Genomic DNA, 72,089 nt, shown 5'->3' with positions numbered 1-72,089 from the left:
CTGGAGTGAATAATTATAGATCATTCTTTCAAGAAGTTTGACTGGAACATGGAAATAAGAAATGGGGCAATGTCCAGAATTGTAGAGTTAAGAAAGGGATTATGTATTTACTGAAAGACGTGAGGTGCTACATCATAAATAATAAACTGTTATATAGCAACTGATCACAGAAAGAACAACACCAATAATAATAAAGCATCATGCAGGAGCAGAGCCCATGAGGAGTAAAGAGGAAATGGTTTCCGCTATGTAGAGAAATATGATAGGCCCACGGATATTTCATTCCTTTTACAGGAGATAAAGAAGATGCAGGAGGCTTGGTAGATTTTGTGAAAGAATGATAAGGAACTTCCCCTTTCGGTTGGTCACCATTTATTGGTAGAAGGCATAATGATTATCTGAGAGGGAGCACAGGGTGTTTATGGTGAGAGGAAGTCATCAAATTAGTTGACTAGACAGTTGGGAGAATAGTGGCTCTGTAGAAGTATTCTGCGAAACGATCAGATCCTGATATGTGCCACAGGGATTGCTCCTTCCTTTAAAAATAACCTTAACCATTTCGAACAGTGCTTCCCTCCTTCTCCTACTCCTTATCCCGCTACTCTACACCATTGCTCCAACTCCCAGAAGCACAGAAATAGAAAAAAGTAGGAGATGCTAAGTAAAAACAGAATTTCGGATACTTTGTACTATTGGAGATGCACAATGTACCTATCCTAAAATTATCGGCACAATACAATCATAATAAATGCCACTATCCACCAACTTGTAATCTGGCCTTAAGTTTTGTTAACTAGATGTGCCATGCACGTTTTACAGTTCCCAAAGATATTTGAAAAATTAGTTCAGTCCATTTCTTCTCTTTGTCAACTCCACTTTTCAATAACCCAAGATAGTTGCAAAAGGTCTATAAAACTTATCTCTAATATGTCTGTGTCAAAAAGAAAGACAATTAATTCGGTTTATATTGGCTTCGTCCACTTACTTAACCATTCACTGCTTAACCATATACCACCATGCTGCTAGTCATCAAGGTCATACAATAGGGTACAGTCTGCTTTCCAAAGGAACATAGTGGCAAGGATACAGGCAATGTCAATACCATGTGAGAAGGGTTGTAATGGCTGTGATAATAAAAGCACATGAAATCAGCAGTTGGAGAAAGCACAACATCACAAAACCCCAAGTAACAGAAAGAGAGAGAGAACTTCTCAAAGCAAATGGGAGAACTTGACAGATGAACTGGGTTTGAGTGAGGTGTGGAAGTGAGCCAGGTGGAGCAGTGGGAGAAGGCTCTTCCAGACACACAAGTTAATGACTCCTGTAAAACTTGGGAACATATGGGTGCATAGCAGGGTGTAGGAGTGCAATTATCTCCATATGCTTTGGATGTACCATGATGGAGCGACAGCCTTGAAGCTGGAGACTAAGCATGGGACAGAAAGCAACGGGCCTTCTGGAGCTCACTAGGGATATTGGAAATTATCATCCAGATGACTGGGAGCCGTTTATGAGAGTTAAGGATTCAACATAGTGAAAGCATTAAGTGTATGAAGTAGAGCAGGACCATTCAGATTTGCATTTCAGCATGTTGTTTTAGGGATCAAGGAAGGCAATCCTTCAAGTTAAGAATTTTATCTATCTACAGATTATGAAATGAATACAGAACCTATCTACCCAACTTGCCATTAGAATTATATTTTGTTTTAAGCTCTCTAAAATCATTTCACAAGGAAAGAAATGCACTAGGGAGTGCCATATTGAAGTCATAGCCCAGATTTGTCCATTTAGGATGGCACTTAATGTGTCATACACGGATGAGCTAAGTAAGATGAACCTAGCATCATTAGAAAATATTTACATATTTTAAAATGCAGCTACAATAAAAAATCTCTGAGGGATTCTCCATTTCGAATTTTCTAAGTGTGATCTAAGACATTCTGTGTAGCTAGAGGTGTCATTTTCCATACGACTATTACATGAAATAATTCTGTCACTTTCTGTGATTACCTAAGAAAACATAAGCTGAAGGCACAGTGAGCAACTGGGTCTGTTGTGTTTGCTGCTACCATTAATGTACCTTCTTCTATTTAACAAGAATCTGAATTGTTTCCTATTATTGTTCAAAACCCCTCACCAAACACACACGTACATGCATGCATGCATACCCCTGCCATTTTGCAGTTCAGGTTAACCTTTGGCTCTGTCATCTGAAGGAAGATATCATTAACAGAATGAGCAAGAGGTTGTCCAGCTTTGCCAATTTCCTGCTTAACATAATTTACTGATCTCCTTCTTTTAGTCAGTTTTCTGTCTCTGTGACAAAATACCTGAGAAAAAAACAACTTAAAGCACAGAAGATTTATTTTGGCTCACAGTGTCAGAGGTTTCAGTTCATAATTGATTAGGTCTGTGGTGAGGCAGTACATCATGCTCTTTGCATGACAGCCAGAAAGCAGAGGGAGAAAGAGAGTCAAGATATCGTCTCCATGTGCATGACTCCAAGAACCCACTCACTTGAACTAAGTCCTGCTTCCTAGAGTTCCCACTATAGTCCATTAGCTCCAAATTCATAATGGACTAATTCAATGATTAGGTCAGAGCCCTCACCATCCAACCATTTCCCCTAAATCTCCACCTCTGCACTGGTGACCAAATTTGGGGGATATTTCAGATTCAAACTAAATACTCTCTTTCTCAGTGGTATCTCTGGTTTCAAATACAGCATTTTCTCTTGCAATCAGGTTGGTAGTAGAAATAAACATTTTGTGGAAATCAACTGTTGTACAACTGATGCAGCTTGTTGAGGAAGAAAACATAAGTTACTTTGGAGAAAAATGGGATAATGCTTTAAGTAAACAGCAACAAAAGGCTTTCCTACAATTTCTAAGAGAAAGTCTTTAACCCAATTTGTGAGGAATATCGTTTGTATTGTCCACTTATTTTGGGTCTGTGCTAGTCCACTGGTCACATTTTTATAGTTTTGACATTCAAATATGTAATCCTGCAACTAGTAAGAGACCTATAATATGCCAGTAGAGAGGTGGAGAAGGGGATGCTATTGAATTTGAGAATGAGGCATAAAAATTGTTACATGAGAACCTACTATAGCTTATCCTTTGTTAATCAATTTAGCTTCATAAGCCTTACTTCTATTACCTATATAATGAGTTGATATTTCCCTGCCTCTGTGAATTGTTTTTATGCATGAAATTCTGGACACAAATATATGAGTTTCCAACTCTCTGGACATTAGCTAGCTGCCCTAAAATTCAGTTCAATTTTAGTTCTAATTATTTGGAGTTAGTGCAGACCCCACAACCAGGGGCCCAGTTCCTCAGGACTGCCTCACTTCAGATGCCACCCCCAAGTTCTGGGTGGCTACATGTACTTCTGATAAATCAGTATAAATTAGACCCTTCCCCATGTCCTCTAACTTGCTACAGTGAAGCACAGAACTCAAGAAAACAGTCTACATGTTACCAACAGTTAATATCCAAGAATAGAACTCCCAATCAGAAGATATAGAACATATGTGACCTCTTCGGGGTGCCACCTGCCCAGCCCCCAGTGCGTTCACCTACTTGGAACTTCCTGAATCACTGTGTGAGAGATTTAATAGAGCTTCCCTTTCCAGTCCAGTTCCTCAGTCCTCCTCAGAGGACAGGGGTGAGGCTGAAAGTTATCAACTTTCGAATTGGTCTTTCAGGCCCTTGGCCCTGATCCTGAAACTATTTAGAGACCCTGTCCTAAGTCATCTTATTAGTAGAGACTCAGACATGGTCAAAGGGAACTCATATGAATAATGAAGACATCCTGACACTCAGGAAGTCCCAAGGGCTTTAGGAAGTCTGTGCCAGACACCTGGGAAAAAGACCAAATATGTTTTTGTATTTTACCACATTACCATAAAAAATTATAGAGGATGATAATTAAGAATCTTGTTGGAGAGTGTTTTATAAAAACTCTAAAGTGATGGATGATACAAGTTTTTGGAACATTTTTTCAATAATGACAATGTTTATGGTATACCAGAATGGCAACCCTGCTCCATTATCTAATGAGCAGGATTTGATGTTAATGATTTTAATTTTTCTGATCTGACATTTATTTCCTCTACTCTCCCCTCACATTTGTGAGAAAATGCTCCCAAATATTGCTCATGAAATTTGAATAAATTGATGTTTAAAGTAATTAATCATAAGCCAGATAATAATTATCAACAAACCATCATAATTTATGTCCAGCCAAAGACCATTTACCCTCACATCCTTGATACCAGGAACTGATGATCCAGTCATAGGTGGTGATTGGTATGTTTGGTCATGAAGATATGTATTTGTATTCATGTCATTATACTTCATACTTCAATGTGATGAAGAAAATATAGCCAGACATCCAGACATTTTATAAAATGTTCAGCCTTTTGAAAACATTAAGGGTATTTTTATACCATTTTTTCTTATTTGTTTTATTTTCTTGGTATGTACAGAAGCTTCTACACAAGACCTACAACATCCTGGAAACCTGAAGAAGGCCATTTTCTTTCTGCCTCATTACAAAGTTCTCAACTTTTTTAGTTATTGTTTTTTATTTGTTGTTTTTGTTTTTGAGAATTTGCATTCTTGAGTGGTTTTATTGAAAGCATAAATCTCTGCTGAGGATTAAAACAGTGTGATAGTGTTTCATAGAGAAGAGTTCTTCTTACTTAAAGATACATCCATTTTAGTGGAGCATGGCACCATATGCCTGTAATCCCAGCGGCTCAGGAGGCTGAGACTCAGGAAGATCACAGTTCAAAGTCAGCCTCAGCAAAAAGCTAGGCACTAAGCAATTCAGTGAGACCCTGTCTCTAAATAAAATATATATATATATATATATATATATATATATATATATATATGACTGAGGATGTGGCTCAGTGGTCGAGTGCCCCTGACTTCAATCTCTGGTATAAGCCCCCCCCCCCAAAAAAAAAATCCATTTTAGACATAAATTAACAGGAATTTATGTTTTTCTTTGGGAGTTACTTTTTATTTCTTCATTTTCTAAAAGTCCTATCAAGACCTTGATATAAAAGTTTGATTATAAATATCTTGAGCATACACAGTCCCTATTGGCCTACAATCTCCCATTGAATGAATTTTTTGCGGGCTTTTACTTTTCCTATTACTTAAGGTTTCCAGATGACCTGGGATCAACATGGCAGCCGAGATGCCACCTTCTTCCTCCTGACAATCTGAAACACTCAGAGCAATTGCTGACTCATGCTCTTTCCCATTAGCCTTCTTTATCTTCCTTTCCTCTTAGTCCTTTACCAGAGAAAGTTGTATTTCTTGAAAAATGTATGTTTCTATTAAGTTTCCATGGAAAACTAATAGTACCTGCTGGAGTTCTCTGTGTGGCCTTTTCTAGTTCTGGACTTCTCTGTATGAGGAAGCCCTCAATTCTAATTTCTCTGCTCAATAGACCGCTCACTGGAATGCCTCCCATGTTCTGCTGTGGCAAAGTCATGAACTCGTGGTAAGAGAAGGGTGAGAAGATGGAACATACAAATTCTGACTCTGTTACTTCTACTAACTAGCCATGGGACAATGAATATGTTATTTATTCTGTTTGAACTTCAGCCAATTATGCATAAATGAAAGGTGGATTCAAAATTGCCCTTCGGATTCTTCCTGTGTAGGACTAAATACCTAGAAAAATTTTACGTTCCAGAAGAGTGTGCACTAAGGGTCCCTCTGAGATTATTGACCTCTGTCTTTACTTGTCACACCTAGATTGTCTGAGTCATAAAGTCCACAGATAAGGGTCTGGGCATTAACCTGGGCTACTCAGCCTCAAGCCTCACTGATTTCCATAGGTTGACAACTGTTGAGATCAGGAGGAACTGTTCTGAAATTCACAGCATTGTCAAATTCACCTGGATTTGATTCTTAAAATAAAGATTTCAGCCAATTATGATTAAGTCACCAAGGAAGGTCTAAATAGACCCAAGGCAGTACATTTTCTTCAAATGTATAATAAATGCAAACCTCTCCTTCACTGAAGATGAGAGGAAGGAGAAGAGGGGCTGGAGAAGTAAGGACAATGAAATCTACCAAACTATGCTCTGTGCATGAACAAATATGCCATAATGAATCCTGCTTACATACATAGCGATCATGCACTGGTTGAACTGATAACAATAATAGAAGGGAGATCAGTAGAGAGAGTAGATACGGGGAGGAGGAGAGGAGCAAAAGGGAAGGTGCTGGGAAGGAGTTTGAACAATTTTATGTTCATATACGGATATGGCAGGATGAATCCCATAATTCTTCATAATTTTAGTGCACCAATAAAAATAGATTTAGAAAATGAGTAAATTTTAAAAAGAATTGGATTTTAAATTTTAAATTAGAAGAAGGCAGCAATTTTAAATGATGTAATCTTTAAATAAAGAGATTACATTGGATAACAAAGGGATGTCATTTAAAATGGTACCATCAAATTATGCACTGGGGAAAAACACTTTTTCAAGGAATTTCCTGTAATTCAAAAATGTTAGGTGTTATTATCGAAGATTATGTTTTAAAAATTCTTCTAACTTGGGATTTAAAATCCATCTCTGATTTTTCACTCCTCATATGCAGTTCTCATCTCCAAACATGTATGGATGGAACATGCTTTCCCCCCAGCTGAATATTTTAAAACCACGAATCCTACTGAGCCCATGTTTCTTGGAATGAGATGGATGTTATTACCCTCTGTACGTGTATGATTTCATAAATGGTGTGACTGCATCGTGTACAACCAAAGAAATGAAAGTTGTGCTCCATTTGTGTACAATGAGTCGAAATGCATTCTCCTGTCATGTGTAACTAATTAGAACAAATAAAAAATAAAAATCATTTTAAATAAAACATTGTAAACAAATAGTCTAGGAACCCGTGCATATTAAGCATTGATATATCTGGGTGACAAAAGGGGCTTGCTGTGGAGCCCAGATGAAAATATTAGATCTAAAAACATAAGTGTTTCTTTCCTATCAACGTTAGAGGCATTTTTAACTTAAAGAAAGAAAAATTTTAAATAGATTTAATTAAGTGTCAATCCACATGTGTTGTTTTCAAGTATGGGCAAGACCCCCAGGGAACATTTCTTACTACCTGGAGATGTTGGGCTGTTACAATTGGGATTTGGACAGTAGGTGGTGCTACTGGCATCTAGTGGGTAGAGGTAAAGCATCCTGCAATTCACAGGGAATTATCTGCCAATATGTCCATTGGCTATATTGTCTACAGTGACACTATTGGGAAATCTTGATTTATACACATTGCTCATAACAGTTGGTGGGCTTCCAGATACCTGGAAAGTAACTGGAAGTTTGTAAGAACACACTGGTATTATGATGTTAATGTCTGATGTTGTGATGAGGATTTTTTACCCTTTATGTTTCTTTTAACCTTTTCCTGGTAAAGCTTTATAATAATTCTTTCATGCTTCTCCCCACTAACATTCAACAGCCAAAGCTAATACAATAAATGGGCAAAATACTTAGGCAAGAACTTAGAAATGGGTGAGGCATCCCAATGACCACTAAGCATATGGAAGGTGCTTAATAAATTACTACTGCATACCCATTAGTTGAGCTGAAATTACAAAGACTGCAATGTCAAGTGTTGATGAGAACATGAAACAATTCCACTCTCCTATATTGCTGCTTTGCTGTGTAAATTAGTAAAATCACTTGGAAAGCTGTTGACAATATCAAGTAAATGAACCTATGCATTCCTTATGACCCATCGATGCCACTCCCCGATATGTAGCTGATAGTAATGCTTATATACATTTCATTAGTCCAATACTAGACATGTTCAAAATGTGCATTATCAGTAAAAAGATTATGTAAAATATGGTATTTATAAAATGAAATACTATATAACAAAACAAATGTCTATGTCTGCATTGTTAAAAATTTAAAATGCTGGCAAAATTAATTAAATGCAAACCAAATTGAGATTGAGTTTATCTTTGAAGCAAAGTAGTTATATGGGAGGCAGGCATATTCAGATACTGGTTTGTTTCTCCTTCTTTGATCATGCATTTGTGAATATTCATTGAGTTACTGGTACACCTATGATTTGTGTATGTGTTTGAACATATATAACCATCATAGATAAATAAAAATTTTAATATGAAATGGCATCTTTTTCTCTATTTTTGATAAGTATTTTCTCTTTGTAAGTTAAAATTGAATGCATTGCTGAGTCAAATGGTGGTTCTATTCCAAGCATAATGGGGAGTGGGAGAGGTTAGTGTTAGGGTTAGGGTTAGGTTTAGGATGAGGGTTAGGGAGGGTCGCAAGAATAGAAGAAGGAAGGACTGTATAGAGGGAAAAGAGGGGTGGGAGGGGTGGGGGGGAAGGGAAAAGATAACAGAATGAATCAAACAACATTACCCTATGTAAATTTATGATTACACAAATGGTATGCCTTGACTCCATGTACAGAGAAACAACATGTATCCCATTTGTTTACAATAAAAAATTTTTAAAAAAATTGAATGCATTGGTTTACTTTAGTATTTGCATAGATGCTATTGCAGAGATTTTAGCTGTAAAACACCTTAGAAGAAAAATTACTTAGCTTTTGAAATAACTAAGACAATAAGATATTCCATTAGGTTGATTTTAGTAAAATGATCTACCACATAAGATAGCACAAAAAGCAAATAAAAACAAAAGAGAAAATCGATATGAAAATGGATAGAATTGTTCAAAGAAGAAGAAATTAAGGAAAACCAGGGAAGTAGTCCCTGTTCTCTTCACTTTATAGTTTATGGAACTACACTAAATTACTATTCCATTTTCTAAATACAGACAATTTGACTTGAAATATCTGCACATTGAAAAGTTGATTCCTGCTTTGGTGCTGTGGTGCTCGCCTGTACCCCAGCGGCTGGTGAGACTGAGGCAACATGATCACAAGTTGAAAGCAAGTCTCAGCAACATGGTGAGAATCTGCCTCAAAATTAAAAATAAAAGGAACTGGGAATGTGGCTTACTGATTAAACACCATTGGGTTTAATCCCTGGTACCAAAAACAATAAGAGAAAAGAAAAAGAAAGCAAATGTGAATTACATTTCCCTAAAACTCTGGTAATGGCATCTTCATGTTTTCCTTCCGATCCCTAGATGGAGTAAAAACACCTTCTTGGGAAGTTTATCTTATTTCTGGTGTCACTGTCTAGGGGTGCTGGGTTTGTTGTCTTTCTTCAAAGAATTGAAGAATAGGACACAGAGATAGTAAGCAAGGAGTAGGTTTATTGTAAAAGCAACAGAGTTCTAGAGATAGACTTCTCCAAAGAGAGGGAGCTCCAGAGCTGGAATCAAGTGAAGTTTTGGACTGTTCTTCTTATGGTCTCAGGAATTTCCTCCTTTCTTTATCTCCTCTCCTACCCACATGCTCCTCATTATTATTGATTGGTGCCCCCTTGTCCATGCATCGATTTTTGTTTCTCTATTGGATCCCCCACTTAGGAGCACAAATACAGAAGTGTCTCTCTGATTGGGTCCCCTGCTTGTGTCCAGGAGTACTTTTGTAAAGCAGGAAATTGATCTCATCAGAAGATCCTCTCCATACACCTTTGGTCTGGCTCTGCTCCTGATCTCACTTTGCCATCTTTTCCTGACTGCCTAAACCCTTCTAAATCTCCCTCAGTGGGTTCCATATCTTTCTATTTTTTTTTTCCACTAAATCCAGTTTATAACTATGGTAACCTGACAAATGTTTAAGTAGTCCCATTGTTGAAAATTACATCATGGCAAAGTTATGTAACTCTGGTAAATGTAGCCTCCTCTGATTATTTTTTTCCTAAGCTATTACCAAACAATCTGTTTGATAAAAAGGAGAAAATTCATCTTTCTCTTTCCCTTAATCTCTTTAATGTCTAAAGGTATTAAGAACATAATGGAAATTACACTGAAGAATTTTCAAAGTCTTAAAAATAAGGGTTAGGTCATCCTTGATTGATCAAAGAGAAAAGTGATTCTTTCTATTAAATCTTGAAAGACAAAAGTTTCAAATCCACTATCTTAAGATTTTTAAAGGAATCACTTTTCCATTGTTTGCTTGTTGAATAAAAATGTTCATACCACATTAGTATAGAGAATTCTCTTTTACAAAATATTGAAATAAATCATTCAAACCCTGTCTCAAATGTAGCAGTTCTTTAACACGCTATTTAATGTCTTTATATTATCCAAATTAAACATAAATGACAGAAAGCTATGTAGAGAAGAAATATTTTGCTTTATAATATTCATTACATTAAACAAATGAATATTCATTTCAACTCAATTCATAGATGGCTTTACAACTCACTAATTAATACAAAAAATCCTTCCACAAGGTCTTGTACTTTCAAAGATAAATAAAACAGAAAGGATATGTGATTTCCATCTTAAATTCCATCCAGATGGAGGCCATGTTTCCCTCTACCAGAGAGGTTTGCTGCTTAATCAGCACACACTTCTGTGGTCAGAATATGTACAATCCAGCTACGTATAGCAGAAAGATGCTCACAGGTTGCCAGACTCTAGAAAGAGAAACAACCTATATTAGGATGAAGGATGAAAGGGACAGAGAAGACACTGCCCTGCATCAGCTGACTGTGGCTCTCAGGGAAACTTAACAGATGTTGTCTCTGGTGGTACCCCCCAGGACTACCATCTGTCACAGAAAAGGGGGAAAAAAACCCCAAAACCTCAATATCACACCCACAAAAATCATGGATTAAGAAATAGGCTTTATTAGGAAAAGGGAACTTTTACCAGACCAAGTTCAACAAAATAGAAATGTAAGTACAATATAGGCTCTTTGTATTCATATGTTTTATATCTGTGGCTTCAGGTCAATCATAGATTGGAATATTTGGGAAAAATTGCATCTCTCTCAACATGTACAGGTCCTTGTTCCCTAAACAGTATGGCAAAACAACTGTTAGCACAACTTTTACCTTGTATCAGTTATTGTGAATGATCAAGAAGTGACTTAAAGTATGGGGAGGATGCACGCTGATTTCATGCAAATCTATACCATGTTATATTGGGACTTGGGCATCACAGTATCCACAAAGAGGATCCTCCAAAGAGGATCCATAAGAGTCTTGTAACCAGCCACCCACCAATACAGAGGAAGGACTGCACCAGGTTTCCTGTTGCCCCTTCTCTCACAGTCCCACAGAGATGCACACCAGTCCAGAACATCTTTTTATTGCAAGGATCCCACTCTCTCTAGAGGACTCCTTCCTTACAGTGCAGGCCTAAGAGAGCTGCATGGGCTTGGGACAACGATGTTTCAGGGGACTAGCCATCTGAATTTGGGTGCCAGCTATTTCTAAGATTTACTGATAGGTCTGCTGCAGGATACTGCTACATTTCTGGAAGAATTAGTACAACCGGAAGAGGAAGAGAGCCACTCATCAATACCCCCAATCCACCAGGCTTGTTGGTCAATCTAATCTATGAGTTCCCAAGGTTGCATCGTGACCATATCCATCGTGTGGTTTCTGTACCACGAAGAGGAGATTCCTGCTCGCAACCTCCTTACTGGATCTTTTTTTTTTTTTTTTTTCAATGTACCAAAATCCTTGAAAATACTGGACAATTATTTGTTGTCAATTTCATTCTATTTGTTTCCATCCACAGAGGTACCTATAGTTTTTATCAATCTTGGAATTCGAAAGTCAACCTGTAAGTTGCATAATTATAAACCAAGTTTCAAATTGCACTGAGATCACCAAAAATCTTAATTCTTCAAATGGTCACTCTGAAGCTTAGCCTATGCTATATTACTGGCTGTAGAAATTCTATCTCCTGGAAGAATGATTCTGCTTTCCATGTTCACAGGTTCACTTTGGCATTGCAGCACATCTTGCTCTTGAATCTGTTTCCCTATCCACCATTTTTTGTAATTCAAATAATCTTCCTTCATAAATATTTATATTGGTTTACAAATCTTTATTAAATCTCTGTTACAGGCACTTTGCTAGCAGCAAGATACTTAGAGACAAGGGTATGAAAGTATAGAATGTGCTCTGCCTTTCTTCTGAGACCAGGGGAAAAGGACAGGTAGCTGATTATGATAGAAAAGCAAGTGGGTAGACAGCACTTCCCCATCAACTGGTTGCTAACACCTCTGGGAGAGGGGAAGGATCACTTTCCAAGGCAAGTAATTACCCCCTGGGGCTACTCTTTCCTACCTTTTGGTCAGGTCCAGAGGGAAGGAAGGAGGTGGAGATATATTAAAAACAAGCCACCCCCACTCCCAATGGTGCCAACTCTGGGTCTCCTGGCTCCTCTCTGGAGGAATCATCTCTCTCTCTCTCTCTCTCTCTCTCTCTCTCTCTCTCTCTCTCTGTTTGTGTCTGTGTGTGTGCGTGTGTGTGTTCTGTCTCTTAAATAAAATTTGCTCTCTACACTTGCCTCAATGTTTCTCAGGTGTTTAACATCCAACACCAAGGGAATGAGGACCCAATTCTATTTTTTCAAGACAAGTTTCAGAACTATATGTAGTCTAATGGAAGAAGAAACTGTGAATAAATAAATATACAGTTAAGTGCAATCGGGTGCAGGTGCAATTTTCCTCCAAACCCCACCTCCTTCTCTGTCTTTAATTTGATTAAGTTGATATGGGGATAAATGAAATCAATATACTTCTTTTAAAATACAGAAAAATAGGGAGAAGATTCTGTTCAGAACAATTTATATTCAGGATCCAAATTATCTTTGTGCTGAGGAAATATAAATCATCACTACATCTTTTAATTCTTTATTAAGCAAATTGTCAGTGTCTATTTTGTGATTTAGACAGAGGCAGACTCTGGCATCTGGCATTTTAAGGGATTTATTTATGTAGTCAAATAAGTCATGAATTTTAGTATTTGTACTTGTGTTGGTATTATCAAAAGACCTAAGTCACCCCCTTCTGACAATCCCACAAAAACACCGTGGTCTGAGGATGTGCTGAGATTGTAATAATGCCTGTGGGGACCTAGGGAGTGAGAGGTCTCTTCCCTCACATCCCACTCAGGCAAGCTTTGCATTCTGAGAATTTTGCCTGAGGGGATTATTAGTTCCTTTTGTGATGAATGGGCCAAAGCAAAATTTGCCAGACACCTAAAATGAAAGGGCCCCACTCATATTTTGTATTTGAGATATAAAAGTGTCCAACTCACAAAAGGAAGGTTTTGTCCTTGTTTTTGCTGTTGTTGTTTTCCCCTGGAATTTTGCCCAACCTTGGGGAACAACTGGGCTTTTTAGAAGAGGAATTTTTGCTCTGCAAAGATACAGAACCACAAAAGAAAGCAAAGGCCATCAAATACCATGCTGTATGGCAAATAATCCTGTGGTCAAGTTCGGCAGGAGATGATGAAATCAAACTTCTTTCAGAACTTCTTTCAGCAAAACTCAGCACGCACAGAAATTCAGAGAGCCTTTGGTATTGTAGTACTCTGAGGAATATTGCAGACACAAAAGGGTCTGTGGGTGGGACAGAAAATGATGGCGGCCCATTCAGTATCCAGGTCTGCTTGGATGCCTTCTGCCCAGGCTCCTCCCTCAGGGGTTTTTCTGCTAACTCCTGGTTCCTCAAGCTCTTAAGAAACTTCCTCTAGTTCCTGGAGTCACTGTACCCAGAACTACAGGGCGCTTGAAGGCCTGAGAATTCACTTCCCAGGTGAGGTACTTAGCAAATGACTGACTGGTGGTAGGATCCCAACCCACTGAGCAGGTCAGTGAACATCTGAGGCTCAATTTGCCCTTCTGGCTCAGATTAAACCTAGGCTGTGGGGCCCCGCATGAGCCTGCCCCTTTTCTGGGCTTCCTGTCCTTTTTCCTTCTGCACCCACACTCCCTTACCAGTTCACTTGCTTTCAGGGAACCTTGTGGACTTTTGAAAGGGGTCACCTGGTCTAGAGAAATATGTGTCGTTCAACGAAATCATACCTAAAGCACATAAGGATTGTATCCAGAACATCTAAGCATCTTCATACAGCTTAAAATAGGATTCATGAACTAATTATAACCCTTAAAATTAAGAAAAATATATTTTATAATAATGGCTTATGATACTATTGGAAAACTGGTGTGAAGAAATTACAAAGACTCATAAAAATTACTAATGCTATATTTTGGAGCTTGAATGTCCCACAAAGGCCCAAGAGTTGAGGACTTGGTCCTAGTCATGGAACCTCTGGAAGGTAATGGAACCTTTAAGAGTTGAAGTGGAAGGAAATCAGGTCACTAGGGGCATACCCTTAAAAGGGATTTTGGGACCCTGAACCCTGTCCCCACCTTTCTCTTGCTGCTTCACAGCCTCCTTGAGGTGAACAGACCTCCTGTGCTATATATTTCTACCTTGATATGCTATGTTGTCAGAGGTCCAAGGCAGCTGGGCCAAGCAATTATGAACTAAAACGTCTAAACCTGAATCAAACTAAACTTTTTCTCCTTCTGAAGTGTTTATCTCAGTTATTTTATCACAGTGACGGAAAGCTGACTTACAGCATACCGAGTGGGGAAGATCATGGGCTGTGATGGAAGAGTTTTAAAGCCTCTTACAGATTGCCAGAAAATTTTCCGGTCACAGGTCAGAAATAAAGAGAGGGAATATGTCTGTGACATTTTTTTCTGATGAGATTATGGTTTAAGTAATTCCCAGAAAAATATTGAGAAAGAGGAGTCATGTAAATTAATCTCTGAAGTTTCTATTTCAGTATTAAATTGTTATAAAACTCTCTCCCTTTCTAGTACAAGGTGGGTGGACATAGAATAAGAATGTTTTTATTGACATAAACCTGGTAGAGCATCTTCCTTAATTCTTTTACATGCTCAAGAACCTTAGTTTTGTGCAGTAGTCAGCTGTTCAATTTAGCCTCAGTGCCCCCACCCCAGCTATTTGAAATCAAGGGAAGGGAGGGGTAAAAGTCAGATTGTACACCTGACAATATGACCTTAGAGGGAAATGGACATCACAGGGTTGTGCCCTCCTACTTTGATAACGTGGAGCAGGGCCCTCTGCCCTACCTAGAAAGGTTTCAGAACTGTAGGGCCGAAGGGGAAAAGGAATTTCCACACATGGGTCTGAGTTGCCCTCCTCCTGTCCTGACAGCCCAGAGATAGCATGGACTAGGACTAGGACATGGAATAGGAGGACTCCCAGCAAAAAGAGAACATGGAGCAATCACAGAACAGACCAAGGGTTGAAGTAACTTCTGCAAGCAGTTGTTACCAAGACAGGAGTAGCTTTCCCTGTGTTACAGTCTGGTTGGTAGAAATGTTACTGGATAGATTACTTTCCTTTTCTTTTTTTAATTATTATTTTTTTTTAATTTTTACACACTGCATTTTGATTCATTGTACACAAATGGGGTACATCTTTTCGTTTCTATGGTTGTGCACGATGTAGATTCACATCATTCGTGTAATCATACATGTTCATGGGTAAGGATGTCTGTCTCATTCCATCATCTTTCATACTCCTGCCCCCTCCTCCCCATCATTTCCCTCTACGTAATCTAAAGTTCCTCCATTCTTCTCTAGGCGGAATGCTTTCCTTTTCTGAGAAAAGAAAACATTTTCCAAATACCACCATTTTGGAAATTTGAGGGGAATATGCCCCAAGCTTGAAGAAAGTATGCCCAAATTCCTTCTCTGAGTATGTGCAGTGTGGTCCTGAGGAAGGGGGGAAAATGAAGACATTTTTACTAGGGTCTATCTGCGACCCTCATTTTTGACAGAAACACATCAAAAGATGAATGGATAAAGAAACTCTGGTATATATACACAATAGAATACTATTCAGCCATAAAGAAGAATAATATTATGGCATTTGTAAATAAATGGATGGAATTGGAGAATATCTTGCTAAGTGAAATAAGCCAAGCCCAAAAAAACCAAAGGCTGAATGTTATCCCTGATAAGTGGAGGATGATATATAATGGGGATGGGGGTGGGGAATGAGAGAAAAATTGGGGAACTTTAGAATATGTAGAAGAAAATGAGAGGGAAGGGGTATGAAAAATGGTGGACTGAGACAGACACCATTACCCTATGTACATGTATGATTACACGAATGGTATGAATCTGCACTGTGTACAACCATAGAAACGAAATTATGTACCCCATTTGTGTACAATGAATCAAAATGCAGTCTGTAAAAAATTAAAAGCTAAATGAAAATAATAAAAATTTTTTAAAAAAGGAATTTTTTTGTTTTGAGATAATACTTGATGTGGAGAACATCATACGTTCTAGTAATATATAAAAATTATTATTTATTGGTAGACAATATATTTACACATTTCAAAATTCATAAGGTAGACACATTTCTTCCAAACCCTAATTCTAGCTACCAAATTCTTTCATGGAGTCAATTGATGTAACTGATTACTTAGGCCTCTGTTTAGAAATATCCTGTGCATATCCAAGTACTTTAATAAACAATTATCTTTTAGTACATTACATATATATTTATACTCAGTTAACATCTGGTTAGATGTTGAAATATAACTCATATACCATAAAATGCACCACTTCAACTTGTGTGATTTCAGCATGTTCCTCTTACATGATTATTGTCACTTCATAGTCCCACCATGCTTTCAGCACCCCAAAGCACCCCCATACATATCAGCAGTTACTCCCCACCGCCCTGCAGTCAGATTCTATCACTGTAACAAATACCTGAGATAATCAGGCTTATCACCATCCATGACCAGGCAGACCAATTGCTTTAATGCTTCTGGTGGGGTGCCGGATAGCACTGGTGGGGGGGATGTGACAGAGAAAGCTGCTCACTTCATGACCAAGACACAAGAACAAGGGAGAGGGCTGGGTCCCGGGTCTCACTGCCCCATCAGATGGCACTTCCCAGTGAGCTGAAGACCCTTCTCTAGGGTTCACCACTTCAGAGCTCCACTACCTCCCGTGGTATAGGCTCTCCCAGAACCAGGAAAGCGCAACGTGGCAGACTCAGTGTTCATGTCAACTCTGCGGGATATCTGACTTCAGTCTGCCTTACCTCAGTATGTGCCAGACTGTCACACGTTGCAGCTCTACGTCATCAGAACACCCAAACAGAACGCATTTTACCTTATATGGGAGACAAAGCACTTCCAAGAAGTATATAAGGCAGTGTCTCCCTGCATTCAAGTCTCCGCCTTTGGATATTAATCCACTGGGCTAGTGTCAACTTTTATTAAAGCTGCTATCTACTGAACTCCCTGGTGCCCTGTTTTACTACTGGAGAAGCCCACCACCCTCTCAGCAGCACCAGAACCTTTTGGGGACATTCCAGCATTCCAGATTTGAACTATAGCACTCCCCATGCTTCATTCTCTCTCTCTCTCTCTCTCTCTCTCTCTCTCTCTCTCTCTCTCTCTTTCTCTCTCTCTCTCACACACACACACACACACACATCCCTAGAAAACACGACTCCACTTTCTAGCCCCGAAGATTTGCATTTTTTGGACATTTCACATATATGGAATCATTGAGTATATACACTTTTTGTCTAACTTCTTCATATAGTGTAATGGTTTTAAGATTCATTCAACTGTAGGATTTATCAGTCGCCTCTTATTTTTATCACTCCATAGTGTATTGGCTTCTCTTTCTTAGTTTTGATAAAGCACCCCTGAAAATCTGATATTCCACATGAAAATGTCAAAATCCTATTTCCTTTATTTGCTTTGAGAAAAAACTATGATATGTTACCTGTAAACTTTTACCTACGTGTTTGCTAAACAAACAAAAATACAGAGAAATGCATGCACGCACACAAACACACAGCGCATACGGAGATAAAATGTCTCAAACATTGCTTCTTGATCTCTAAACAAAAACTACGAATGTCAAAAAGCACTTTCCTTGACTGCTGCAGTGCCTCTTTTAATGCCTGAAACAACCAACATGCACATTTCTTTGTTGACATATTTTTGTTTTTCAAAGCATCCATTCCCAGTTCTCACTGTTTAACAATTGAATTGGGAATGCAGCTAAATTTCTTTTGCTTTGCATTCTTTTAAAATGTTATGTTTAGTGTAGGGGATGCAAATATAATAGTTACTACATGAGCAATAGAGAAAGATGTTCTGTTGATAGATTCATATATTTTATGAAATTTGGGTATTAGAAACCAAGTTTGTATTGAACTAGGAAAAGGTTAATGACGGGGTTGGTGGCAGGGCTCAGTCATAGAGGATTTGCCTAGCATGTATAAGGCCATGTGTGCAATCCTCAGGACCAAATAAAACATGTTAATGAGATGTTCTGAACATTATATCTGCATTTTTGATAATGTCCCACATCACGCTTTGAGTTGCCTCATTATCCTTCTATATTACAAATTTTATTTAGTTAAAATGTACATATCCTTGTGTGAAAATCACTATATTTAGTAAATAGTGGTATTGGAGAATCATAATCATAAACCACTCTTAAAATATCACATTGCCCCGAAGCATTCCTGCATACCATGGCAGTCAAACCTCACATCACCCAACACAAGGTCACTCATGATCTGCTTTCTCTCCAGAGACGTATACTTTCTAGAAATTTAATATAAATAGAATAATATCATATGTGTTATTGCTTATCTGGTTCTTTCAGTTAATGTAATACTCTTGAGATAAATCCCTGAACTTTGTTCAAATTTTTTGCCCACCCCATAGATATACAATTTATTAATCATTTTCTTTCTGTTGTTTTCCACTGGGTTGTTTCCAGAATAGGACCATATTAGGAAGAGGTTATTGTAAATAAAATTGCTACACAAAAATGAACATTTGTGTTGAAGTCTTTATGTGGACATATGTTTTCATTTCTCTTCAGTAAATAGCTAGGAGAGATGATAAAGGTCATATTGTAAGCTTATGTTAATATTTTAGAAACTACCAACCTGTTTTCCAAAGCAGAATTAGCATTTTACAATTCAATAAAAAATATATTAATGTTCCACTCTCTGTACATCTTCACTAATGCCTAGTGTGGCCAGTATCTTCTAAAATAGCCTCTAATGGATATATAGTGTTACCATTATGATTTTGATTTGCATTTCTCTAATGACTAATGATGTTGAGCAATTTTCTATATGCTTTGAGCCATTTACATGCTTTCCTAGGTGAAATATTCACCAAACATACTAAAATATGTTGCCCATTTTTATTTAGTTATTGGATTATTATTATTATTTTTGAATTTCAGATATCCTTTATTCTGGACACAAATACTTTATCAGATATAGGTTTTATCAGAATTTTTTTTCAGTTTTTAAAATGGTGTTTCTTAAATAGAGTTTAAGTAGAGTTTAGTGTACAGTTTGTCTACATTTTCTTTTGCGAAGCATGATTTGGTGCCATATCTGGAAAATTTTCTCTTAACTCAGATCTTAAAAGAGTTTTCTCCTAATGTTCTCTTCTAAAAGTTTTATATTTTAATCTCTCACATAGTTCTATGATCTAATCTGTGTTGCTTTTTGTGTACAACACCCTTTGTTGAAAAGACCATTTACCTATTGAACTACCTTGGTACCATTAGCCCAAACCAGTTGAACATAATTGGAAATTTGGGTTTATTTCTAAACTTTTTACTCTGTTTCATTGTTATGAAGGTCTGTCCTTACTTTTATCATGGTCATACTGTCTTGATAACTAAAATACAACATGAAATTGAGTAGGGTAAGTTATCCTGTTTGGACTTTGTTTATAAAATGGTTGTGCTTGTTCTAAGTTAATTCCATTGCCCTACAAGTTTTAGAAGTAGCTTGCCGTTATCCAAGGAAGTGTACCAGGGTTATCACTCATTTTGCTAGTTGTATAATATTACATCAAGTAATATTGCTTTATAGATGCGATTTTCTGTTTATGAACTTTAGTTTTTTTCCATTATTTCATACTTAAAAGAATGATACAGGAACAATTTGCAAACAGGTAAATGTTTCTGTAGATAATAGTTCTAAAATGAATTTCTAGGTCAAGGAGTATTAGCATTTTTAATTTTAGAAGCTATTGCCAGATTGACCTTCATTTAATACCTACAAATTTATACCATGACCAGCAATATCTCACAGTAACAATTTCTTATCATACTTACAAACCGTTATGGTTTAGATATGAGGTGTCCCACAAAAGCTCATGTCTGAGACAGTGTGAGAAAGTTTAAAAATGAAATTATTGAATTATAAAATGTTTGACCTAATCAGTGCATGAATGTCCTGATAGGGATTAACTGGGTGGTAACTGTTGGTAGGTAGGGTGTTGCTAGCAGGAGGAGGTGGGTCCCTTGGGACCGTCGGGGCTTGTATTTTGTCCCCGTTGAGCAGAGCTCTCTCTCTGCTTCCTGGGTGCCATGTTCCCTTCTGCTTTCCTCAGCCACACACTTCTGCCCTGATGTTCTGCCTCACCTTGAGTCCCAGGGCTTGGGGCTGCCTGTCTATGGACTGAGTTCCCAAATAAACTTTTTTTCCTCTATGTTGTTCTTGTCAGATCTTTTGGTCTCAGCTGCAAAAAAAACTGATTAAAATACCAACTTGGTATATTTTCAAACTTTTATGTTTTTTCCAATCAAAAAGGGAAAAGAACACGTTAGTGACATTTTAATTTGTGGTTTTCTTCTTGTGAAATTAAGCACACTTACATATCTAAGCTTTATTTAACCTTATTTGTGAACTGTCTTTTCATATTCTTTTTCCACTTTTCTGTTATTGCTTTATTTAAAAATTCCTTTGGATGTGAAATGAATCACAATTCTGTCAATTTGTCTTTCTTTTCTGAATGTACTTATAAATGTACTCATCTCATAATTTTTTTTTTACAAATGTAACTGAATATATCAATCTTTCATTTATCAGCTTTTACTGTTTTGAATAACTGAAGATTTTCTTTCTCCGATACCATAAGATCATTCTCCCACAGTTTCTACTGATAATTCTATGGTTTTATGTTTTTAAATTAAAATCGTTTTTAACTTTTGGAGTTTGTCTTGATGTAACTTATCAGGTGCAGGCACAAATTTAAATTTTTTCAAATGATTCCATCTCATTAATCATCAACTTTCTCTAATGAGTTAAGATATGAACTTTGTATGTACTAGAGGTTCTTATGCTTTTGTTCACATTCCAGTTTCTATTCTGTTTCATTGATTTTGTAGTTAATTTAAACACCAATGCAACATTGCTTAATGATGAGAACTTTATATTACTTAAATTCTTTCAGGATTTTCCAGATTATTCATGTTCAATTTTCTACATGAACTGATCTCAGAATTTCTCATTTCTCAGAATGTACCACCCTTGTTAAGCAATGCCAGCTTGCATGTATTTCTCTCTGCATTATTTCTTAATTTTTTAATTTTATCTTTGCTATTGTAATAATTGTGTAATGCAAGTATAGTCTTCCATTATGTAATTTTTCTCTTTATTCATGAAGATGCAGAATTCTGTGAATTGCTTTGGTACCAATATTCTTCTTAGAATTTGTACATACTGTCATGCAAAGATTAACATTCTGCGTAATCTGTCATTAGGAAATTTCCTCATTATGTGAACATCATAGAGTTCACGTATGCAATCCTAGATATAAAAGTTTAGCCCTCAATGTGGTCTTTTGATGCTACCAAGAAATGAGTTAAAATGAGAGGTATGAGGCTGCTTTAAGTCTTTTTAATAAGTGGACCTGTAGTCTAAAATAATATATAGTGAATACATAATCCAGCAACATGGTCATTTATCATCCTTATCAAGTATTATATACCATACATAAGTGTATGTGGTAAACATTAATATGACTGTCAGTGCAGTAGGCTTGTTTATATCAGCATCACAAAAGGGGGATGAGTAATTTATTGTTCTGTGACGTTAGATGGCTACAGATGTATTTCTCAGCTCCTTTATCATCTTATGGAACCACTGTGGCACACACACACAGTCAGTCATTGTATGAAACATCATTATACAGTGCATGACAGTTTTAAGTTAATTATCCTGTATATTACAAAATTTCACCATGTCTACAAGTATTATCTCTTTCAAATTTTGCAACTCTCCCTTTGGTTTATCTTGCCATTTTTCCAGAAAATGTTAAATAATAATAGTAATAGTGGGCATCTCTGTTTTTTCTTGATTTAAAGGGAAATATTTATAATGTCTTTATTAATAATGCATCAGTTCAGGTATTTTTGATCACAAGATGGAAGTGCTGATTTATAGATTTTAGGATTTTAAAAATTTTAATCAGGAATGAGTGTGTAATGTTTTAAAATGTCTTTCATATTTTGACAATACCTGGTTTTCCTGTTCTTGTTATATTCATAGTTTTCTTGCTAACTTTCCTCATTTTTTATGATTTTTGATTTCTAAAAATTCTCTAACTATATGATGCTATTTAGTGAACTGTTAATTCATTCTGTGTACTTTTTGGCATCTAATTTTCATAAGTAAAATGATCCTTTTCCATGTAATCTTGCTTGAATGTTGTTTTCATGCTATGCTCAATTCATGAGAAGACTTGAAAGGTTTCCTTCTTTTTTACATCCAGAACAATAACAATGAAATGACAATGTTAGAATAACATTGAAATTATCTATTTGTTAAATATTTTCAAGGAATTCCTCCAGAAACCTACCTGGTCCTGGTGCTATTTCTTTTGTGGTGATTATTTATGCCCTTTAATTTATATACTTTTTTCAAGAACAGTTTTAAATTTATAGAATCTGTGAGCCAAAGTTCAGAGGTCCCTTATAGTTTTTGTTGTGGGCGGAACTTTGTACCTCCAAAATTCAAATGTTGAAGGCCTAAGCCTTAGTTCTTCAGAATGTGACTGTATTTGGTGACAGGGTCTTTACAATGGTTATTAAGGTAAAATGAGGTCATTAAGATAGGTCCTAATCCATTATGACCTGTGTCCTTACTAGAAGAGGAGATTAGGACAGGGTGCGTGCATACACTGAAGCTGTCCTTACAGGAACAACAGTGGGAAAGTCGCCCTCCATGAGCCAAGAAGATGGGCCTTAGGAGAAAGAAGATTTGCTGATACCTTGGTTTTGAACTTCCAGCCTCCCCAACTGTAAGAAAATAAATTTCTGTTGTTAAAGCCACCCAGGCTATGGCACTATGTTATGATAGCCCTAGAAAATTAATCTAATCCCCTCAACACCCAATCTCCCTTATAACCAACACCTTGCTTTTCTGAGTACATTTATTACCATTAATGAATCTTATTGGTACATTTTTGTAAGTTAACATTAAACTTAGAATGAATCAGACATAATTTTCCTATGTTCATCAATTAATATACCACCAGTGAAACTCTATGTCATGTCCAACCACAAGAGTGGGAGCCTCATTAGAAAAAGTTCTACTCCATGTATGTGTAATATGTCAAAACACACTCTATCATCATATGTATCTAAAAAGAACAAATACAAAAAATTTTTTAAAAAGTTTCACTTTTATGGTACATAAATCTAAAAGTTCTTACAAATGCATAGTGTTATGCATTCAATAATACCATGATAATAGTACAGTATAGTAGCACAGTTTCACTGCCCTAAAATCCATTATTTTCACCTGCTCCTCCTCTCTTCACCACAACCCAACCCCCCTAGCAACACTGATCTTGATACTAGTTCCAGAGTCTTGCTTCTCTGGAATATTGTACAGTTGGAACCATAAAGCATGTAGTCTTTTACTGACTTCTTTAACTTAGAGATATGCATTTATGGTTCCTCTGACTTTATGGCTTGATAGTTCATTTCCTTTTATTGCTAAATAATAGCCCATTGAATAAATGTACTGCAGTTTCTTTATCCATTCACCTCTTGAAGTACATCTTGGTTGTTTCCAATATTAGGCAGTTGAAAAAAGTTGCTATGAACACTCATGTGCAAATTTTTGTATTGGCATAAGTTCTCAAAGCATCAGGGTAAATACCAAGAAGTGTAGGTACTACATCATATGCTAAGGTTATTTTTAGTTTTGGGGATGCTGTTAAACTAGTTTCCAGAGTGATTGTGCCATTTTGCCATTCTAACAGCAGTGGATGAGATTGTATCTGCATCCTTGCCAACATTTGGTTTTGTCAATTTTTTTTTAATAAATTTAATTGCTTGATTTCTTATTTTTCAGTTTTTAGAATTATTTGCTCATTTTGGAAACCATTACATTATCAGATTTTTAGTCATTTTTTTTTTCAGTCTGGCATTCGCCTTTCATTCTCTTAGTTATATCTTTCCAGAGGAGAAGTTTTAACATACGTGAAGTTCAACATATCAGTTTTGTTCTTTCATAAATCATGCTTTTGGTGTCTCATGTAGAAAACACTGTAAAAATCAAGGTCATCTAGATTTTTTTTTCTTCTTTATGTTTTATAGTTTTACATTTTACAATTAGGTCTATGGCACATTTTGGGGAAGTATTTTTGAAAGATATAAAATCTGTGTCTACTTTTTTCCTCCCTCCCTCACTACTACTGCCTTCTCTCTTCCCTCCTTCCTCTCTTCTTTCCTTTCTTTTTCCTTTCTATATTCCCTCTTTCCTTCCGTTGTCACAAATGTATATCCAGTTGTCTAGCACCATTATTGAAAAGCTTATCCTATTTCTGGCTTAGTCAGCTTTTTCACTGCTGTGACTAAATGATCAATCAGAACAACTGTAGAGGAGGAAGAGTTTATATCAGAGCTCATGGTTTCAGAGGTCTCAATCCATACACAGCCAGCTCCATTCCTAAGAGCTCCAGGTAAGACAGGAACATCATGGCAGAGAGTGTGGCAGAGGGAAGCAGCTCATATCATGATCAGAAAGCAGAGAGAGGTCTCCACTGGCCATATACGAATATATACCCAAAGCCGCGCCCCAATTCCCACCTCTCAAGTCACATACCACTTCAGTTACCACTCAATTAATCCCTATCAGGGGATTAAATCAAAGTTTCGGTTAAGACTCTTACAATACAATCATTTTTCCTCTGGACCTCCTAGCATTGTCTCACACATGAAATTTTGGGGGATACCTCTTATTGAAACCATAACAATTTTCATTGTTTTTCCTTACCTTGTTTGTCAAAGTTCCATTGACTTTTTCTTTTTGAATCATTTTCTAGGGTTCTCTGTTATCTTCCATGAATATATTTGCCTTTTATTTCACAAACACCATTTTGTTTGGATTATTGTAATTTTGTATATGTTTAGTACCTATAATTAGAAAATCTAAAACCTGAAATGCTCCAAAATTCAAAACTTTTTGAATATTGTTTTGATACCACAAGTGAAAATCCCACCTTGAGTTCATGTGATTGGCTCAGGTAAAAAATGCAGATGCACTAAAATATTGTATGAAACTACTTTCTGGCTAGATGTATAAGGTATGTATGAAACATGAATTTCATGTTTCAATGTGGTTTCATTCTCAAGATATCTTATTATACTTATTCAAATATTCAAAAATCCAAAAGAATCTGAAATCTTAAACACTTCTGGTCCCAAATATTTTGTTTTTATTCACTTTCCAATTTTTTGATTTGTATGTTATAGTTATACATAATGATGGGACTGTTATTGCATATTCATATGTGCATGTAATATAACAATATAATTTGGTAAATAGCTCTTCCTCACTACCTCCCAGCCTCCCACCCCCTGGTCCCTTTCCTCTCCTTTTGATTTTCATGAGACAATACCCAACACACCATCTTTCTTTTTCTTTTTCCTCTCTAGGTTCCACATATGGGAGAAACATGTGACCCTTGATCTTCCAAGTTTAGCTTATTTCACTTAACATAATGGTCTCTAGTTCCATTCATTTTCCTGCAAATGATATAATTGCATTTTCTTAATGGCTGAATAAAACTCCATTACATATATCACATTTCCTTTATCCATTCATCCATTGATGGACACCTAGGGTAGTTCCATAGTTTGACTATTGTGAATTGTGCTGCTATATAAATGAGTATGCATGGCTCACTATAGTGTGATGACTTTAATGCTTCAAGATAAATACTGAGTAACAGTATTGTAGGGGTATACATCTATGTTCGTAAGTATATTGGTCTATAGTTTTTCTTTCTTGTTATATACCTATAAAATTTTGTTAAGATAATGCTGAACTCATAGAATGAGTTAGGATGAGTTCCCCCTGCTCCTAATTTCTTGGAAAGCATGTAAAGAATTGGCATCCATAGCATCCCTAAATATTTGGTAGATTTGTTAAAGGAACAATCTATGTGCTTTCCTTTTTTTTTCTTATATGATGGTGACAGACAAATCTATTTTTAAAATTTAATTATTTATTTATGTTTTAATTTTTTACAGACTGCATCCTGATTCATTATACACAAATGGGGTACATCATCTCATTTCTATGGTTGTACATGACGTAGATTCATACTATTCATGCTTTCTTTTGGGAAAAAAGTATTAATTATTGATTCAATTTCTTTAATAGATATAGTCCAATTAGATGATATATTTCTTCCTGTGTAAAAGAGTTTAGGTCCTTGGCACACAAACTTTCGGTTGATTGTGTCTTTACAAGAACTAGTATGTTTCATCTGTTCTAAAGTTTGTGCACATGAATTGTTTGTTGAGTTATTTATTTTCCTTCTAATGGGCATGAGATCAATAATGATGATCCCAATTTCTGATATTAGTAATTTGTGTTTTGTCTCTTTTACTTAGTCTGACTACATGTATCAACTTATTGATATTTCTAGTGAAAAAGCTTTTGGTTTCATTGATTTTTGCTATTGATTTCATTGGTTTTTGCTATTGATATCCTGTTTGGAATTTCATGGATTTCTGCTCTAAGTTTGGTCATTTCCTTTCTTCAGCCTATAGTTGTTCTTAATTCTCTAGTTCCCAAAGGTGGAAGTGTATTCTTAATCTCAAAATATTTTTAACTTTTCCAGCTATCCTTCTATTATTGTTTTTAAATTTAACTTCATGTATTCTAAAAATAATTGTGAATGTTTCCTCTTACATTTTTTGAGGTATATCTTATGATTCAGAATATAGACTCTCTTAATGAATTTTGCATGTATATTCAGAAGAATGTGAATTCTGCTATTATTGAATTATGTATTCAATATGTCAATTACATCCAGTTGATTGATTACCCTGTTAAGTTCAGTTATATTCTCATTGATTTTCCACCTGTTAGATATATCAATTACAGATAGAGGTACATGGAAATCTCCAACTATAATAGTGAATTTGTCTATTTTGCTTTGCAGTTTTATCAGTTTTTGCCTAACTTATTTTGACACTTTTTCTTTAAGTACATTCATTTTGAGGATGATTGTATTTTTTTGGAGAACTGATTCCTTTATCATTACCTAATGCTCTTCTTTATTCCTGATCATTTTCTTTGATCTTTATTGTGCTTTGTGTGAAGTTAGTATAGTTACTCTAGTTTTCTTTGGCTTCGTATTAGCATGTTTTGTCTTTTTTATGTTTACTTTTAATGCATTTGTAAAGTGGGTTTCTTACAGATAAAGTTAGTGACATCTTGATTTTTATCCAATTATCATTTTTTCACTTTGATGCATATCAGCCATTCACACTCAAAGTAATTGTAGATACACTTGGAGTCATGTATGCCATGTTTATAACTGTTTCTATTTGCTGCATTTGTCCTTTGTTTCTAATTTTCAATATTCCTATTTTTTTTTCTGTTCTCTGATATTAGTTGAGCATTTTATATGATTTGGTTCTCTCTCCTTTCATTATTATTTATTCTTTTTAAAATAAAAAAAATTTGCAATATGCATTTACAACCAATCTTATTCTACTTTTAATGTGATAGTCCCTCTTTACCCATGATTTTGTTACAGAAGTGGGGGCTTTCTGGGAAACTGAGACAGTGTGAAGGTTCCCTGATTCTTGAGATTTAAGTCAGATAGATTTCAGACATGTCACTCAGAGTAGCAGGCATGAGTTTATTAGAAGGGATGGGAAAGGGGAAAGGAGGAGACTCTCAAGGGAGAGACTAGGTTCTCTCAGATGGGAGAGGACAGTGTGCCCTCCTTGTCTCCAGTTTTATTGGAACTCCTAAGGAAGTTTCTAGAGTTCTGTCCAAGACCACATTTTGACTTTTGCCTAGGAGCTGGATGAATGACCTCCAAGATAAGATGTTTTGGCACTCAAGAGTAGTTTTTAAGGAAATTGAATAACCCTTTTTTTATACCTCAATTTTCTGCCACTTTAATTAGTACATTATTATCTTTTGATTAGTCCACATTGACTTTCATGAGGGTCTTGATATTTTGGCTATCAGAGTGATTTGGGTTGTGACATATTTCTGGTGATGAGAGAGGGTCCTGAAGACTTGGTTAGAAGAGATCATTGCACATGGTCATAAATGGTAGTTTTTCTTAATTAAGACTAGTGAGATTTTAACATAGCAAGCCCCCATCTTCTGGGTGCTTCTCTCAGATCAGTTTCCCTGTGACTTTCTATGGCCCCCCATTGTCTTTTCCCTGTTGGTCCATCCATGACTGAGTAACTAAGCATTTCACTTTCTGCAATTTTCAGTTACCCAGAGTCAACTGTGGTCCAAAAGTATTAAACACCAAATTGAGAGATGAACAAATACATTTTAAATTGTGTATCATTCTGAGTACATCATCCACATCACTGCATCTCAACAGGCAGGACTTGTATCATCTCACATCATCACAGGAAGAAAGCTGAGTATGGTGTATTAAGATATTTTGAGACACAATGTAAATTTTATTATAGTATATAACTGTAATTATTTGATTTTATGTTCTTGTAAGAGTAAGAGATTACTCTTACTGTGCTCATTATTTAAATTAAGCATTAACATCAGTATGTATATATAAGAAAAAAAACCACATTGTATATAGGATTTGGTACTGTCTGTAGCTTCAAGCTTCCACTGTGGGCCTTGGAATGGCTCTCCTGTGAATGAGGTGGGACACCTATGTCATACTGCTTCCTAAGACATGCAGGTACCTTAGAACAAAATACTCTCGATTCTTCTTTACCATTTCATATAACATCATTGTCATTTATTTTACTTAACCATATTCTGTAAACACCCAGTACATTTTTTAACATTAATATTTGATGGTTATTCACTAAGAATAATAAATCTATCAACTAAGAATTAAAGAATGAAATATTTAACTTTACCTTCACTCCTTCCCTCTCTTAGATCAGAGCTACCGATTGATATATTTTCTTTCTCTTTAAAGAACTTCTTTTACATTTATTTCAAGGCAGATCTACTAATTTCAAGTTCCCTCAGGTTTTGCTGAACTGAGAAAATTTCTATTTCTTCATATTTGAAGGATAATTTTGCTAGATATAGAATTCTAGATTGGCAGGGCTTTTTATTCAATATTTTAAAATCTTTAAATCAATATTTTAAATCTCACAATTATTTTCTAGCTTTCATGGTTTCAGAGGAGAAGTGGGATATAATTCTTGTGCTTCTTCCTGTAGAGATAAAATAGTGTTTTCCCCCATGACTTCATTCAAGGATTTCTCTAGTCTTTAGTTTTCTATAATTTGAATATAATATGCTTGGGTGTAGGGGTTTAGCTACTTGGTTTGTTTTATTGTTGATAGTATATTATGTTCTCTGTGCTTTCCGGATCTGAGATTTGGTCATCATTAGTTTTGGAAAACTCACAGCTATTACTTTGTTTCTTGTGTTCTCCTTTTTCTTTCTTGATATGTTGTGTTATACCTTTTGTAATTTTTTCATAATTCTTCTATGTTCTGTTTTACTCTTTAATTTTTAAAAATTTATTGTCCAAGTTTTGATTTATTATTTATTTTCATCTTGTTCAGAATATTATAGAACATTTTCATGTTTTTCTGTTTATATTTTTGTTTTTAATTTTTTTCTTTCCCTTCATTTTGGAATTTTCTGTTGACGATTTTTTAATCTCACTAATTTGTTTATTTATGATGCCTACTAATAAACCTATCAAACACATTCTTAATTTCTGTTGCAGCGTATGTAATTTCTAGGATTTCATATGCTTCATTCTTAAATGTTCCACTTCTCAGCCTACATAATCTATTCGTTTTTGCATATTGTGCATATTTTCTTTAAACGCTACTAACATATTAATATTAGTTATTTAAATTTCATATCTGGTGATTCCAAAATATTTGTTTAATCTGAGTCTAGTTTTCATGTTTGCTTTGTCTCTTCCAATTATGGCTTTTCTTACTTTTTTGCATGTCTTATAATTTTTTGGCTGAAACTATGCATGATGTATTGGACAACAGGAACTTAAATAATTAGAGTTTCTATGTGAGGTTTTATGTTTATCTAGCTAGACTGGGCCCTGTTTAATGTTTACTGTTTCTTAAATTACCAGAGACTTCTGCTTCCTCTAATTTCTATTTTACCCTTCCTGTGTTACTTTTGGATTTCTCTAAGAACTCCTTCTCAAACTAAGTCAGTAAATTGCAACCTTCTCAGTAGGAACCCACTGGACCTTATGGGGTGATGGTAAATATTTGGGGAGAAGTGTCCTACAGTCTTCTGCTGTGTTCTCAGTTCCTTGATGAGCCTGAATTCCTGGGCTTTGTAACCTTTAGGAACATTTCTCATACTCTTTATCCTTTTTTAATATGAGAAGAGAGGAGTGTTTTGCAGTTAATTGATTGCCTCTCCCCAGGTCAGATAAGGCCCTGGTAAAGTAGTTTATTTTGGAAGGCAGAGTTTTGTTATGAAGAATGCTCTGGACTGTTTCAAAATATTTACTTTCTCCTCCCTGTGGCTGGAACATGATGGTTTTCATTTGTTTTTATGCAATCTTCACTGCGAAAAGTTGGAGTTTTAGAGGAAACCCCTGGAAATGTGAGTAGAGAACTATGTCCCCAACAGTCCCTGGCTCTCAAACAAGTGCACACTCAGCTTCAAAAAATGTCATCAGAATTGTCACATAAGGGTTCCTTCCAGTTCTTCTCTCCATTGTTTTCTGCTTCATATTTATTGACCTCGACTTCAGTTTGCTATATTCACTTTTTTTTCCTCCCTGAGATCTCAATTGTCTGATGAATCTATGAAAAAACATTCATTTTTAGTTTTTTAATTTTTTTATTATAAATATTTGAACGATGTTTTCTAAACTCCTTGTGTTTTAGAGCTAAGCTAATTGTCTTTCAGAGTTTGTCTAGAGTCAGTTATGGTCAATTATACTTTCTTTGAAAGTTATTCATTATTGTATCAAACTGGTCTTTGTCAAATAAATGTAGAATATAATAATTTTAAAAAATTTCTTCTCCATTTATAATTATTATCTGTTTATATTCTCTTATTTTGTGTCTTGTGTTATCTTTTAATTAAATTAAGTATTTTACATAGTTCATTTAATTTTTGAGTTGTTTTATTAATGCTTTGTTTAATTCATTTTTATGTTTCCCTTTACATCATTTATTACTTTTATAATGTCTTAAAAGAGATGTTTAATAACCTTAATTTCATGTTTTATTTTAATGAGTATATGAAAAATGACTTTTTTTCTTCAGAGCACTGTTTTAGCACAATTATTATGTTACAAAATGCAGCATTTTAATTAAGCACCAAATTACCTGCTAGGTATTCTAAACTTTTGATTTTTATCTTTTCTTTGAGTAATTTTAAAATATGGTTTTGGTTTGGTTTTGGTTTTGAACTTTTTTTTTGTACCAGGGATTGAACCCAGAGATGCTAAACCACTGAGCCACATTCACAACTCTTTTTATATTTTTATTTTGGGACAGGGTCTCACTAAGTTGCTAACTTGTGATCCTCCTGTCTCAGCCTCTGGGAAGTTTCTGGGATTACAGGCATGAGCCACCATGCCCTGCTAACTTCTTTTTGCTAGGGAAATTTCTCTTTCCTCCTCCTCTTTCTCCTCTCCCTTAGGTTCTCTATCTTCTTATCTTTAGTATAGTCATGTGGTCCTTAATGATGGATGCACATTCTCAAAAATATGCTTCTAGGCAATTTCTTCATTTTACACACATGTAGGGCTTACTTCCACAAACCTCAATGATACAGAGCCTACTATACACCTAAGCTATATTATAATCTTATGGGAGCCCCATTACATGTGTGGTCCATAATTAACTGAATCATTATTACACTGAACATGACTGCATTTGAATTGTTTGCTTTTATTGGCAGTTTTCTATATTACAACACAAGGGCATTGTGTGTATGGGCGGATGGGTGGGTATGGATGTGTGTGAGAGAGAAAGAGCAGAATAAGGTGTCTGTTTTCCTTGTTTTCAGTGTACATATTTTTACATTCATTAGATTTACCTTTAAAATTTTATTTATACGTTTTAGTATTTTTTTTCTTTTTGCAAAGATTGAAAGAGGTAATTTGTATTCCTGTGTATTGCTTCTTAGTTTTTCTATAATCATAGGATAAAGTATTGTTTAAAATAAAGTGAGGTTTTTCACAAGATAATAATTCCTGTCCAAACACAGAAATGCAGATCATACCATGTTTCTCAATCTAAATAGAACTCTCTTCTCTATGAACGACCCAGCAGTACAACTCTACTATTGAAAATATATCAGTGTTTGTTAAAATTATTACCAAACCTACTGAGGGGCTATCTCTGCCATCTGGTATCCCTGAGACAAATCAAGTCATGGGACCACTGTTACATTCAACCCTTCTGTTTACATATAGCCTAATTTATTCTGGTCAGCAAGTTAAATCAGTTTAAACTGGAAGGAATATTACCTGTCACTTAGTAGTCCAACTAGTCTCATGTAAAACAAATAGACCCAAGCCTGGAATAGCCTAAGGTCCTATAATGAGACAGGAACATTTCTAGAACAGAACCAAAATATGTCCATGCCCTCTAGCTCAGTGTATTTCTATCATAAGGTGTTCTAGCTAAGTTTGGGGATAACAGCACATTCTAAGCCTTGTCTCAGAAAATCTGTTCTGCCAAAAACTTCTCTGAGTGGTTCATAAATCATCTCCTTATCCCTTTCTGGCCATTACTTATTGGATTAGTGAGTTATATGTACTGGTTTGGAAAAATTAGCTTGGGAAAAACAGATTCTTTTTCAGGACTTTGTAATCAGATGTAGAGAGAAGTTAAGGAAGATCCCTGCTGCTCTAAGAGTCCCAGTGATGAACTGCAGCAGAGTCTTGCTTGACAGGTAGAGAGCAAGAACAAAACACAGGAGAAACCAAGAAGAGAAAGACCATGCTGACCCGAGAGCCCAAGACCAAGAGACAGAAAGATGAACCAAGGCTCAGTCACCAGAGGTTCAGTTCCAGATCTCTGCAAGACCTGGCTGTTCAGTTCTCTGTGGAATGTCATGAGGCTGCTCTGAATGCTTTATTAACTCCCTTGTTTCTTGAGGTAAGTATATTGATTTTTTTTCTTACAATAAATTGATCCACAGTGTGTCCTAGCATGCTTAGGCTTAATAAGCCAATAAAAGTCTTGTGCCCAGTCCTAAGCTTTCCACCAGTTGGATGATGATGTTGAAACTTAAAAAAAATAACTTTTGCACCTATCGTAGGATATTAAGGTGACATTGGAGCTTTTTTAAGAAATATATGAAAGGTGACATTCAGGCATCTATTATTTATATTTCTATTAAACAATCTGTTTGTGTGTAAGCATCTTGGAAATTCAGTCAGAATAATATGGACAAGAAATCTTCCTGTCCTTTCTCCAGTATGCCTGACAGCTTAAATATTGAACCAATTTCACTTCAGCTTAAGTCTATCGACTAAAAATAAATAAATAAATAACTTATTCATTCCCAATTTCTGACCATTTCCCATTGCTTATGTACTCTTTGATAACAGTTGGACATATGTAGTAGATAACTAACTCAGTCTTCTGGTGCATTTAATACATAATTCCTTCATTCACTAGATCAAAATTTTAAAGTAGCTTCATGAATAGTTCATAGATACAGTAACTATCAGACTTAATACATGGTATTCTTTCATTCAAATTCATTGCATCAAAATTTAGAGAGCACTTGCTATGCTATAATGGCAATTGAAACCAACATCACATATGCATAGCATAGCATTTTTACTTATATTAATTTATAGGGTTTCTTCCACATCCCGCGTGGGTGAGGAAAAGGGTTTCTGTCAGAGGGATTAGGTGGCTATAGATTAATCACTGAGAAACTTATTTAATAGAATAACCACAGGAACACAGGAGAAAATTATCTTTTTTAAATCAAAGGGGGTGTGACAGATTGAGTCATGCTAAGATCTGGCTATAACAAAAATGGGGGAGCCCACCTTCCCTTTATTTATAGACTTACAGGTAAAAGGGGGACCAGGAGGATCTCCTCCTGTGAGAAACAGGGTGGGGTGGAGTTAAGGAAGCCATTTGCTTTAGCAGGTCATCCCAGCAGGACCAGCATATTCCAGGTAGTAATCCACTCTGCACTGAAGCCACATAATTCAATCTGGAACAATCTCTTAATGATTGCCAGTTCCTGGAAGCCAGATTTCCATGTTTGACAAGCCCAGTTTTAATTGCTGGTCATAAATGACTCCCCACATTAAATCTCATAAATTTCAAATAAGCCTGAAGAAAGAACATATTAGTGACTTTATTAACAAATGGACAGAAACTTGACCATATTAGGGAACTTGCTCCAAAATAAAGAAAGGAAGACTAACAGAATTGAGACTTGAGCAAGCATCTCTGATTCTAAATCTCTAATAAATTTCATTAAACCATCCTGTTTCCCAGTGTATCTGCCTATGTATAGAAAAAATAGTCACTGCACATTATACAACCTAGTCCTTAGAGAAAGCCACACTAAACAGTTAAGAATCAGTGCAAAACACTCAGTGGAGCAATTGTGCATTGGGACAGTGCAACCGGAAGAAGAGAGCAATAAAGAATGAGATAGCATGTAATTCATGACAACAAAGAGAAACAAAATAATCCAAAGCAAAATCCAAGGTAAAATGAAGCTTAGAATAATTATAAATATAATTTCTTGTATGTTAGGTAAGTCCTGAAAGCTTTATGAGTTTTTTTTTTTTAATCTGTGCCTTCATTTTATTTTATTTTATTTTTTTATTTTTACAGACTGCATTTTGATTCATTGTACACAAATGGGGTAAACTCAACTCAAAATGGATCAAGGTTCTAGGAATTAGACCAGAGACCCTCCACTAAAAAGAAGACAAAGTAGGCCCAAATCTTCATCATGTTGGCTTAGGATCAGACTTCCTTAACAAGACTCCCAAAGCACAAGAAATGAAATCAAGAATCAATAAGTGGGATGGATTCAAACTAAAAAGCTTTTTCTCAGCAAAGGATACAATCAATAATGTGAAAAGAGAGCCTACAGGGTGGGAGAAAATCTTTTCCATTCGCACTTCAGATAGAGCACTAATCTCCAAAATGTATAAAGAACTTAAAAAACTTTACACTAAAAATACAGAGAATCCAATCAATAAATGGACCAAGGAACTGAACAGACACTTTACAGAAGACATACAGGCAATTAATAAATATATGAAAAAGTATTCAACATCTCTAATAATTAGAGAAATGCAAACTAAAACAACTCTAAGATTTCATCTTACTCCAATTAGAATGGTTATTATCAAGAACATAAATAATACGAGATGTTGGTGTGGATGTGGGGAAAAAGGTACACTTTATGAGTTTTAATCCATGTTAAGGTAGGTGTTCTTATATTCTCGTTCAACAAACATTTATAGTAATTAGATATGTGTTGAGAAAAAAGGAGCTGATAATTTTCAAATATCTGATGAACATATGTATTATATATGTGCATATGTAATATATAATACAGGAAAATATTAGGGTGAAGACTGACTTCAAGAACAGAGGGTGTAGTTCTGTCTCATGGACAGTTCTGCTTCACATTCAGCGTGATGCTGGGTATCAGACTGATGTTGGACTGGGCCATCCTCCACCTGTCTGTTTCCAGGAATACTCTAGTTATTGTGATTCTAGTCATCTGGCTAGTCAAATGAGAAATAAAGATTCAAGACCCATGTCACTTCCTTTCCTTTTCGACTGGAGAGACATATGGGCTTCAGGGTAGGTGGAGTGTGGTTGGGAATTGTAGACCCTGGCTGGAAACAAGTGAGAAGAGACCTGAGGGGACAGCCAGAGACCCCATCACAGTGCATCTCTCTCACAGTAAGCATCAAGAGCATTACCTTTCAGTCTGGAAGTAGATCTCAGTGATAGAGTACTTGCCCAGCATGTGTGAGGGCCTGGGTTCTATCGGTAGCACTAAAACATAAAGGAAAGAAGAGAAAAAGCACATTGCCTTTGAATCAAAATGTCCTGGTGAATATGCCTGTTCCTCTACCTGCTAGGTCCTTGATTTGAAAAAGTTACTTAATTACTCCAAATCTGTTTCACATATTTAAAATGGAAACTATGGATTTCTCCACTGTGTCAGTTACTGAATGATTATCATGCAGTCAGAAAATCATTCTTCGGTACCTGTGCTGATATATACATTTAAAATAATGTGCAACTGTGCAGGCAGTACTGGAGGAAGATGGGAAGGAAAGAGGCTCCCATTCTTGGTTCTGGTGAACTGAGATTTTGCTGTCTTTTGCCTGAATGTGTGTGGGGCATCCATGGTCCCCAGTCCCAACCCTGCTGCAGACCATTCTGTCTCTCAGTAACAGTGCAGCCCCCATATGGGACTGGCGATCACTTCCCCTCTCTTCACAGATTATGGATACCAAGGTAATTCTATCTTCATCCCAGCAGCCACACCAATTAACCCTGCATGCCTGCCACCTGCTTCAATATACCTGTGCCTCAGAGAGTATTTCCCAAAGCTCTCCTAGAATGTCCTTGATGTGCAACAGGTCACACAGCAGTGCTGTTTTGACAGAAGTAGAATCTTTCTGCCTATTTTCCCACCAAGCACACTCCCCTGAGACCAGAGTGTTAGCTTACTTCCTCCCTGTGACTGTGGTCAGCTCTGGCCAGGACAACTACTCAGTGAAATTCTCCTCTATTCAAGGGGTTGCAGCCACACTTACCTGAATGAGGTCTGCAACCCAGTCTTGAGGAAGGTAACTGTATTAGTATGTTTTCTGTTACTATAATTAAATACCTGAGACAAGTAAGTTTAAAAATACATAAGACTTGCTTAGCTCACAAGGTTAAAGAATGAAACCCCAACATTATAGTGCCAGCTCTCACAAGGGCCCAATAACGAAGGGTGTTCGTGCATGGGGAAGAAGAGATCGCATCTTGACAACTCACTACAGGACAATAGCGTTCCCTTTACCTTTGAACCCAGTGTCTCCTATGACCTGAGGACCTCCCACTAGCCTCCCCTCTACCCTTCAGGACCAACCACCTCTCAACACAACCACACTGGGGACCAAGCCTCCAACACAATCTCAAACCTCATCCAAACACAGTCACAAGTTTTGCTTTCCTTAGACCAACTTTCCTACCCTGAGTTAACTTTAAGTTTCACTCTGTATCTTTAACTTCCTATAATAATTTTATAATTCCTCATGTTAAACTTCTTCTGTTCAATATGACTGTGTGGTTTTGGTCTCCTGATTGGACCCAAATGGACTTATTTTCAATGATTTCTGTGAGGATTTAATTAGTCAATGCAAACTCACCACCTACCACAATCACTAGTCTGTAGGAAGTTCTTGATAAGTTGTAATACTGTCATCACCATTGCCTTGATTATTCTTGGCATTATCACCATTTGTTTCATGTTTCATTATTATGAACAGCTGTAGAAGTGATACACATTCCTTTATTCAGAGATTATTATTGATCTTTTTAAAAAAATTATTTCTTGCCTGTACTACCTAACCTCTGCATCCTGGCTTTCCTGTTCAAGCCTCTACTCATTCCCCAGACTCCCTAATGACTTTGGGAAAATTACCTCCAGTCCCACTAATAAAGGAATTTATTTTCTTGATTATTATTTTATTTTATTGGTTTTTTTAAGTTATATATATAGCAATAGAATCTACTTTGATATATTTATACAAGCATGGAATATATCTTATTCTAATTAGGATCCCAGTCTTGTGGATGTACACAATGGTGAGATTCACTGGTGTATTCATATGTGTACCTGGGATAGTCATGTCAGATTCAGTCCACTGTCTTTCCTGTTCCTTTACCCCTTTCCTTCCCTTTATTCCTCTTTGTCTAATCCACTGAAGATATATATTTTCCCCTCTCTCCTGCTTTCTGTGAATTTGCATCCACATATCAGAGAAAACATTTGACCTCTGTTTTTCTGGGATTGACTTATTTCACTTAGCATATTAGTCTACAGCTCCATCCATTTAACAGTGAATGCCATATAGTCATTCTTCTTTAAGACTGAGTGATATGCCATTGTGTATGTATGCCACGATTTCTTTATTCATTTATCTGTTTATGGACACATAGGTTTGTTACATAGCTTAACTACTGTGAATTGAGCTGCTACAAACATTGATGTGGTTGTGTCACTGTGGTATACTGATTTTAATTCCTTTGGATATATACTAAGGAGTGGTACATCTGGGTTAAGTGGTGGTTCATTCCCAGTTTTTTGAGGAATCTCCGTACTGCTTTCCAGTGTAGTAGCACCAATTTACAGTCCCACCAACAATGTATGAGCATACCCTTTTCCCCACGTCCTGGCCAATATTTATTGTTAGTTATATTCTTGATAATTGTCATTCTGACTGGAGTAAGATGAAATCTCAGTTTAGTTTTAATTTAATTTCTCTAATTACTAGAGATTTTAAACATTTTTATCACATTTTGTTGACCATTCATTTTTCTTCTTTTGAGAAGTATCTGTTTAGTTCTTTTGCCCATTTATTTATCTAATAACTTAATTACCAAAGGCAAGTCAAAATCCTCAATGTTATCATTTAAAAAAAAGTATAAAGCCTGCCCTGCCTACTGGCAATAAAATGAATTAACATTATCTAGGAATCAATGGGTTGATGCTTTATGTGGCAAAACAGTCTGCCAAGTGTTGCTCCTACATGAGACCTTCTTACTATGTTATGATGGTCCGCTTAGAAAGAAATATTCCTTGTAGAAAAAAATTCTGTTTTATCTGGCTTTTGATTAAAAGTCAGGAGAATGAATTTTAGAGGATTCAGTTTTGATTGAAAATCAGCTACAGCAGGTATCCTTTTTTTCTTGAAAGATTTATCTTGTCTTTCTGTATGTGAAAACCTTATCAAACCTAAGTAAAGGGAGAAAAATTTTAGTCTGGATGTGATCTTTGGTACTAGAATTCCTTTAAGCTTCATAGGGAATTAATAATTATGATTAAAAATACCCTCTTCATCCGCATCTGAAAGGCAAGGTCATACCCATCTCTTCCAGGTGATTGAAGAACATCACTAGAAGGAAGAATGAATCAGAAGAGAAATACTTGCTTCCACACTATTCAGTGGTAGAGCACAGTGTTCCACCTGATGAGTCCTTCATAAGCATCTTATTACTGTTGTTTTAGTTCCTTTATACATACTGCTCATACATACTGTGGAATGGTTTCCTGCATCATTCAGCTCACTGATAAGTCTCCATGTACACTCAATGTACTTCTAAAGTGAATAAAATAAATTCATGGTCATTATCATTAACAAATATTTATTGGTAACTCATTATAGGCTGATTTCTTTTTTATCACTCCAAAGAAAGTGACAGTGTAATTGGGGAAATGAGACTAGTCATCCTACCACATACTCCATGATCTGGACAGCATTCACCAGAGGAAGTCATATATAAGGAGGAAGAACAGCAAGAATTCCCATACAGAACTGTGAACATGAGCGCTCAATAAGAGAGGACACTAAGATTAATTCATTTCTGTCTTAAAGGGAGGTTAGATCTTGCTAAATAGAAGCCCTTTTGTTGTCATAAACCTTTCATTAAGTTTAGATATGTAACTCAATGTCTGGAGATAGATTTGGGATAAAAGCTAAAGACTATTTTCTCTAAGAAGAGCCAGAAGATGTTGGGATGATTCAGCAGGGAGTTGATAAGAAGAGGAAATAGAAAACAGAAGAAAGGGCTCAGTCAGGTTCCAGGGGCCCAGTATAGTAAAAGGTGAAGTTGCCAGTAGGGAATGAAAATCTGTGATGATGACCCACCAAGGTGTTTTAGAATGCCTACAGGGGTGCAGGTGACTGTGGGCATTTATTTTAGGTCTGAATATGTGCAAATTGAATCATCTGTTTTCCTTCATGTCTAAACTGAAGAAGAAAAATACTGAGTACTAGGGGAAAAATAAGGACAAACACACACAAGAGGGAGAGAAACAAACACATAAAATCTATGCATCTTGGTTCTGACAATATGTCTATACAAATGGCAGGAACCACGGAGGCCAGAAGGCGGTGGGTGATTTATCAAAAGTGCTGAACAACAACAAAAAAATCTATAAACCAAGAATTCTGTATCCAGCAAAACTATCCTGAAAAATGAAAAAGAAATTGAAAATATCCCAGGTAAATCGTAACAGAGAGTTTATCCCTCACACATCTTCCCTACAAGGAACACTAAAAGGAGTCCTTTATATTGAAATGTAATTTGAATCCACAAGAAAAAATAAAGAACACCAGTAAAGATAATTACGAAGGTAAATAAAAAAGGCATCATGAATGTATTTTCCATTGATAATTTTTCCCGTATGATTTAAAAGAATGATGCATACTGCAAAAATCTAAGTTGGTGGGAACAATGAACAAAGATACATCTCGTGAAAACAAGTAGGAAAAGGAGACCAGATCTAAATAAATTCAGTTTTTGTATAGCATTAAAATTAAGTTGATATTCATCTGAACAAGATTGGTTTAAATTAAAACATTAACAGCAACCCCCAAAGGAACATTGAAGAACATAACTCAAAATTGTACAGAGGGAGAAATGAAAGGGAACCAAATGCTTCGCTAGAAAATATCTACTTAAGAATAAAAGAATCAGTAATGAAGGAATTGAGGAAAAAATAAAAGATATCTAACAACAAATGATTCATCCTATCTTATCAATAATTACATTAAACATAAATGAACTAAATGTTCTAATTATAACACAGACTGGCAGGATGGATAAGGGAGAAGACTCAACTTATAGTATATAAAGAAGATAAGCTTTAGATTCAAAGACACAAGTAGGTTGAAAATAAAAGTTTAGGAAAAATATATCATGAAAACTACTGAGTATGATTTCTTTCGAAGGGCTGAAAATTTTTGAAATTAGGCAATGAGGATGCTCGCATGACCTGCTGAATATACTAAACATAATTGGATTTTCTACTTTAAAATGTTGACATTTATGGTATTAAAATTAAATCCCAATAAAAATAAAGACATATAACTGGTTCATCATGTTATCCATTCCTTAATGTAGCCCTCACTGATGCCAGCTGTGCTTATGTTTTGGAGTTTTAAAGATACCCATTCATTCTTTTAATATATATCTTTTAAAAAGTAGCTTATAGAGCTTCTCTCATTTATGATTCAATAATTTGTAATTAAAAGGAGTACCATGGGACACAATTATAAGGCAGTTTGAGCTGCTGGGTTCAAGGTCTGAATCCTATAGTATTTCTGTATGCAGTGGAAAGCAATGAAAATATTTTGAGCAATTGTCTATTGTGCCAGCACAATCCTATGGAAAGATTAATCTGGCATCAGTGTGTGGCATGAATTAGAGTCATACCCTTCCTGCCCTTAAATTGCACTGGGAACTATTTGTCAAGTACATTACTTTCCACAACTGCCATATGGAATTTTTCATCTGGAATAATCTCCACAGATCTGAACACGAGTGACAGAATTGTCTACTTGTTTTGATAAAAGAAAACTCCTGTCTTTCTTCAAATGCCATTTTTTTTTCCTTATGGAAAATTCTATCATAAAATCACAACATTCAAAAGTTTTAGAGCAGGAAAGAAAGGCTTAACTTAGTTTTCTCATTTTTAGATTAAAATGTGAGGTAGGTGGATAAAATTGCTTTTTCAGGTCATAAAATGAATTAATTCTTTAATGTTTGATTCAGAATAAAAGAATCTCATTAGAAACTCGATGTGTATGTCCTAAGTTCACATTTATTTCCTCCCTAATTTCATCATTCAGTGACTATGGATAATTTATTCTTAGGCATATTTAGTACATTTATATTTTCATTTTGCAATAGGAATGTCTATATCTTTTTCTCTTCATAGACTGTAATCTTTGAACTCAGACATGGTATTTTTTACCCATTTACTATTCCATTTTTTACATTGTCTAAAATATTATGCATTCAGGAACTGCTAAATGAATGCTGAGATATTGAGTGGATGAAAAAACAAATCTCTTTCAAAGTTTCTGGATGCAATTCAAGAAGACATAGTTTTCATGCCTCCACTAACACCTCAATTTCCTGAAAGATCTCACGTAGATTCAGAAACACTGAATAAAGTCGTACGTCTTCCATGTTTCCAGCCATTATGAGGAGTTCTGAGGTTAATATGTGTGCAGTAAGTGTCTGAACAAAGACGGTCAGGTTTCCTTACTGCAGCAGGCCTGGAACACCACCTCAGAAGTAAGTCTTGAAAGTCAGGGACCTGACTGAACCCCATCCAAAGTTGAGCTTTATGTGCCAAGCTTTTGGAAGTGTGCATCTATCTTTAAACTTTTAAATCTTAATTTCCAGATTTCTTTCTCTGTTAAGTACAATGCTAGTAAATGTGTCTCTTTTCATCTTGTCTGATCCTCAGTTGACCCTACTTATTGCTCTGGAAACAGTAGAAATAATGAAGATACTTTTTTTTTCATTATCTGAAACTGTTTTTCATAAGTGGAATGGAGTGATTTAAATGGATAGCCCTTTAAATCAGCAATTTCTCTCTCTCTCCCCCTCTCTCCCTCTCTCTCTCTTTCTCTCTCTCTCTTTTATTTATTTATTTATTTTTACAAACTAATAAAAAGTATCCAGGCTACTTTGTGATAAAATGTTCAAGAAAGAACTTATTTAAAAAAATCAGAAAAATATACTGTATTTCCCACGAAGCTAAACCATTTATTAAATTCTTATTTTGAGATTATATGTTTTTAATAAATTGGTGATGAGAATTCACGGAACGGTTTTTGTTTAGTTGGTTGGTGATTCGTTGATTTTAGCCATTCCTTTGTTTATTGTTGCTTCCTTAGTTTAAAAAAAAAAAACAAAAACTTGAGAATCTCAGACGATTCCTTTAAACAAGATGTTATAATCTGGGACAGCTGGAAATATGATGGTAGTCTTGGCTCAATATATAATTTCAAACTGCATTTCCTTTTTGAGTCTTTAGCCTTGTAAAACTTTTCATGCCCCTAAAATAAAAGTCATGGTTATATATTCTCAAAGGAAAAGTTTTCAGTTCAATTGACTGATATTTTTAAAAGTGAATACCTTGAAGCATATTCAATCGATACAGCTCAAGAGTCAGTTAAAACAGAAGGTTCCAGACTTACCTCTGGTGTCGAAGTCAATCAGTTCATTCGTTTTTTCTTCTTGTATTGGCAGTTCCCAATGACCTGAAACACTTGGTGAAGTTACACAAAGAAAATCTTTATTTCTGAGAGAATCCATTTAAATAAATTTGGTCTTTTTTTAATTTATAAAAAGCTAAAATTTTAGGGAAGAACGTGTTTTCCTAATTCATTAATAGTGAAAAGGGTCAGTAAGAGTATTATTACCCTTAGCACATACCCATAGGTATTGAGAGGAATGCACAGGACCAGTCGAACCTTGGGTAAGGTGACATCTGGGAGATGACTTAGAAGGCTGACTTCTCTGGTTGTAAAGAGCAATGGCAGCCATTGCTTCCTGTGTATGACCATCTCAGGAGAGACAATAAGTCATGATGATTTATGAACAAATGATGATTTATGAACCAGTGCTTATCCCAAGGTTCTGATGACCACAAAGCTTATCCTTAGCAAAGAGCTGAGAATTCAATGAAATTTGGATCATTCACAAATCACTATGCAAATTTTGCTTACTGGCTATATTCAACAGGATTTGGAGAAAACATGGAACAAAGGACTGAAGCCATCATCAAACTGGAACAGGTCACATGTGTTTTTAAGGGTCAGAGAGATGAGTAAAATTTTTGGCAACTACGGATCAGTGAGGTTAGTTAATGACTTGAGAAAGATTCTGAGTTATTTGTGAGAATCTAGATGCAAGGTCACTAGAACAACTGTTGATTCATTCAGAACAAGTGAGGAAAGGAAGTCTCAATTTTGTTTATGTCTAGATGACTCAATAGGTGATATAAGACAGTGTAATAGATGCCTGCTTCAGTCAGACAGTTGATGATGTCTCTACAATGGTCGTATGGAGAACACTGAGGATAATGAAGTGTATGTCACACAATGTACTGATGAACTTTGATGCCAACAATTAGAATGTGTCTCGGTGTTCATGTATCACCTGCTTCTCATGTTCTCAAGCCTGTGTTCCACAACTTGTCATTTGGGACATGACCACACCTTCATTTCTTCTGGGCTCAGATTACTAATTGTCTGCTGTTTCTATGTGTGAGATCCACCTTGTTCATTGCTTTCATTAAAATGTTCAGCTCGAGTTAACACTACTTAATAACTCATCTTCTTCTGCTGGAAGAGAGTCACACTTTAAAACGTCTCAGTTTTCACCCGACCTTACCACATCTTTTCAGATTCAGAGCCTCAGTAAGTTCTGTCAGGAAGAAGGATATCCTCCATCATGTTTATCATGATTTTTGTCATCCCACCTGTACTCCATCTTTGTAAGACGTCAGCTCTGTGTTTGCCAGTGGCAGTGAGTGATGACGCCCCACGAAGAGGAACGTTTTGACATGGACAGAGTTGTACTGGGAAAAAATGAGAAATGGCTGATGGGTTCAAATATCTTTGCTCTCATGCTGCATTATCCTAAGAGAAAAAGTGTAAGCACTATGCTGAAGAATGAATTCTATTCCTTAGGTTGCATTGTCTACATCAAATCTGTGTTAGACTATAAAGATTCAACTATGTTAGGATATTTTAACTTATTTTAATAGGATATTCGATTAGGACCCTAAGAACACAAACTTTTAGAAGTTAGACTGACCCAGTAGTTGAGATTAAACTCTCTACACATAACCTCCCACCCTCCCACACACACATAAAAACATCCCATCTATGTTTTCAGACTTTTGGTAGTGGTTTTGCACTTTACTTAACTTTTCTGTACCTAGCAGTCCTCACCAACAATAGAAACTAAATATGACAAAATTGCCAATATTTGTCAATAAATGCTACTGGGAAAATAAACAAAATAGTAGAAATTTTAATGTATAAATGGAGGGAAGGATATTTTCCACATAAATGAACTTATTTAGGTCCTTCTATCATTCAGAATGTGAATGCTTTTTGGAGATTCTTCATGCCTCCCCTTCATGATTCTGCTTCAGTTCTATTATATTGTCCTGCTGTACTAATAATATACTTACAATATTCTAAATGGAACAAAAAAGATCAGAGTATGGCAAGACACAATCTGAAGGCAGATGAGAATATCAGCCCTTGGGAATCATTATCATTCCCCTGGAGCAGCTTGCTGTTGTCACTCAGGTACTGAGGCACCTAATGTTCACCTAACTCCAACTCCATGTGAAAATCAAAGTGGGAAACATCTGTTTGGAGTTGAAATATGCCATTTGTTGCTTTCATTTTCTATATTTTAAAATCCTGAACATTTCATGATACAATATAAGCATGCAGTTAAAGGATCAAATACTAATAAAGTATGTATAATGAAAATTAGTCATTTTCTTCCCTACCACACTCCCTATTCCCAAACTTGCTCAAATGTCCACTTCAAATTATATTAGTTCTTTCCCCTGATAAAAACCATCACATTTCCAAATAAAGGGCTTCTCTGCTACTTCTTGATTTATGTTTTAGACATAAGGTTCTGCATGAATGGCTCCAGGCTAGTGAGTTAACATTTCTGCACATCCATTCATCTTCTATAAGAGGAACAATAATAATATAACAGAGTTGGTGAAGTCATTAAGTGAAATAACACATTAAGTCCTGCTTAGAACATGCGTGGCAGATAGTAAACACTCAGTACATACTATCACTGACCACAAGTGTGTTGCTCTTTCTAGGTAATTCTCTGTATACCATAGAGGGCACATTGTTCCCATACCACTGGCATGATCTGCTATCCAGTAGGAATTATAGACAACTGCCTAAGAGTTATGGGATTTTCAAGGGTTTATGTTGACATCTATAAAATAATTCCAAAATATGAAAACACTAAAAGAATTATAACTTCCTAATTTATTGTACAATATAATATTTGTTAACTAGTGAACTGTAGGCATTCATAATCATCTCAAAGTTATAAATAATATGGGTGCATTTTACTTCATTGTAATGTGAATCAGGGTCTTCAAAATCCACATCCCGTTCTCCAAGTACAGCCACATGTTTTTAATAATTGGAAAACAATCATGGTTCACAACATATTCACTCTGATAATAATTGTGCACCATAAAATTTTAATCATGCATCTTTCTTCTTCTTATACTGAATAACTACTTAATATTATCACTTGCATGTTTTTAGCTGTGCCTATTATTTTCCAGTCTATCCCATCAGGGAATCCTATGTCACAACTCACTCCTCCTGAAGAAAATTCTTTCCCTGAGCTCTTCTTCTGCCGCACATGGAACTTTCTGCCTGTACAGCTGCAGTACAGCTGCCGCCTTGAGACTTGTTAGCTAAACCGACTGGACTTCAGTCTGCATTTCAAGTTTTCCCCTCCCTTGATTGGGCACACCTGAAAGTACATCTTTAACTTCCTAAGAAAGAGTATGCGAAAGGTGAATAAAAAAATGTAAACCTGAAAATATCATTACCTCACAATTCAGAAAAGGTAAACTATATGAATTTCTAAGATAACAATAATTTCCCTTTGAAAGTTGGGAGATATTTTTACCTTGTTTGTAACATCAAGGAAATTTGGTGACAGGTCAACTGCCAATTTGATAAAACTTTCTTGTACATGACTGTTTTTCCATACAAGAAGACTTTAAAACTCTAGCTCCACCCACAGTACTCTGAAATTTCTAGAAAAACAAACTCAAATCCAGTTGAGCTCGGATAATAGAGAATTAATGTGTTCTAATGACAGAAAGCTTTGATCCTGGTGGCATGAATACCAACAAGGACCCTGTTGCTTTCCATGTATCCACTTAGCCTTCCAGCAACAGCACAAGCTACCAAACTGGCTGTCAGAAAGCTTCCAGCTTCTTTGTTTGTACCTAGAATTTCCTATTAAATGCTAACTTGTTTACCTTGTGTGCTCAGAAAAACTTCTGGGAGTCACAAAATGAAGTTGCTTCAGTAGCATGTCCACTTTTGAACCATTCTTTGCAGTCAAGGGACATATGTATTTCAGAGTCTTGTCCTAAGGAGGGGGGTAGCCAAAAGGCAACAGGTGCATTGCTAAAGTCCCTCTATGGGACATCCAGCAGTGAAGGAAAAAAAATTGCCCCAGTGGGTGGAACTTTGGGCAGTGCACTTGGCTGGGAATTTTGATTTCAAAAAGAAATGACCGGATGTGAGATTCTGTACTGATTCATGAACTGTGGTCAATGGTTGGGTTAAACGGTCAAGAACTTGGAAGGAAAAAAAAATTGGTGACACAGAAATCTGGGAAATAGGTATGTGGATAGACTTGTTGGGATGGTAAAAATCATTAGTATATTTGTGTCTCATGTGAATACTTTAAAAAGAGCAACCAGAGAAAAGGACGGTTTTAATAAAACATGTGGATAGCCAGACCTGTTCTGTGGGTACCACTCTGTTTCCCCAGTCACTTCTGTCATCATGTGATGGGTCTATCAACACAGTGGCCATGGCAGCAGGGATGGAGGCAGGCATATGTGATCTGCAATGGGGACTCCTCCTCAACAAGGCAGTTCTGACTCCAACCACACTTTAGTGTCCAATCTGCCAGTAGCCAAGACCAACACTGAGCCCCAAGTATGGTACCATTCCGCAGGGTGACTATTCTCAGAGCTGGTGGCAAGTTGATTGTATTGGACCACTTCCATCATGTAATGTGTGGGTTTTTTAAAAATTTATTTATCAAAGTAGATCCTTAGAATATGGGTTTTCCTTCCCCACATGAAGTGATTTTTTTTAAATATGATCAGCTGTAAATGGATACAATACCTCCATTTATTTATTTTTATATGGTGCTGAGAATCAAACCCAGTGCCCCACACATACAAGGCAAGTGCTCAACCATTGAGCCACAACCCTAGTCCTGTAAAGTGATTTTTAACAAAACTACCATTTATGGACTCAAAGAACATATTTACCCACCATCATGGGTTCTTGACAGCATTAGTTCTTATCAATGAACTTACTTCACTAGTTTTAACACATTCCTTGCCATCCTGAAGTAGCTAGTTAGATGCAAAGGTAGAATGGTCCTTGAATACTCAGTTACAGTGCAAGCTAAGTGGCAATACTTCTTAGGACTGGAGCAAGTTTTTCCATAAGGCTGCATATGCTCTGAATCAGTTCCCAAATATGGTACATTTTGACTCATTGCCAGAATTCCTGGATCCAGGAATCAGGGTCAGACGTGGCAATGCTACCACTCACCATTAACATTACTGATCCACTAGCAAATTTATGTTTCTTTGTTCCTGACTTTATGCTCTGCAAGCCTACAGGTATTAGTTGGAGAGGGAGGAATCTTTCCATCAAAAGATACAATAATTCCTCCATTGAACTAGACTTAGGATGACATTTGACTACTTTGTGTTCCTCATACCTCGGATTCAGTAGCCAAGAAAGGAGTTATTGTGTTGTCTGGAATGATTCATCCAGATTATCAAGGGGAAATCAGGGTATTTCTCCACAGTGGAGGTAAAGAGAGTATCTGAAATTCTGGAAATGTCCTAGAGAATCTCTTAGTATTGCCATGGTTTGCAATGAAAGCCAATTGAAATTGTAACAACACACTTTTAGGAGATTTGCAAATTTCCAATACACTTTAGCATTGAAGGTTTGGGTCACTTTGCTAGGGACAGAATCATGACCAGCTGAGGTGCTGGTTAAAGGAAAAAATACACAAAGTGAGTTACGAAAGAAGGTTATAGGAATATCAGTTATAACTGTGTAGACAGAAGAAGGAGGAGGAGGAGGAGGAGGAGGTGATGAGGAGGAAAAAATGACTGATTTTCATATTTCCTCTTTACTTTGTATATATTCATATGTGTGTGATATGTATTGAGCAAACAGTTTTGCTTTATTTCATCCTTTATTCGCTTATATAACAAAATATATTGACTTTATATCAGAATTTAACTATTTATTTTTTTGTCATGGTGGTAGCATGGTTGTTTTATATTAGGTGGAATTATAAACTTCTTAATCTTTACTTGGAGATTAAGTTTGGTTTCAGGGAATTCATGTATATAACCCAAGGTATCAAGAGGTGAACTCGTGATGGTTAATTTCATGTGTAAACCTGAATGGACTACATGATGGCCAGATAGCTGGTAAAATGTAATCTGGTTGTGTCTATGAAAGTGTTTCCAGGAGAGATTAGCAGGGAGTCAGCAGATTGACCAAATAAGATTGCCCACATCAAGGTGGGTGACTTCATCCAATCCAGTGAGGACCGAAATGGAACAAAAAGGTGGATGGAGAATGGATTTTCTCTGTGTGGGTTGGGACATACTATTTGTCCTTCCAGAATGTGGGTCCTACTGATTTTGGGGCCTTTCACTTTGGGCCAGGACTTAGACCTTTGGCTCTCATGGTTCTCTGACCTTGAATTTAGACTTAATTACAACAGAGACAGTTCCTATCCTATATTATCTTATTGGTTCTATTTATTTTTTTGAGAACCCTCACTATACACCATCTCAATAAAGGAACATTTGTGTAATAAAGTTGTTAGCTCTTCTGATTCAGTAAATGAAATGATAAGCACTCAAGGTCTTATATTAGCTCTTGCCTATTCCTAAACAACTGGTTCTCATCTTGCTGTTGTTAATTAGTAGCTCTGAAGGTCCATATTGGGGTTATGATCCCATTTTGACTTCTACATATGCTGAAATTATTTACTATTTTCTCTTAATTTTGTCCACGTTGGGTTTGCAGGTGTGGAAATCTTGATGTCATCCATTTTGTTCCATAAAAATACTGGATTCCAACTTTGCTCTCTAAAGCGACAAAGACAAATGTGGTCAGAGCTACAGACTTGAAAAAGACTCTGAGTGTGAATAAATGGGTTTCCCCTTTAAGAGTATGAATGTGAACTTCACAAATTGATGCATTTATATTTTTAGGCATGTTCCGGAAGGTAAACTTGTTAACAGAAGTCTATTTTTAACTGGTACATAGGATATATGGGTGTGAAAACAGCAGGATAAACTTATTCTCTATGATGAGATTGCTATTTTGTTTTGAAATTTGTTTTCTTTATCTTCTTCAAATGTGAACTGTACCAAAAGAAAAAAAAAAGTCAATCTTAAATCAGTATCTGTTTTCAAAACATGAATTCCTGTTCAAACATAGACAACCACAGGTAGAGTTTAAATCTATGGATGGCAAGTGACTTGAGTTCTGCAAGGGTAAAGAAAATTTGAAAAAAGAATTTCAGATGTCAAAATGACCTCTTACTTTCTGAGAGATATCTCTAATTCAATTTATGATATATTATCAGCAGTCTCTAAAACCCCATAAAACATTCCACTTACAAACACTACTAACTCCAGGCACTTCCTCTAAATGGTCAATCCTTCTCTGATGGTACCTGGCTCACCAGCCACTCCAGAGGCCCTGATGTGGCAGAAGAGTATGCAAATCAACAGAGAGTACCTTGATTCCTGTGGTGGAGATTGTTCACAGACTGCAATGACAAAGCTCCAGGACAGTCATCAGGAAGTCAGGGCTCATGTCTGAGACAGTGAGAAACTGTTTAGTTTCTGATCAATGTCCCTCACGGGGCTGATGTAAATTTTATGCCCATGAACTAGGTGCTATTTGAATTAGAAATTTTATGCGTATGAAATACAATCTATTTAAGATGGTCACAGAGGGCATTAGCAACAAATATTACACAGTCAAAGTAATATTTGGGGGCTGAATTTAGTCATGGTGAAAAATTATCTTAAGTACTGAAAAAAGTACCTTGTGGAGGCAGAGACACATGAGTTCAGGAAACAGTGATGGACAGCCCCTTAGGGTATAGGAAACGGAGAGCCTGGCCCCTGTCGGAAAATCCAGCTGCTGCAACTGATGGTCACAGCGTCTGACCTAATGTTCATATGCTTCCTCAATCTGAGTCAATGCATAAAAGCCTCAAACCACGCCCACATTGTTCTCTTGGCTGCTGACAGCCATGTTGTTTTCTGTGACCCTCCACCTCACCACCAATGCACTGGTTAGCCTTGTTCTGAGCAAGGAGCTGGAGAGGCCACCTATACCCAGTTCTCCTTTTCTTTCTGACACCCAAGTCACACAGCTTATTCCACCTTTGATAGTCTCCCATCTTTAAGTTTTAAGTGAGCTTCCATAGAAATGCCTAGAGAAACTCTTTTTACTTGCTTCTGCTTCCAAACTGGCCTTTGAGGAAACCAATCTTCCTTTGAGAGTTAGGGCCCTAATTAGTGTTTTGAATTCCTATTCAAAACCAGAATAATAAGGTTCTAAATTTCCAGCTTTGCCTCTGAACTAATTCCTTGACATATTTTTGAGTGGCTTCTTAATTCCTTTGTTCTCCACTCCTCAACACTAATTCATTCTCTTTGTCTAAATTACTCTTCTGACTCTCGGATACTTTCAGAATTAGGAAAGTGCTTCATAGATATGACTATTTTTCAAGCAGAAAGAAACTCAGCTGACCTTACTTTATACCTTGCTCACAGTGTCTTCTAAAGAAAGAAAAAAGTCCGTCTCTCATTAATGTTAAAAAAAAAAAAAAAGCAAGAGAAAGATTAAATTTGTCTACTTCTCTCTCAGCAATCAGAATGGCTTCATGAAACAGGTTACAACTCCGCACATTTGCTTTCTCCAGCTTTCAAATGCAATCATATAACTAGTATCTTGCTATCTATATGTCTTCTAGAAGTAGATTAAATACTGATTTGCAAGGCTCCCTGGGCTTTGGATATACAAAGCAGTATTTCTCAGCTTTCAGTTTATTCAGACATACTCTTCTTGGGATGGGAACAATAGTTTACACAGGTCTAAGAGTAAACAACACTTTCCACAGGCATTCTGTGTCATCCAGTGCTCTCTGCTCTGGCACCAACCTACAGAATTAGGTGCTACTAAATTTTAAATCTATTTTAAATACAGACAGTACAGATGTCCCTCTGTTTTGCAGGGAATTGACTCCAGAATTCCCATAGGATATCAGAATCCACACACTCTCATGTCTCTTATTAAAATGATATAGTATTTGCATAGAACCTATACAATCCTCCTGTATACTAAAAGTCATCTCTACTACCTTGTACAGTGTATTAATTTTTAAGGAATAATGGCACGAAAAAATGGCACTTTTTTTCCCTCATTATGTTTGATCCATAGTTTGTTAAATCCCACAGATACAGCGGACTGACTGTATTTATGTGTGTAGGGAGTTTGTGGTTTCACTTTATTAAAACTCTGTTAAGTGGGTAGAGCTCAGCTCAATGGTAGAGTGTGTGTTTAACTTACGTGAGGCCAAGGATTCAATCCTCAGCACATAATAATAATAATAATAATAATAATAATAATAGTAACAATAATAATAACAGTTTTGTTAAACCTCAAAATTTCTAAGACATTATACTACTAATATAGATTAAAAACTACCCTCCAATCTTACATGCTTGCTGTGAGCTGCTGCAGTTAATTTGAAACATGACAGTTTACTAGAATTTTCTCCCCTGGCATCTCAGAGTGGGTGTTGCCAACAGTAGCCACTGGAAATCAAAAATACACTCCATAAATTGTTGGCACAGAACAAGACAGAAATCCATTAAATGTACTGCTTTAGCTTAGTAGTATTTGTTTTGTTATTTGGGGAAACAGAATATTCACTTATTACTTATTAATTACAAAAGTTATTAGTCACTTATAAAGAGAAAATACGTCTATTAAAGGAGAGTTCTGGAAGACATCTCCTTAAACAAATCTTTATACTGAATTTAACAAGAATGAGTCAGCTGACCTCTTGTGATCTAGAGATGATACATTAACACCAATGTAATTTTCTTGCCACAAGTAATTAATATGGAATCACATGTTTTAAAAAATAGGGAGCTTTCTAAAAAGTAAGTGTTTTTCACCCCTCAAAATGCCAATGACATGGAAGAAAAAGAAGCAAGGAGGTTATCTAAGATTAAAAGATACTAGATGCAATGCAGTAATTATATCCTTGTTATGGAAAATTTAAAGCTATAAAGTAGATTGTTGGGAAATTTGGGAAACATGAATAATGACTGTGTATCTTTTACCAAAATACTATACCAGTTCAGATCCATGGTACTGAGATCTCCATTCTTGCTCTTAAGAGTTATATTCTGAATCTGGACGAGTTAATGATAAAGAACCATATCTGTAACTTACTGTCAAGTGCCTCAGAACATGCACACCACACAAACACACAAATATGGCAAAAATTTAACATGCATTGAATGTGAAAAAAGTGTATTTTACTTTTTATCATATTCTTCTTTTTGGAGATAAATTGTTTTATTATCTTTTTCTTTTTAATGGTCAACAATTACATACAATGTGTTGTCATGAGATATTATGTACAATGTGATATTATGATTTGTGAATACATTTTGGTATTATTAATTTGAATTAATCAACATATTCATCACCTCACATACTTCTAATTTTTATGTCAAAAATATTTGAAATTTTCTTCTTTTAAATGTTTTATTAAAATTGTTTTTTAAAATTGTTTTTTTTTAAATTGTCAAGGGACTTTTGTTTTCTTTTTTATTCATTTATATGCAGTACTGAGGATCAAACCCAGGGTGTCACACACGCCAGGCAACTGCTCTATCACTAAGCCACAAACCCAACCTGAAATTTCCACTTAAAATTTGGAAATATACAATGTTTTTATTAACTAGTCACCATGCTCTATAATAGATATTAACATTTTTTGTATTATTCCTTCATCTCTTTTTAGCTTTGAAATTTTTCAAAATGTAAAGTTGGAGGAAAATCTGTTACTGTTACTGAGAATTTAATTGAGGACAAAATAGCTCTATCTTACTCATCTTTCCAAACATCTCGTGTTCCACCTGACCTGTGGGAGGCCACAAACAGCCATGAAGTCTTGAAGACAAGAACAAGTTTCACTTGTTTTTACACAAAAATGAATTTCCACAATTTTGTTATTTAAAACATGCAATGTTTACATACAATGATTTTCAACCTTTTTAAGAGAAAAATATTTTGGAGGGGGAATTTTTATCTTTAGAATTTGTTAATTCGATAAAAGATACTCAACCAAAGAAAACTCACTTTCGAGAAATATGAAATCAACACATCAACTCACAGAACAGGTAGCAGTTACAAACTGCATCCTGGTCAGTCTGACATTGATCAAATTGCAAGTTCTCTGCTCATTACTCGTCAACTGGCTGACTTACACCAGTGATCACAACTTGGAATCTTAACAACAGCAGTAATTTATGAAGCACTTTTATAAATAAAAATCAGTTCAAAAATGCATTGCCCACTTGTAATTAAATGATAAAATTAACAAAACTAGGCACGGGTCACTTATAAACAAGGATAAATTGTCAGAAATGCATCATTAGTGACTTCATTGTTGTTGAACCTTATGTTGTGTGTCTATACCAACCAAGATGGCTGCCATGTAACTGGGTGATGTAATCTTGTACCACTGTCCTGTGTGTAAAGTTTCATCAGTAACCAAAATGTTGTGCATCTTCATCTCTATAAACTTATTACCAAAAGGTCTAGGTAGGAGAGGGAGCATTAAGTTGCCTTTTTCTTAAAAAAAAAAAAAAAAAAAAAAACCTGAGTAATTAATGACAGCAAAATTGATATTCTGTGTATGATCATGTTTCTATATACAATGAAACTTCAAGATATTTAATCAAACTATGATAATATTTCTTACCTCTGTAGATAATGAAGCAACATTTCAAAGACTCTTGGCATAGTAAAAATAAATTGCTTAATTCCAGAAAAAATAAATAAACGAAAGCATGAAACAATGGATAATAAGTCCAAAATAATTGACTTTAAAAAGATAGTAAACTCAGGTCTCATTGAATCAAGGGCATTCTGTGTTAGTGCACATGATGCCACCCCTCTATGTCCCCTCTTCTAGTACATTTTCCCTTCTTCCAGAGGACTGATCAGAGAGAAGCAGAATTCAGTACCATGGACTCAATTCTGTCCCCTTGGGTTTCTATTTTGAAGGCCTAACCTCCAATGTGATGTCATTTGGAGAAGGGACCTTTGGGAGGTAATCAAGCTTAGGTGAGTTCATGGGTGTGGGGTCCTCGTAGTGGGATTAGTGTCCTTATAAGAAGAGACATTTAAAAGCTTTTTCTCACTCTCCCTCGACCATGTGATGACACAGCAACAAAGCAGCTGTCTGCAAACCAGAAAGAGAACTCTCACTGGAAGCTGGCCATGCTGGCATCCTGATCACAGACTTCTGCCGCCTCCAGAAAGGTGAGAAAATAAATTTATGGGGTATAAATCACCCCATGTAGGAATTTTGTGACAGCAGCCTGAGCTGAATCAGATATCAGGTAAAGAAATGCTGGTGTGCCACGTGTGGTGTTGCACATGGGTAATCCCAGTGCCTCAGGAGGCTGAGGCAAGAGGATTGCAAGTTCAAGACCAGCCTCAGCAACCTAGTGAAACGCTGTCTCAAAAAACAAAACTAAAACAGATACTAGGGATATAGTTCAAGGATAGCACATCCTTGGGTTCAATTCTCAATACCAAAAAAACAAAAAAGAAAAGAAAAGAAATGCTGGTAATATGACAAATGGAAATACCATGTCTGGAAGAACTGCACCAAGTGGTACACCCTGTCCTCCCTTTCACCCTCAGGGAACATGTTTGACTATGTGTGTGTGTGTGTGTGTGTAAATTTGTTTTAAATGGATTTTTAGAGCTGGGCCTTCCATTTTTAAAAGACCCTTAGGGAACTTGTCTAATAAAAACTCTTTAAAGATGATACCAGTACACAGCAGCCATAGTAACACAAATACCAAAGACAGCATTCTAAAACAGCACACCACAATCTGGGCAGGTCAACTCAGAAACGAAGCACTCTCCTGTGCTCAAAACAGAGCAGGCATTGGCCTGTGTCAGCCCAGAGAGAGTAGGGACCTCGAGTATCATTACGATCCTCTAATTGCTTATTGGCTCAGCAAATTTAATGGAGAACAGTTGTTCTGCAAGCCTAGACACTCACTGATAAGCAGATTCGTTCTTTCTTACTCCTTGTGACTGCACAGCTGTTTGATAGCATCTATATCAGCCTCCATTGTATCCCTAACGGGAAAGCAGATGCTGAAATGTCAGCATGGACGCCACCCTTCCTGCTGTGGGTTTCACACGTGGGCACGTTCCCTCTTCAGAAGAAAATCTAAGCAGAACCTGATCAAGAGTATAGAGTTTCATGAACTTAAAAATTTATTTTTAATTAAAAATGAAAGTTTATTTTTTAAAAGTTTGGAATACCGGAGACTAGAAAACCCAACTAAAATTCTCCTGCAATCTAAGAACAGTATTATTCAAATATGAATTTAGAAACTTCTAGTCTTTTCCAGTCTAGGCTAACAGATTATTTTTCAAAGTTCAAATTTTGCTGAACTCAGAAATAAATTTGCTTGCTTCACAGTCAAGTCATTCAGAATGATTCTTTTGCGTTGAATTGCTTTTCTATGCTCTAAAATATTTCTTTAACAATGAAGAGATTCAGGGGCATTTTTTCTTTTAAAATATTAGGCTTCTAAGCTTTCTCAGAGCATCTACCTGGTCAAGGTTATGAGTTCTCCTGAAAATACTTGAGGAGGGTAAGCACCGGAGAGGGGAACCTCAGCTCTGACTGTAAAGTTAAACAGCACCAGGACAGAGGCTGCATTAATTCATTCTCTTTGCACTTTCTGAAATTGACTGTTTCTGTTCTGGAGTCAGAGCCCAATGAATATATGAGACAAATAGAATAAATGCAGCACAGACAAAATATGTTTTGAACTTAATGTTCACTTCATCTAACACCTCAGATGTGTCCCCTTCATTCTCGCTTCTCTTCCCCCCACAAATCCAGTTTTAAGTCCAAGGTCTCCTAACTCAGTGACTGGCAAAACCCTGAAACAGGTGAGCTGACAGAAACCTGGGGAAATTCCTGAATTCTCCCCTGCACCTAATCCTCTCACCTGTGGGTGCTCACCAGCCCATGTCACGGCTATCACCCTCACAGTATTCACGTATCAACTTCACTCCACCACCTCCACCTTCGTCCAGACTGACCACCGACCCCCTTCTCCTGACTAGGCCTTTCACAGCTTCTGGCCCCATTGTGCCTTTCCATCTCTTCTCAAGACCACAATCAAAGCACTCTGCACAAAATACACCTATAAGCATGCCACATCCCAATCTGTCACAATGAACACCTTTCATTCACCTCTTACTATTATCTCCAGTCACATGAATACTCATTTGGTTTCATTTATCTCCTTCAGAGACTTTATTCAACATTCCCTCCCTAATGGTCTTCTCTCCCCACTGCCTCTCAACTCAAATAATAGATACTTTGGGAAGAATCTGCCCTCATGAGCTCTTGGATGAGGTTAGTTCCCCCTATTGAACAGATTTTCAAACAGGAAGGGCATCTCTTATATCCAGGGTTCACTAGGTTGCAATTATTCATTCTCTTGTGTGATAAATTAGTGTCTAGGTCACTCTTCTATGCTTTATTTAAGAGCAAAGATAATTACTATTATTTTTTCACACACTTTCCTCCAATCCTATCTCAGTCTCTGGCACATAATAACAGCTCAGTAATATTGGTTGAGCCATCAAATGACAAGTTTTGTAAATAACAAGTCCGGAAGTAATTATAATGAGAATTTTGCATATCAATGAAATAAGTAATTGACTTGACTTAAATAATCCATGATTGGTAAACTAATGTTTCGTATGAACATTGTCATTCATTGATTTATTCATCTTTTTATTTCAAAAGTACTTTTGTGTAAGAGACAACAATATATCCTAGAAAATGGAAAAAAATAAAGTTCATAATGAACCTAGAATAGAATAGAGGATAAAAAGTGAGTGCTCTGTACTTCCAAAAATACCTGAAATTATAGACTGTTGGTGCTGAGTTTCTAGAAGTGCATAGAAATCATGCTTTAGGAATTCAGAGGCAACAAATTTAATTCTTGTTTAATCCAGAAAGTCCTCTTAGAGGAAATTGCATCCAAACTAGATCATAAAAAAAGACTAGAATTTCAACAGATAACAATGGAAGAATAGGGTAACACCAGGCTTTTTCAGCAGATCCAGGGGATTCCATGACTTTTTTTTAATAATTTTTCACTAGAAGTCATTTTTGAATGCAGTGTAAATTCTTAAACAATGCAAAGTTCTTTGATTTCATGGGAATGATGGAACAAAATATTTGTCATGAAAACTGTTTCAGGAATGTAGAAATTGTGGTCCATTTCTGTGGGGAGATGGCTTACTGAACTGACAGAAGGACATGGGGAAACAATGTAAAGCTATATGGAAAATGTGGGAACACACTTTTAGAAGATGTCTTCTCAGAAACGATTTGAGGAAAGTTCAGTTGGGCCTCTAAGGATGTCCAAACAGAGGTGCCAATCATTTTGGGAGCAGTGAGGGTGAAAATAAAAGAATACATCCCAGAAAGGATGTACAGGAGCTCACAACTGATTAGCTTGAAAAGTAAGAGCAAGAAGTCCATGTCTCCTGTCCAAGGACCAGGAAGAAAGGTAGAAATGAAAAGAAAAGTAGAAAACCCTGAGGTGTTTGCTTTCAGGGAGGGGACTGGATTTTGTTTCATTTTTATTTGTTTGCTTGCTTCTGTTCATGGCAAGTTATAGCTTCCCCATCATTTCTGCTGCAGGTTGATGGACAGGAATAGAGAGTGAGGTGAATTTTACTCCATAGGAAGCTAGTGAAAGTCACAGTTCTGGGTAAAATACAGATGACTCCAGGTAACATAACTGACTGTGACTAATCTTTTAGGAATCCCTTGTAGGTAGAGGGAGGAACCAAAGATAAGGGATTCTTGCTGTGGCACCTGATGCACTTCTGCAGAATGGAAGCCAAGCTCCTCCACATGCAATGCACTTTAGAATCAAGTTAGAAACTTTTAAACAATACTCATGCCAGGTCCCATACCCAAATATTTGGATTCAGATCTTCTGGGAAGGACTTAGTAATGCGAAAAGAGTTTCTCTCTCTCTCTCTCTCTCTCTCTCTCTCTCTCTCTCTCGCTCTCTCTCTCTCTCTCTCTATCTTTCTCTCTCTTCCTCTCTCTTTCTTTCTTTCTTGTAATTATCCTATGGAAATGACTGGAATAGATGAGAAAGGGATTTCACAGAACTATTAGACTATTGCTGAAATGAGATAAATTGACAGCATCTCTAGGAAAGGACTGAGCAGACAGATGAGGACTTGAAATGCCAAAGAAAGAGCTAACTGCCCCATACTTTGTCCCTGTACCCTGTCTAGGTTTCCCACTTAGCATTTTGCTCAATTTATAATCAATTATATGTTGTTTTGTTCACTGGCTGACTCTTCCATTGGGCTGTTACCTATAAGAGAGCTGGAATCTAGGTGTCATATTAATGACCAGATATTTAGTAACCATTGACTACCCAGAACATAGATGATACTCAGCGAATGTTTGTTGTTGAATGAATGAATGAACAAAGGCTGTTCATTACCTAACTACAAAGTAATGAGATTGTTTTTCACAATGACTTCAAAAAGAGCACCACTCTGTGAGGTAATAAAGTCGCTTAAAACCCTAGTCACTGAAGTGAATAACTGTTGGTTGCATTTATAAGATAGTCATGCATTGAATTAAACCAATCACCTCAAAATTTACTCAGGTGCAGAATATCTGACTGTCACGTTGCTCTTTAACATAAAGCAACTTCTTTCTCTTTATGTCATAGGAAGAGTTTTCTAGCAAAATTAAAAAACAGAACTCCATGTAACATTCATTTCTTCATCTTTAAATTTTTAATGCATGAAATATTTTTAAGAAATCACATTTAAAGAAAAGAGACATTTCTTTTCAATTTCTGCTTTTTTATTACTACTGCTAGCAAAAAAAAAAAAGAGAAGAAGTTGTCAAGATATTTTCAATAATGGCAAGTAAAAATTAAGGTTGAAGAATGGGGCAGGGGGTATAGCTCAGTGGTAGAGCACTGCTTATCATGAGCGAAGCTCTTGCTCCAATCCCAGCACTCCCCAAGACCTGAGGAAGCTTTATCTAAGTTTTCTTTAACATTTTTGAGAAAAGAAATCAGTCTTTAGGTGTCTCACACCTTGGTGCAGTTTGTTGAACTTGAGTGCTCCCTAGGTCTTTGGAGGGAGAGTCAATGATCTGTCTGTGTGGGTGCTGTGGTTGTGGGCATTAGATGCAACCTGCAAAACTCTGAAGAAATGGGACTCTGCAGGCAGAGAATGAGTCCGAAACAAGTTCCTTTTGACCTTTTTGTTTTAATCTGATGCTAGTTAACAGGTCTAGCTAGGTCACAAGAGAAAAAAAAAAATAAGGCTTAACTAGATAAACCCAGTTCTCTGGATAAAGCTGGAATTCCATTTTCTAATTTTGGGATTTTAGCTGGGCAACTCTTATTTCTTTCTGCCCTTAAGAGCCCCTGGCCTTAAACTTTTAACTAGTTTCATGTAAATGAAATTATTAATTATAGTCGCTTTCAAATTATACTTCTATCAATTTTTATTTTGGTTGTCTTAATTAAAATAACCAGGGAATATTATAAACTCTACTACCATTAACTGACTTGGATTTTTATTCTGATCAAAATAAGTTACAATTTTCAAAGACACTGGGATGCCACTGAATGTCTTTATTTTTGGAAAACCAATGAAAAGTGATATCTGTATGCAAGAATAACATTTCTCAAGGGGGCTGAAAATATATTTTTTAAAAATCCAGTTTTATAAAACATGTAAAAATTAAATTACTAAAAAAAATGAAGTTCCATTTTTATTAGATTCAACATATGTAAAATTATTCTCAGTTACTCAAATGACTACAAAATTTATAAGGCTTAATTTCATCGCTGATTCTGTCTCAAAATGGTACCTCTTTGTCACCTGCCCTGGGACAGTGGTCATTGTGAGTAGCACAGTGTTAAAACACTTCTAGATCCAAATGAAATCCTCTTACAGAGACAGGCTCAAGTTTTTGCAAGAAAAAATGAATTTAATTCTTGTCATTGTTTAGCTGTCATGGAGAAACCTGTTTCCATATTTTTTCCCTCTCTGGTGGCTTTTACATGTTACGCTCAGATTTAGCTCTATAAATTGAACAGGGATCATCAAGAACAAAGATTCGCAGTATTATGTGAGCCAACAGAGAAGCACTCATGGTAGAAAATGTTCTAAATTTTGTCACATAACTTTTTAGAAATTCCCAGTTCATTTTTCTTCTACCATTAGACAGTTGAATAGAACATCCAATATTCTTAAAGGAAAAAAAGAGTAAGAACATTTTGATCCAGATTTATTTTACCATACTTGCACAAAATGATCCCAGTCATCTTTTATTAAGTTTGTGGTTTGGGGACAGGGAGGTATCTCCTGCCCAATTAAGAATGATTTAGTTTTTATAACTTTGTAGGTCTCTATAGCCAATACCAAGAGGATGAATTTGAAATAGGCTGCTAACTTTCAGGCAGTTGAAAACATCAAACCAAATAGCTTGAACAAATTCCTTTATGGATTGAATAATATTTAATAACTCTTGGGTTTGAAAAGTACTTCAGATTTCAACTTAGTCTTTTTCACTGTTTAGACCTGTCCCAGACAAGAACAAACCAGGGACTTCACGCACAGAGTTGACACAAAGTCCTGGTGCATATATCAAAAAGGGCTACCTTGAATACCGCAGCATCAGACGATAAAGTGACAGTGAACTTGTCTCTTTCTCCTGGCATTTATACCAAATCCATGTGAGTGACAGATGCAGTTACATCTGATGCCCTTTATGGTAGTTACTAAATTTTCAGTGTCAGCATCAACCTCTATAGTGATAAAACATAAAATTTGTTGTTGCTACTCACAGTAGACTATAGATTGCAGCAGAGAAATGTGCATGTATGTGCGCACACACACATTTCTTAGAGCATTACAAATAATAGCTCCTTGCCATTAAGCTTCCCAGAATGTGTCTCTTTCTTTTGGCTCTCACTGAGAGGCATCTGAGGGTTGAATGTTAGTTGAGGGTTTCAAGCTGAGCATCTTTACAATAATGCAAAAGACAGTAGCCTGGGCTGCAGCTTGCATGTTCTCAGGTTGCTTCATTTGATGCAATTGTTGACCCCTGAGAATGTGCCAAATATGACTTAGAACACTTAGGTGAGTCGTGCCTGTAACACCTCACTTTTCTCAGTACCATGAAGACTGAATTTCTAAAAATTCCTTTTCTTACAATTTCAGTTTTGGAAGCACTTTGATTTTTATCAGAATGACATCTACTTCTTTTATGGACAATACTTTCATGCAAAGTCAGACTCTGGAGGCATGAATCACTCCTACTAACATCATTTTAGGTTTTTTCTGTTTCTCTAACTTCCATTATTCACAGACTTTAGCACTCCGGCATCATTTGGATTTCTCTTTTCCATGCTTCGTTTCACATTTGGATTATCTGGTTAACAATGGAGATTGACTCTCTGCTTTTACTTTAGGAAATTCCACTGGTTTCATGAATCAGAGCTCATTGTTTATCAGGCTGATGAATCCAGTTTGTACAGTCACTACTGGTTACCCTATTTCACTCATGACTTCACTCACTCAGGTCCTTTTCAGGGAACACTGTAGGTTTTCTTAGGCAACCCCTCCAGCCCCAACTGCCTAGTACTTATTCCGTCTGCACCCGGCATGTGGAGGCTACTGCCTTATAATGTGCTGAGATCTGTAATTTCAGCTGTGTCTGTTTAAACAGACCCTGAGCCATAATTAGATCCCTGAAATCTTTTTAACCCTAAAAATCTACAGGTGAATCATGATCCCAAGACTGCACCACAGTAAAAATAACCCACATATAACTATGTGTAAACAGTGTGTTGGTCTATTATGTGAACATATAATTTATCATCCAGGTCATGACACTTAGGGAAGTAAAAGGAGCCACTAGTAATAATTGCACTGAATGGCAGGTGTAAACCAGAACTGTCCTGCGGGAACCTGGACATATGGCCAGTATGGATCTACAGCATAAAGAAGACACAATGCTGCTCCCATAAAATTATTATGTTCATTATTTACACATAGGGACCGTTTACAGATTGGTAAATCATATTTTATAGTATTTAAGTAACATTATTTCAGTTGCTTTGAAGTCAAGAAATAAAGACTATACTGTATACATGAACAGTACTGGAAGATTTCCCTCCTCTAACTGCTGTTAGGCCTACTCTGTACACCTCTGTATACCATGCACACAACTCATCTGCAGTTTTCTAAATTTATTGTTAATTTGGCATTTCATCACAGTCCTTTGTTAATCTGTGTATTTCACCCTTATAATTACCAATTTAGTTGTTATTTAACATCCATGTCACCTGAGGTAGCCCTTTCTAGAAGGCTAACTAGAAAAGAAAAAAAAATCAAGTGAAGAAAGCACGAGAGAGAGAGAGAGAGAAAGAGAGAGAAAAGGAAGGGAGGAGGAAAGGGAGAAGGAAGAGAAAAAGAGGAAAAGTATCCCTGTGTTTTGCATGAACAGCCACTGGGAATAAAAGTGGGATATTGGCCCTTAGAATGAAGCCCTCCATCAGTGGGAGAATATATGAAATTACAAAAATCAGAAAAAAAGTTTCCCTTTCTTATCAAGAAAACATGCTCTTTGAACAGCATTTGAGAGAATACCTTTTTAAGAAGGCACATTAATCACTGAAATATTTTTTATGCAAACAAGAATTTTAAATGGAAGTATTTACCACAAACAAGGGAGGTGATCAAAAGACAAGGCACACAGGATTCACCTGGAGCCTGAGAGGGCACATGGGGTTTGTGGGAGAATTCAGGGACCTCCAGGCGAGAACCTGAGTTGAGCATGTGCAGACAATCTTTTACAACCTGGGCATGGATTGAGGCATTTGGTGAAAATCAATTTGTTTTTATTTCTTGTCTTCAGAGCAATTGAAACAAAGCAATGAGAAAGGATTTAGTAAGCTAGAAAAGGCTCCATGTGTAAATAGCATATATAATAAATTTTATGGGAACCGTGTTTTGCTTCTTTTGTTATATGTCTATAGGTTCGATTGTCTTTGGGCAGAAGGGGTGAGATTTCGATGAGCTAAGAAGCTCAGGATATTCTGACAAAGTGATCAGAAAGAAACTGCTAAAACCACTTCTTTCAGACCAGAGATAAGGGGGACTACTGTAATGAAAATTTTGTCATAAGAGGTTCAGCCCATCTCAGGAAAAAGAGTAACTAGATTTCAAGTTAGCTGAGGTCCCTGACCACATCTTTCATTTTAAGTGTCCTTGTCACTGGCTCAATTTCTCTATCATACAATATAAATCACGGTACTCCTGTCATCCATATCTGTGGTGAATCTGAATCTTTTACATTCTTAGTGGCTAATAAAGGTTCTTGTGAAAGCCTCAATCATATGCCATTGATCTTGAAATAGACAAAACCACTGATGGCTGTTCTTAATTTAAGGCACAGGGTATAGTTAATACTCACTGAGATGTGAATGGGGGGAATCTGCTTATATAGTTACACTATAGTATTAAACTCAGTTTTAGAGGGTGCATAAAACACATATAGTTGTAATCAAGATTGTGTGGAAAACAACTAGCACATACTTAATGAGCATCTGTACTTCACAAAACATACCTAGGAAGGGCTATGGTCAAGAGTTTTCTAGCAGCTGGATGCAGAAATATTGATTCCACTAAAAAATGCAGAAGAAATTATAGACTCTTGACTTCTTCCACTTATTGGTTCTTTCCACTGTTTTTCCCCTTAAATCTATAGATTTTTTTTAAAGACACACATTAGGATAAGGCAAAATACCAGCCTATTCTTCAGCTTGACAGGATCTTTTCTTGCCTGCACTAACCTTCCCTGAATCTCTTTGAGGCATTTTTAATTGCATTTAAGCTTCATAGAACAGTTAAAATTGCACACAGGAATGAGAAAAGCACTTAATTCTTTTTCTTGCCAATCAGTTATATTCCCAGAGGTGCTACAGAGTTCCTTTAGTACATTTTAGGATCACCTAAAGCAAAATTTTCTTGCCTTTTATTTGTTTTTAAGAACTAGCACTTAAAAATGTGCATGGTCTCATTATGTTGCTGAATTGACAGCCAGAGTCCATTATTATTACCCAAGCACCCAACCAAGGGCTTGAAGAACACCTTGTCCAAATGGTGAAAGGTTAGGGGTGCAGTGCTCATACCCATTTCCTATATGTACAGTGTTAGTTATATCCACCTGTCCTCTATCATATGAGAGATTCCCATTTTTTTACAATTGAGCTATATTGTTTAAACCAAGGAGATAATCCAGACCATATAGCTAAAAATCTTCATAAATAAAATTATGGTGATAAGGAAGAACCCAGTTAATGGGTTTCAATTATGTCAGTTGAATACTCAAAAAGCAGATAGTTTGAAATGAGATCAGTTATAATAATCTAGGCCAGAATATTCATTTGGCAAGGAGCTGTTTGTAAAATCTCTGGATAACTGCCTCAGATAATTTTGTCTAAAAGTGCAGTAATGGCTCTAAGAGAAATTGCTAGAAAATATCATTCATAAGGATTAATTAATAGCCAGTTAAAAAATGACCCCTGAGCTGGCTCAGCAGTCACCACCCATTCCCCTATTTCCCTGTGTTCTCTGTACAGAAGAGAACAGCAAACTACATCTTCCTGGATTCCCCAAAGTTCGTCTGCTAGTTAGACGTGGAAGATGGAATCTGGGCACGATGTAGTTTCCTCTTCTTTTTGGTGGTTGTCACTTGAGGATGGTGTGTGATCATGAAGAAAGAGGGGTAGGTGGGGTGTCTGTAACTTCTCCTGAATTATTAGAAACATAAAGTAATATCCAGTGCTACTTGGAGTTGTTGCGAACCCCTGGACTTACTCCCATCTTATATGTGAAAGGGTAGTAGTGGAAAGGACTCCGTGACTCCTGTACCGCAGGGATGACCTGAGTCTTCGTGAAACCATGATTCTGAGTGGTGATTCCTTACCGTCCACCTTTCTGCTATGGCAGCAGTCTGTCCTCCGTCTCTGTTAAGGTGTAGTTCTAGCAGTCATTCTTGAGGGACCAGCAAGAGAACTGTGGTCTATTTTGTCAGCACTTAAGTCTGTACATTAGAACCATTTCTTTGCCCAGAGTAGTTTTGGTTTCCAGCAAATGAACCCTGACTAATACATGAAAGTAATATGAACCCAAATGCAGATCATGCAAATTTTGTACATCCACAAGACTGGGATCCTAATTAGAATAAGTTATATTCCATGCTTGCATAATTATATCAAAATAGATTCTACTATCATGTATAACTAAAAAGACCCCCACACACAAGAAAAAGAATCACAGAACCCACATACCACCAGATATGTTCAATGGAACAATGATAGAAAACAAAGGAAGGCCCAGCCTGGATGACAGTGGCGCATGCCTGTCATCCCAGCAGCTTAAGAGACTAAGATCCGAGAATTGTGAGTTCAAAACTAACCTCGGCACTAAGCAACTCATAAGACCTTATCTCTAAATAAAATACAAAAATAGGGCTGGGGATGTGGCTCAGTGGTTGAGGGCCCCTGAGTTCAATCCCCAGTACCCAAATTAAAGTGGAAAGCAACAGATAAACTTTTGATTTAACATCACATATGTTTGTCCTATTAAAAGAAAGGAGGAAAAATATCTTTAAAAATACATATCGGGTCAAGGAATTTTGTACTACAACTTATAAATATATAGAGTCAAAAGAGAAAATCATAAAAATAATATCAAAATGATTACAAAATGAAATTTCATCAAAGTTTAATTTCTTTTTTTGAATTTTCTTACACAAGGTTAATTTCCAGAGAAAAAATTCACAGTGATAAAGTTATTTAGTGATAAAGCCCTCAGATAGATACAGTGAATAAATGAGTTACACATCTTTAGGCATCAAAATTATAGGTTGTGGATACTATTTATTCAATTAAGAAAGGTTTGTTCAATTTCTGATAAGTTAAAAAGTTTTATGATAATTGGGTATTGAATTGTGTCAAATACTTTTTTGTAATTTTTGAGACAATTACCTGAACTTTAATTGTACAAATGTAGATTTGATTTAGTTTTGAATGTTGAACCAACTTCACATTCCTAAAAAAACCCACATTTGATCATAATACATTATTCATTTTGTATGTGTATGAATTTACATGCTACTTTTTATTGTGATATTTGTATTTGAGATATCTTAGTGTTGAGAGGTTTTGTTGAGGTATTTGTAACAGGTTTGTGATAATTTCAGGAAGTCAATTGGTAAGCATGTTTCATCTCCCAAATTTCTGTAAGAGTTCATGTAAGATGAATATTATATTTTCCTAAATATTTGACAGAATTCATCATTGAAAAAGGCTGTTCCTGGAATTTTCTTTTTGGAAAAATTATTGGAAATGCTTCTCTTATACTTACAGTGATATTAATATGTTTTCCTATGTAAGTTTTAGAGTATTTTAAAGGATTTTGTTCATTTTCACTGCTTTAAATTTTCTAAGTTTAAAATTTTCTTGGCATAAAATTGGTTGTAATATTCCTTTATTGCTCTTTTATACAGGAAGATCACATTTTTTATTTCTGATATGTATAATGTATATTTTATTTGTTAGGTTCTGGTGGTTGAACTTCTAGAGATTACTTTTATGAACTCCTTCAAAGAGCAAACTTAGTTAATTTTATTGCTTGTCATTTCATTGGTTTCTGCCCTTATTTTTGGTTTCTATTCTACTTATTTCACATTTAATTCATAACTTTATCTCGTAGCTTTTTAGAGTGAAAACAGAATCATTGATTTTAAATATTTCTTCTTTACTAATACAGGCATTTCAAATATTTTTCCACTACAAAATTTGAAACAATTCTCTGAATTTTGATATGGTGCATTTTCATTAGAGTTTTTAGTTTCCTGGATGATGTGTTTGACCCAGAGGTTAATTAGAAATTCCTGGTTTAATTTTCAAATATGTGGATGTTTGCTAGATATGCTATTGCTTTACTTCTTTTCCAGTTGGATTTCTTTGTGATCAAAGAACATATTCAGCAAAATTTCAGCAGCTGAGAACTTTGAGAATCAGTTGATTTAATCTCACAATGAGTCTTCCATGTACTCTTGAAAAGAAAGTGTGTTGTTATTGTGGTCGCAGTTTCCTGCAAAAGTTGACTAAATCAGCTTATTGCTCATGTTCAGATCTTCTATTTCCTTATGACTTGTTTTGTCTAATTGTTTTATGTGTTACATAAAGACATCCAACTCATTGTACATTCTATTTTTCCCTGAAATGATCATTTCTTGCTTTGACTAATTTGAGAATCTGTAGCCAGATTTGTACAAAGTTATTATTGCTGTCTTCCTGCTGGATTGATCCTTTAGTCCTTATTAATTGACCTTCTTTATCAGAGGTAATACTCCTTGTCATGAAGTTAGCATTGCTTGATACCATAGCTTCTGACTCTTACTATATGCATGGCTTATTATTTTCCATTCTTTTGTTTCCAACCTATCTTTACCTTCATATTTGTTTACACCTCTTCTAGATAACTCATAGCTAAATATCCCTTTATTATTAAGTTAGATAGTATCTACCCTTTAATTGAAGTGTTTAATCCATTCATATTTCATGTTATAGTTGACATCGTTTAAGCCTATCATCTTGCTTCATGTTTTATATCTGTTTCATCCTGGGTTTTTTTTTTTTATTTTTTTGTATCTCTGTTCCTTTTTTCCAGTCTTCTTTTTAAAAATTTGCTTTTGATCTTCCATTTTACTTCTTCTCTTGGCTTTTTCAATATACATAACTACTAATTTTTTAGAAGATGCTCTATGGGTTTAAATAGGTATTCTTCAGTTATCATCTATTTGGAATGAATACTATGTTCAACAAACATCACAAAATAAAATTATGTTGACTCATTCTATGTGATAATCTTGAAATACACTTCTATAGAAATTAAAAATTTGTATGTTAGTATTCATTTGTCTTTTTAAGGAAATTGATTTCATTTGTACCCAAAGGTTGATAATGACTAACAAAATTTGGCTTATGTTTTAATATTCCTAGGAGTAGTGACATAGAATTGTATCCAGAGTGAGTCATAAAAAGGGCCAGATTCCATGTTGAAAGTGTTGTGGTTTGGATATGAGGTATCCCTCAAAACTCTTGTTAATGCAGGAATATTCAGAGGTGAAATGTGATTGGATCGTGAGAGCTATAACCTAATCAGTCCCACTTTGAACAGATTAACTGGGTAGTAACTGTAAGCAGGTGTGGCATGGCTGGAGGAGGGGTCACCTGGGAGTGTGTCCTGGAAGGTTGCATCTTCCCTGTGGCCCCTTCCTCTCTACCTCTATCTGCTTCCTCACCTTCCACCATGATATGCTGCTTCATCTTAGACCCAGAGCAGTAGACTGGCCATCAATGGACTGAGACCTCAGAAACCATGAGACTCCAATAAACACTCCCACCTCTAAGTTGTTCTTGTTGGGTGCTTTGGTTAAAACAATGCAAAAACTGAATACAACAGAAGGTAATCTTTAAAAGGGATCCTGCCTGAAGTCAAGAAGATGGAACCACCCAAAGAGGGGAGAGTACGAAGCCTTTTTTGCAGCTATTGATTCTCTCATAATTTTGACTAATGCAGAACCAACATTTGTCTTTTCTTCCTTTGTTTTATTTATACATCTTTAATATTTATAAATATTAATTTCTTACTAAAACTACATTTTGAAAACTACCTACACAATATAATTAGGCCCTTTTTGAGAAAATGTAGATGATAGACACATTGGTTGCTCTGTAAATGCAATTACCACTGACGGACAATCATGAAATTTTCTGAAATAGAAATAAACATAAAACATGAAAGGGAAACACTTCATTTTGTCTTCTGAGTTCTCTGTAGTTTGTCCAACAGTAACACGATCACCTTCATTTTTTGGAAAAAACCATAGACAAAAAACGTTTTTAAATGAAGCACTAATGATTACATAGAGTCTCTGTGTACAAATCTAGCCATCAACTTACACTATGATTATTTAGCATTAACAGGCCTGTGGGTATCCAGGCATCAGTGCTTTGTATATATTTTCCTCTTATATAAAATGCTATCTGGAATAAGAATATCAAGTCATTTTTCTTCTAAAGTAGATTGAACAGAAATGTCTGGAATTGTGGACATTAAACTAGAACTTTGTGTGTTTTAGGAAAATGCTCTCCCACTGAGCTACACTCCCAGCTCAGGATGGGAACTCTTTATTCCTTACTACAAAATCCTTATTTGGATAAGGTTTTGTGATATTAATGGTATGTATACAAATTACAACTCAGAAATACACTGAAATATAATTTCTTACCAATCAGACTTAATAAAACCCGCAAGTTTCACATTGTAATTTAATTTCCCACCAATCAGCCTAAACAGGAACTAAAAGTTGATTATAGTTTGAAGCAAAGCTTTGAGGAGACAGCGTTCTCCTACCTTGTGACAGAGATGCCACTTGCTTCAGTTACCATGGAAAGAATATGACATTCTCTAGCAAAATTATCTGGAAAGATCTGAACATAGAAAATACTGACAGTATCTTAATCTGCAACCAATAATAAAATTCTTAATAACAAAATTATGTTGCTGCTTTAAAACCATGCAGTAGGATTAAGTAAATGCATAATTATGGAAATGATATTAAGAGCCAATATTCTCAGTATAAATCAATGATAAAATGTAAAATACACTATAATTTCAATTTTTAATGGAAATCCTCCGTATGAACTCATCATGTGATGTTTTTCTTTAAAATGTGCATTTTCTACTGCTTCTGTTGAAAAGGTGCAGAGCACTAACTAATTCAGCAACAACAAAAAGACCTAGTGTTCAAAATATGCCCTACATTCTCTCTTCTGCACAGAAGAACCATGGTTCCTTGGTTAATAACTATTCTAGAGTCTGGGTCACCCACTGTTGAAACTGGATTAAGAATATCCAAAACAATGACTCACTCAGGGAACTCTTGGGTTATAAGCACCCAGAGGCCAAGTTGAAGGGGCTCAAACTGGTCAAAGTTGGAATAATCAGAAGCATTAAAAACAATAGTGATTATGAGGAATTGTAATACATCAACTATGTTAAAAATCCATGCAATTCCTAATGAAAGAAAATAGACACAATCTCTAGTTATCTCTGAAGGCTATTAGGTCAACACTTTATTCTGAAAATTGGCAAATAAAGGAAAGAAACAAGGAAGTTTTCTGCCTTTCCAGTAAGACTGTACAAGTGAGTAAAAGAATAGATGATGACTATATACACATCACATACATATATGGTATATTCTTCTACAAAGAATTCCAGTTGGTAAATGCAAGACATCATTTTGCAAACCCAACAGACCCATACAACAGTCATCAGTGGTTGGCTAATTACTATCAGATGAAAGACTGACTGGAACTTTACCCAAGATGGACCAGGCCATTAACATATGGGAACTATAGTGGACCTATTTGTGACATCACCAAGGGAAA

Source organism: Sciurus carolinensis, chromosome 13 (genome assembly GCF_902686445.1).
Source record: "Sciurus carolinensis chromosome 13, mSciCar1.2, whole genome shotgun sequence".
Taxonomy (NCBI): domain Eukaryota; kingdom Metazoa; phylum Chordata; class Mammalia; order Rodentia; family Sciuridae; genus Sciurus; species Sciurus carolinensis.
Note: the sequence above shows the minus strand (reverse complement) of the source record.